We start from the raw sequence: 54,081 nt of genomic DNA, 5'->3' as shown, positions 1-54,081 counted from the left end.
CCAGGGAGGCCCTGCCCACCTGGGGAGTCCTGTGGCCTAGGGCTGGTGGATGAGGGCTGGCACTGCCAGGTGGCAGGTTTGGCTGAGGTCGACCTTGGTTTGGGTGGGTGAGTGTGGGTTGCAGCTGAGAGGCCATCCATGGTCATGGCTCAGCCTGAGGACAGGCCAACTGTCTAGAGGCAGGTGAGCACCCCCAGCCCATCTGAGTCCCCGGAATACAATAATACTCCATGCACTGGAAGCAGTAAGGAAGGTGACAGTCCCTCCAGGCCTAGCAGTCCTCCACCCTCCTCTGGTTCTTGGAATGGAACTTGTTCATGAGTTCCTCCAGCTCCGACCCACTTTGCTGCTTCTAGGGAGAAGGAATGGGGAACTCAGCCTAGGGGCCATAGGTCAGGACCCCACTTCTTCCCCGTGCCCCAGGAACAGGTCGGTGGGCGTATGGGGCAAGGAGGCACAGGAGCAGGTGGGGAGGCGCTCACCTCCAGCATCGCCTTCTGCACTGTGAGTTGGCTGTACACACGGATGCCCTCCTCCCCGCACACCCGCTTCAGCTCGTCCTTGTTGAGCGAGAAGAGCTGCGGCCCAGTCAGGATACCCAGGTTCTCCACGATCCTGGGGGTGGGCGGGCGTGAGCGCGCGGCGGGGGGCGTGGCGGCCGGCGCCCACCCGCAGGGCTCTGCGCACCGGCTTGCGCCTGCTCACACCCGCACTCCGCCGGTGCCCGCCGCCGCTCACCGGCCGCTGAAGGCCTTGGCTTCCAGCCAGGCTCGGACCTCATCCGGCCCGGACTCGAAGGTGAGCGGCAGGTGCACCGGCTGGCTGCGCTCCACGCGGAAGTGCCGCTGCGGCTGCGCCTTGATGTGGCTGATTTTCTTCATGAGCTCGTCGTTGACCTCATCCATTTGGTGGATCAGCTCTGCAGGAGCACGCGCTCAGCCGCGGACCCAAGCTGGCCCTGGCTCCCCCTGCTCCCGGCCCCCCATCCCCTCGCCCCCTCTCGCCTTCTCACCATCTTTGTTCCCTGCGAAGATAGGAGGCAATTTGTGCATCGGGCTGGCGGGACCCCAGTATTTCTGGCCGGCCTGTGGGGGCAGGTGGTGAGGTGGGTGCTCTCAGGACCTGCCCAGGCCCCTACCTGGCTTGTGGGCCGGCCCTTCCTTCCTTTGGCCGAGACTGAAGAGCCCCTGCACCTGCCCTGCCCCACCGGCGTGCGGGGGTATTCCCATGCTGAGACTCAGCTGCCACCCTGCACCCAGGACAAACGACTGTCGTGGAGGTGGGGCGGACAGAGCCAGGGCAGGTGGGCACCTGCTCCAGGGGAGCACCAGCATCCTCTGGCCGAGCCTCGTCCAGGATGTTGCAGGGCACATAGCCAGCCTGGCCACTCCGGTTGCGAAGCTTCCACCACTGCCGGCCATCCTCCAGCACCTATGGTGGTCATCGGGCAGTCAGGTCTGTCATTCCTGCCCTTAGACCCCCACCCTCCCCAGGCCCCCAGCACCAGTGAGGCTGCTGGAGCCACTCACACAGACTTCGCTTTGCAGAGACCACCCTGTGTGTCCTCTGAGCCCAGCCCTCAGTCCTCTGCACCCCTGGCCCCAGCCTCACTCCTGGCCCCAGGGGCTACCCCTGCCTGGCCTGAGCAGGGTCCTGGAGGAAGGATGCCTCTTAGTCGCACTTGGATGTAAACCACCCTCTACCAGCCTGCTCCACTTTCTGCCCCTCAGCGAGTGGCCTGGATTCGGATTTGCACAGTGGCCGCAGGGGAAGGCTCCTGGGTGGGCGTGAGTAACAAGCCCCTGCCAGGTTCACCGGAGGGCCCTCCACTAGGCAAAGTGACTGCCCAATGTACAGGGGCTCTGCATACCCTCTGGAATCCACCAGAAATGGAGGGCCCTCAGCCAGGCTGTGCTGGGGTGGGGGAGGCTCAGTCCATGGGCCCACTGGAACCCAGGGACCCTAGGGAAACGGGGCAGTGGCTGTGCCTGTCCTGGTGTTCCACAGTTCAGCCCCCTCCCCTGGTCAGCCTGACCCCCTCACCTCTAGGACCTCATCCTTGAGCACTGACAGCTCATTGGCATTGCGGGCTGTGAAGTCGTAGAGAATCTTCACGTACTTGGTCATGGCTGGTGTTGGCTGGTGGCCCCTGTGAGGACCAGGAGGGACACACACAGGTCACACAGCTGCCTGGCTTCTGCTGTCCAGGTTGCTGTGGAGGAGTGGCAGCTGCTCACAGCTCGGAATGGAAACTGCGACAGCCCTGGAAGTGCGGGTGGGGGGCGGGGTGCAGGGCCCAGCCCAGCCAGGGCTGCCTTAGGGGTCTTCAGGCCTGCCCCCCAGGGGAGTCAGCCAGCTGTGTGCCTGGAGAGTGACCGGGTCATGGCTTTCCCCAGCTGACCACGGGGGCCAGGACTTTTCAGAGCCACAGTGCTGAGCGAGGGTTCTCTGGGGCGGGGGCAGAGCTGTTGGGGGTGCAGATCCAGCAGAACAGGATGGCTCCCTGTCCCCACTGTGGTGGGGAGGAGTGGGGGTAGGGGCCGTCAGGGTGAGCAGAGAGCTGCTGGAAACAATCCATGTGGTCCTACCACAGGCTGGCAGTATGGGCTGAGGGGAGGGGCTTGTCCGGAATACAGATTTGCGGCCCTTCCCTCCTGAAACCAGATTGCCGGATTCTGAGGTCTGGCAGGTTGCAAGTGCCCCAGGAAGACCATGGGCCAGGAGTGAGGATGCGAAGTGGGGGGGAGGGGCTTTGTCCCTGGGTCTGTCCTTTTTTATGGTGCTAGGGATGGAACCCAGGGGTGCTCTATCCTTGAGTTCCACCCCAGCTCTTTTCTATTTTTTATTTGAAATCCGATCCCCCTAAATTGCACAGGCTGTTCTTACAGTGAAAACCAGAGTCTAACCTGGAAGAGGCATCTTAAGCCACTTTGAGGAGGCGTCTGCCACCACTTGGCAGCACTGGAGTGTGCTGTGAAGGGGTCGCCCCACCTCACTGCTTACCTGTGCGAGTGTGGGGAGCCAAGTGGCGGGAGGACATCTCCCTGGGGCGTGGACTCAGACAGGCTGTGTTTCGGGGAATTTCTTATGGATAGTCGGCTCACAGGGGTGGGCTGTGGGGAAAGCAGGCTTGATGTAGGCTGGAGGCCAGGCAAGCCAGGCAGGGACAGGCAGGTGCCCAGACAGAGACTTGGTGAATGTTCTGTGACCTGATAGGCAGCGTTGGGGCAGCCCCGGCTGTTCGGGGTGGCAAGGGCAGTGGTTAGCAGTGGCTGGGTAGGTGAACTCTGGCGGGGTGGCAGACTCTGGGGGCTCTGACCTGGTCATCTGGGGCAGACGCCAGTCCCTCCACCTCCCAGGGAGCCTCCTGCAGCACATCCAGAGGTGGCTCCCAGCCACTGTGGAACTTGGGCACGTAGGGGGGCACCTGCGGCTCCCGTGGCCACTCGGAGCTGGGGTGGGCAGTTCTGGGGTCAGCCAAGCCCCATACTGGAGCTGGCCCACCCAGGACCCCATCCTGGTCCATGCCCTGCCCCTCACCCTGTCCATACCGGGGCCGTGTCCAGGTCTCCCCCAGGGACTCCCACAGTGACATTTCCTTGGGGACCAGGTGGCCACGCAGGAAGGCCACAGCCTCTCGGGAGAGCAGTGGGCTGGAGACAGAGCGCGCCAGGTCTGGGCCTCCACAGGTGTTGACGATCTGGGGACAGTGTGGTTCAGAGGGGCACCCCAGCCTGCAGCTGCACAGGCTGACCCTTGGGAAGGGGACACCATCCTGGGGCCTGGACACAGGGCCCTTGCTTCCTGCCTGAGCCCAGGCTGGCCACCCTGGATCCCTGCCCCCACCCTGCCCCAGCCCCAGGCACCAGGTCCAGAGGTCCAAAGAGGAAGTGCACCAGCTCAGCGGCACTGGGGTTCTGGATGTGCTTCTGCAGCTTGGCCTGGGGGAGCCAGCAGGTAACAGATGGCAGGGAACAGTGAGCAGGTGACAGATGGTGGGGGGGTGACCTCCACCCTCACCACCAGCACAAGGCAGGCCTGAACTCACCAGCAGGTTGATGGCCAGCTTGGTTTTCTGGAAACAGTCGACAAACTCGCCCTCGGAGGGGGGCCGGGCCCGCAGCGTGAGGACGCCCTCTGGCACAGGGTGGAGGCTGTGAGCCCAGCCGGCGGGCCAGCCCAGCCCTCCCTGTCCCATGGGCCTTGCCTGCGTCCCTCGCTGCCCCACCCCTGCCCAGCCTTCTGCAGCCCAGGTGCCCTGCTCCGCCGGCCGCACACGCACCCGCTGGTCCCTTCTTGCCCTTTTTCTTCCCTTTCTTCCGCTGGTTCAGCTGCTTGAAAGCCTCAGCCGCCTTCTGCAGCCGAGCCACGAACCACTCGATGTCGTCCAGGGCGCAGTTGAGGACTTGCTGGGGTCAGAGGGGCAGGGTCAGCGGCAGCCCCACCCACTTGGGGCTGCTCCATAGGCAGCAGGCCATCTGGGCCCACTGCAGGGGAGGGTGGGAAGGCCCCCGCGGGGCAGGAGGGCACCCACCGTCTCCTTCTCTATCCTCTGAGCCAGCACCGCCCGAGGCTCCTCGTCCAGAGATTCTCGGCGGCGATAGCCTGGTGGGGACAGAGCAGCTGCCAAGGGGCCCGAGGACCCTACAGGGAGCCCCCACCCAAGCCCTGGGCCTACCTGGCTCAATGACAGGTGCGGGCAGGCCCACCCGGTTCTTGGCCTGAGGGGCGTCCCCAGCTTGGTGCTGAAAGGGGATGGGAGCTGGGCTCTGGGGAGGGGGCAGGATGGACTGCCGCTGCCGGATTTTCTCCTGGTGCCCCCTGGAGCAGAGGAAGGCCTGCTCAGGTGGCCACACCCCACTCCTGGACAGCTGCCACTCTGTTGGCCCTCTGTGCCCCGGGCAAGATCCCCAGCTCCCCGCGGCCCCCATGGTCCTACTTCAGGGTCTGCGGCCGCAGCTTCTTTCCCAGCCGGCAGTCGGCCAGCGCGCTCTCAATGTCTTCCTGCACCAGCTCAGCCTGGGGGCACAGGGGTGTCAGACAGGCTGGGCGGGCGCCATGCCCACCCCTGCCAGCTGCCTCACCTCCACCTCGTCACAGTGGAAGAAGTGCACGTCGGGCCTGCTCTGCTCCGGGTCCTGGCACACCAGCAGCAGCACCGAGGGGTAGCGGAGCTGGTTCAGCACCGTCTGGCTGTGCTGCACGGTGGGCAGCGGGAAGTTCTCCAGCTCCTCCTGGGGGCAGCAGGAGGGCAGTTACATGGCCTCAGCTGGCCCTGGACACAGAGGTGGGCTGTGGCCACAGGCTTGGAATGGACCACAGATGTGGCCAAGAACAGAACCAGTGCCAGGCCAGCGGTGTGCCTGGGGCGGCGTGCGCTCCTGGGACAGGAACTTGCAGCAGCAGGGCAGATGCGGTCCAGGGACGTGCACTGATGCTGGCCACAGCTGCAGACACAGCCTGAGCACAGCCCCATGGACGCAGACAGGCCTGGCCGACTGCAACCCATGAGCCTCTTGCAACAGGACACAGGCTGGCCCTGCCACAGGCGGCTGCCCAAGTTGCCCAGGCTCTGGCTGGGTTGGCCCTGCTGGCCCTCAGCACTGTCCTCTTCTGCAGAGACCCAGCACCCATGTGAGCCCCGCCGATGGCCCACCCCGTCAGCCTTACCCGGTTCTCGACGTCCAGCAGCCGCAGGGCCTTGTCGTCCACTTGCAGCAGCACCTCCTGTGCCCAGACCTTCTCCTTGGCACTGAGCTGCACCAGCTTCCGGATGGCATCGTCCACAGACGTGATGGCCTCACTCTTGTCCATGATGAATGTGGCCAAGTGCTGGGGGGCAGCAGTCACCGCTGGGCACAGCTGGGCTTGGGCTGAGGCCCATGCCCAGGGGCGGAGACCCCGGCCAACCATGGTCCCGCCGGGCCACAGCCTCACCTCAGGTGGAAGAGCCCTATTCTGCCCTGGTGGACACTTTGGGGATCACTGCTGTGCGCTGATAAAACCTGAAAGTGTTCCCGACTGCCCGCCAGCCGTGGGCACTCCTCCGCCCTCCCCGCCTCCTGCTGCTGGGCCGCAGGGCCTTCTTCTCTCAGGACCCTACAGCATCTGGATGCTGGGCCTCAGGCAGGTCCTGCCCTCACCACGCCCAGAGCAGTGGGGTCCTGGACAGGCCCCCAGGGGTACGTGTGGAAGGAGCATGCCTGGGGCTCCCTGGCCAGGAGCTGCCCTCCACCTGAGCAGTAAGACCCTCCCACAGACTCAGATTCAGTGTCAGGATTCAGTGAGCACTGCCGGGACAGCCGGATAAACTCGCCAAGCCACGACACTCAGACCTCGCCCCAAACACAGAGCCACAGAAGCACTAGAAGAAAACATGGGATGATTTCTCATCAACTCAAAGGGAATTTTCTGCACGGGGCACTTTCCTCAGCAAGGAAGAAAATCCATGTGCTCAGAAGAAGAGACCATGGGGCTGGGCTGGGGCTCAGTGGTAGAGCACTTGCCTAGCATGTGTGAGGCACTGGGTTCAAGTCTCAGCACCACATATAGATAAATGAATAAAATAAAGGTCTATCAATATCTAAAAAAATATTAAAAATAAAGATGAAAAGACCAACAAATTTGACACCACCAAAAATAAAAAAATAGTCAGGTGCAGTTCAAGGCCAGCCTCAGTAATTTAGTGAGATTTTCTCTGAACAAAATAAATAAATGAATAAGAAATAAAAGGGGCTGGGGATGTAGCTAAGTGGCAGAGCTCTCCTGGATTCAGCCTAGAACCCCCCAACACACAAATTAAGGATCTTGACAATAAGTAAGTAAACAAATGAATACTTAAATAAGTACAAGACAACACTGCAACAGAAAAATTGCCAAAGGATATGAGCACAAAGAAATCGAAAATAAGTAACTTTTTTGTTGTTGTAGAGGGACACGATACCTTTATTTTATTTATCTTTACATGGTGCTGAGAATGGAACGCATGCCCCACATGTGCTAGGCCAGTGCTCCACCACTGAGCCCCAGCCCCAGACCCATAAATGACTTTTTAATACAGAAAATCTCACTGAACAAAAGAACCACACACTCTAAGCCTTTAACATTTCAGAAATGAGTCCCTGTCCTTTTCACCTGTTCTTCTGACCAGCAGTCCTCGAGGTCATACGGTGGCGCAGGCGTGGAGACGGCCCTCTCGCCCAGCGCCTGCCAGCCTCCCTGGTGCCCTCCCAGCTCTGCCGCAGGTGCCTGTGCGGGGAAGTGTGCACAGGGGCATGGCCACCCCCTGCAGACCCACTACGTGACAAGGGCCCACTGTCCACCTGAGGGGAAGCTCGGGGCAGAAGTGCAGTGGGCCAGGAGGCCTCTCTCCATCACCAGAGGTGGAGGGAAATCGGAGGCGCACACCGTTGGCAGAACCCAGAACAACCCACCAAATGAGATCAAGCCCCCAGGCCACCAGACTCCTTCATGGATTTCACATGACTGAGACCACACAGGGGATGTTCTTGGACCACGGTGGAATTAAAGTGGAGATGAGTGACACAAAATCAGCTAGGAAATCCCCAAATGTTTGGAAATTAAGCTACATATTTCTAAATAACCCATGGGTCAATACTGAAGCCACAAGGAAAATTAAAAAACACACTCTGGGGCTGGGGGCACGGAGCACGTGCTCTGGGGCTGGGGGCACAGAGCACTTGTGTTCTGTCCCCAGCACCACAAAAAATTCTGAACTGAAGTTCTAAAAAGCAAAACAAAACAAAACAAAACATGCAGAACATATCTCAATGGGTGTCATATAACTAACACTGCTGGCTGTCCCCCCAGTGCTGGGGACTCAGCCCAGGAGAGCCCTGCCACTGAGCTACATCCCCAGCCCTTTTTATTTTTACTTCTTTGAATTCAAGATCTTGATAAGTTGCCTGGACTGGTCTTGAACTTGTGATCCTCCTGCCTCAGCCTTCTGAGAGGCCGGGATTATAGGTGTGCGCCACCACACCCAGCTAAAGCAGTGCACTGAGGGAAATTCACAGCTTAAAATGAGTATGTTAGGCGAAAAGTGAGACTTAAGATCAGTGGCCTAAGCTTTCAGCCTAAGGAGCTAGAAAAACGTGCTGGGGTGTGACTCAGTGGTGAGCACTCACTTGGTGTGTGCAGGGCCCTGGTTTCAACCCCCAGTTCCATAGGGGTAAAAAACTATGAAAACGCAATAAAACAGACCCTAAAGAGAGTGGAAAGAAGTAAATTAAAAGCAAAAATCCACAAACTAATAAACAGAAAATCAATAGAGAAAAATCCAACCGAGTTAGTGTTGAAAGGAATGATAAAATTGATAACCCCCAGCAAGAGTGATCAAGAAAAATGCCAGAGACGACATTCCCCAAAGCCAAGAGGACAGAGGGGCCATCTCTACGACACACAGGCATCCACAACCTGGCGACTCCACAAAGAAGCCTCACTGGCAAAACACAAGCATCCACAGAAGAAACAATGAGAAGCTTCGCAGACTTTCTGAAAACTGAGATGGGAACTCTTCCTTCCTGCCCTGTGAGGTCAGCACAACCCTGACCCCCAAACCTGCCGAGGGTACTGTATGAGAAAATTGCTGATCAATGTCTCTGGAAGACATTGACACAAAAAGCCCTCAACAAAATATCAGCAAATCAGTCCATTCACACATTAAAAAGACGGTATAGCCAGGCACATTGACACACGCCTGTGAGTCCAGCAACTCGGGAGGCTGAGGCTGAGGCAGGAAGACGGCAAGTTCAAGAAGAGCCTGAGCAACTGAGCCAGACCCTGTTCCAACAGAAAAAAGGGCTGGGAATGAGCGCAGTGGTAGTAGTTCCCTGAGTTTAATCCCCAGTTTTTCTGGGGGGAGATAAATAGAGTAACCTTGACGAAAGCAAGGTCATGCCAGAAATGCAAGGTTGGTTCAACTTACAGAAGAGTCAACCAGGGAGCCAAGTGCAGTGGCTCATACCTGTGATCCAAGTTACTCAGGAGGCTGAGGCAGGAGGATCACAAGTTAGAGGCCAGTCTGGGAAACTGAGCAAGACCCTGTCCCCAAATAAAAATAAAAAGGGCTGGGGGTACAGCCCAGTGGTGCAGCATTTGCCTAGCATGTAGGAGGCCCTGGACTCAATCCTAGCACCACCAAGGAGAAAAAAAGAAGTCAGTCAATGTAGTGAATGAACCTCAATAGATTCAGGAAAAGTATTTAACAAAATCCAACACCGATCATGATTAAAAACTCAGCAGAGGAAATTTGAACTTCTGCATACTAATAACAGGTATCTACAAAAACAGGCAACAGATGGGCTATGAATGCCTTCTCTAAGACTGGACTTATGCAGAAGAATCCACGCCCTTGTCTTTATCCCACATTGTATTTAGTCCTAGACAGGGAGATAGGCAAGAAAACAAAAGAATGATTTAAAGACAGGATATGAAGAATGGTCTTTATTTTCAAGCAATCTGATGTGTATGTAGAAAATCTAAGCAGTTTACAAGTAAATCACAAGTAATTTGCAAAATACTCAATTCACCAAGGTCTCAGGACACTTGATCATCACACCAAAGTTCAACTGCTTTTTATGTGCTAGCAGAAGACAGCTGGAAGATGAAATTTTAAAAAACAATACCTTCTTTTTTCATTACTGAGCATTGAACCCAGGAGTACTCTTTAACGCTGAGCTACATCCTCCTTTTTAAATTTTAATTTTGAGACGGCATCTTGCTAAGTTGCCAAGGCTGGCTTCAAACTCACAATCCTATGACCTCAGCCTTCAGAAGAATTGGGATTATATCTTCTGAGCAAATGGGATCACAGGCATGCACCACCACACCCAGCTAAACAATACCACTTGTGATAGCATATACAAATCAAACACCTAAGCAACAATTTAACAAAAGGTATGCAAACCTTCTACAATGAAGACCACAAAACATGATGAGAAATTAAAGGATACCTAATGAATGGAAAGACATCCCATGTTCATGGCTGGAAAGACACAATACTGTTAAGATAGCAACTCTTTCTAAACTGATTTATAGGTTTGACTTGATGCCAATGAAAATTCTAGCAGCCTTTTTGAGAAGCAGAAATAGACAAGTTCATTCTGAAATTCATATTTCAGCATAAAGAACTTCAAATAATAATAATCAAGCAAATCTTAGTTGGGCTTGGTGGTACACATCAGTAGTCCCAGTTACTCAGGAGGCTGAGGCAGGAGGATCACTTAAGTCTAGGAGTTTGAGACCAGCCTGGCAACATAGCAAGAGTCCATTTCTAAAACAGAGAGGGGTGAGGGGGAGGGAAAGAGAGACTCGAATATCTTGAAGATAAAGAACAAAGCTGTGGGACTCATATGGCCTGATTTCAAGACTGATAAAGCCACAGTGAGTCAAAACTTGTACAGAGCATGGACAGGTCAGTGAAACGATGATCCCAGAAACAGACCCATCCATGTCTGGCTCATCGGTGTCACAGAGGTAGCACAGCTGACCCTCTTCACTGTCCACCCGAGAAAAAACGGCCTCAGTGCTGCCTCACACCACCCACCGAAAAGCATCTGGGGTGAGCGGTTGGCCTAGAGGCAAAGGCGGACTGCAAGCATTCAAGGAAACAGGCAGCCACTCCTCGGGAGGCAGAAAGCCCGACCACAGAGAAGAGAAGAGGTGGTCAGGTCGGAATCAACAAGATGCAACACTGCTGCCCTCCAGAGAGAGTGGGGCTCACGAGTGGACAAGCCCCAGATGCGAGGTCGTCCTGGTCCTCACACCTGACTGCGCCTATGAAGAACTCCACAAGGATCAGAAGCAGCATCAGATGGGAGCGCGCAGGCCAGGCAGCTGGCCGAGAGGCCCTCGCAGCCCAGGGCAGGCCCAGGTCAGGCCCAGGTCAGTCCTTTGCAAAACTCTCAGAGAGTAGGTTCACCAAGCAGAGAAATAAAGCAGGCTGTAAATTGCAGGGTCTCCTTGCCAAGCCGGGGGTGGGCTGCGACCCCCAGGAGTCCTGCAGGAGCCCGGGGCCATGGCGCTGCTCTGGGTCCTGCCGCTGTGCGGACAGAACTGCAGCTCCATGGAAGTACTGACCACATGGAGAGCCGGAAGGAGGAGACACGCGGCCATGGCACCCTGCCTCCTGCCCCCACGTTGCAAAGGAACCTTCTCTCGGGCCTCAGTTTCCTCATCTTGAAGGGGTAGGAAAACCCCACCTACTGCCCCACCCTTGCTGGCCGCTGAGCAGGCAGGAAAAGGCCCTGCAACAGCTGGGATGAGCCAGGCCAGCTTGGACCAAGTCCAGGATCCAGGCTGGGAGGACGCAGGCAGGTCCTCACGAAGGAGAGCCAAGTCCCCTGCAGAAGGGTGGGGCTGCCGGGGACGGGCTGGTGACTTGCCACCCTGACACGCTCTGCTCTGGGACACAAGCTGCAGTGGTAGCTGCACAGTGGCCCAGACTGCCCAGGCCAGCGGGAGAACCCTGGTCATCCCAACCCACCAGACTCCAGAGCCTCGGGTTCCTTGGACCCATTCTGCAGACAAGGAGACAGGCTCAGACAGCAATGGGGCTCGGCCCTGGGCGGCGCGAGAGGAGGCCAGGACACAGAGAGCAGCACAGTGGGCCCACGGCCACAGCTGGCCACACAGGGGCCCCGCTCCCCGGCCCCCGGTCAGCGTCCCTTCATTCATCACCCATTGTCCCCAGCCTGGACCGTGGCCAGAAGCCCATCTATAAAGCGTGTTTCCTAAGTTCTCCCAGGTTGGTGGCTGGTCCAAAGGGCGCAGGGTATGCAGGGCAGTTCCGAGGCACCTGCAGATCCCCGCGTGCTCAATAAAGGGCGTCTTTGTTCCCGCTTCTCCAGCTAACCCAGTTCCTTGTCTGGGGCCAAGATGACAACTTCCTTCCTGCAGGTTCCTCTGCACAGCGCCAGGGTGCCTCCCCAGACAGCAGGGCAGTGTCCACCTCAGCACCCACTCCCCAGGGCAGTCTCCCTCAGACAACAGGGTGGTGAGCCCACTGTGGTTGAGCCCAGGACCAGTGTGGGGCAACCCCTGGCTCTGGCCGGCCTGCTTTCTCTCGGGCCTCAGCTCCCCACCTGCTCATGCACCTGAAACACAGGGGACAGGAGTGCTCCCCAGGGCTGGGCCTCACCTGGACGTGGTACTGGGAGTCTCGTGCATGATGACTGTTGGAGTTGGAGTACTTCTTCCTCTGCTCTGGACGGGGAGATGGTAGTCACTCAGCCCGTCCACCAGGACCACCAGCCCCCAGGCCCGGTGGGACTGGACCCCAGGGGGCCACAAGAGAGGTGCAGTCAAGGGGCGGGTGCTTCTCTTGGGCCCCTCATGAACACTGGAGGCCTCACAAGTGTGAAGTCCAGCCCCTCCTCAGACAAGGAGGACTCTCGGAGGCCCTCTGCTCCACCCAGCACACGCCCACGCCCACCCCAGGGGAAGCACGGGGCGTCAGGAAGGCATGAGGCCTGCTCAGAGTGGGCAGGGCAGCTGGTGGCTGTGGGGCCAGTCCTGGGGTGCCCGCCTTCCCAGGGGAGGGGTCTGGGCCAGGGCTTGCCCCCACTCAGAGCCGCCACCAAAATCTTCCCCCTTTCTAGGGGCTTCTTGCTTTCCAGATGGTGCAGCATCCAAAGGCACAGGCTGTGACGGGGCTGGGGAGGGCATCCCGGCCCCTCGGGCAGCAGACGCCTGGCAGCAGGCCCTGCTGCCCCTTGGTCGAATTGCAGAGGCGCGGGAAGCGAGACCGTCGCTCCCTGAATTATTTAAAGGCCTCTCCCCTTACTGCTGGGGGAGGGTGCCTGCGCCAGGACTTTGGGGGCAGACCTTGCCAGCTGTCAGTGCTTAAGGGTCCAGAGGCCTGCAGGCACCTGGGAAGGTCAGGCCTGGCTCTGCTGGACCAGGGCCCGAGCGTCCCGCCTTCCCCAGTCTGGCCTCTTCTTCACCCTCACTCACCAAACAGATCCTTTGCGCTCATCTTGGCCACACCGTCGGACCGGCCCAGGCTGCCACTGTGGGGAGGGCAGGTGAGGGGCAGCCAAGCCTCCCGGGGGCCCTCCCTGAGGACTGCTAGTGGGCAGGGCGGGTGGGGATGGGGCTCACTTGGCAGCTCCCGGGCAGCAGCTCATGGCTCCTGACTGGCTCATGGTGTCCTTGGTGGTGGCCAGCAGCCGGGAGAGCAGAACTCGATGTGGCCTGAGTTGGGGCCTGATGCCTGGCCCAAGCCTGAGGGAACAGAGGGGCCGAGCTGACACCTCCTTTGGTCCTGGCCAGCAGCCTTGTTACTCCCAAGACAGGACCTCCTCTCCCAACCCCAGGTCCAGGGCTGGAACTCGGTGACTTCACCAGATTCCCCAGGGGATCCTCAAGGAGTAAGCCCCCTACCCTGTGTTCCAGCTAGTGGCCACTGAGCCCCATCTTGCCTCAGGCCTTCAGACTTCCACAGGGATGCCCTCCCAGAGGCTGCCTGGGAGGGTCTGAAGAGGGGTGTGGGGGAAAAGCACCTTCCCAGCAGAATTCAAGTACGTTCGAAGGCCCTGGGGCAGGTGGCAGCCAGCAGGGGAGGATGGCAGGTGGCAGCCAGCAGGCCAGAGGCTGGGGAGGGGCACACAGTGTAGAGGGAGCTCCAATCCCGCCTTCTCGTCCTGCCCCACCCCAGGCATCTACCCCAAAGGGCCTCTGCACACTGCTGTGAACACACAGCCCATGCTTCTCCACCCTTGGCTCCCTTGGGCCCTTGGAGTCTGAGCAGGGAAGCCCTGTGGCAGAGAATGCTGGGGTCCTTGGTACCTAGAAGTAGTCTGGGGGTGTGTGGCATCTCCTCACCCTGATGAGAAGGCAAGGTGGGGAACCAGGGCAGGACCCTTGGCAGCAGCCCAAGAAGGACCTGGAGAAGGCGGGTATGGGTGGGTTCAGAGGGGTGGTTAGTGTCCCAGCCTCCCCTGTACAGAATTCGCAGGCCTGACCACTCTCCAGCTGCATTCTGGGGAAACTGAGGACAGGTTGCTACAGCAAGCCGTGTCTGAACCTGGCTGGACCTGGTACCTTCCCTGGAGGTGAGCAAGCCTGGGGGCCTGGGCTAGCCTGACATTATGTGTCCTGTGGGGACCACAGTGCCAGGCTGCCCCCAGATCCCCTGTGGGGTCGGTGGACAGCATCTTAACTGTCTTTCTGGGGCTCTGTGACCAGCTTCCCATGGGGTCCTGGGTCCGCACACTGGCCTGCCTCCCAACAGATGTCACCAGCAAGGCTGTTCCTCCGACTTCAGTGTCTGGGTCTACCAAGGTGGGGCTCCAGCTTGGTATGGAGAGCTGAGGGAAAGGCTGGGGCCCCCCAGGACTTTCTGGTTAGGCTAGGTCTTGCTGGGGAGCACTCCCAGGAAATGTGGGGGGCTGGGGGCTTTGGTCACTGCCTCAGCCTGGCTACTGCTCTGTCCCTCCCACATGCCACAGGGGGCTTGGCCAGACTGCCCTGTCCACCTATCCGTGGAGAATGTGTGGAATGCTCATGACCTCAGTGGGTGAGTCTGAGTGTTTGCTTAATGGGATTCCTGGCAGGCTGAACCAAGGGCACTGGGCACGTGGGTCCAGGTACACACACCTGGGCAAAATGAGCACTCCAGACCCAAGCCTGCGGGCACACAGACGCACACAGGCTGGGTGGCACAGCCGTCCCCTTGGGGAGTCTAGGCTGGGATCTCAGGCCGAGTTGGAGGAGGCTGGGGCCACCTGCAGGCCTGTGAGAAGCCTGCCCCCCAGTGGGCTTTAGCTGGGGGGTGGGCAAGCCATGCCTGGGTGGAGATGGGGTTCCCAGCCCTGGCCTTGGCCCCTGGGCTTCAGGCTGCACTTTAGTTTTATGGAGGCCATTTTCCTGGTATAAAGGGAGAACCTAGCATGCCTGGGGACTGGTGGGTGGACACTGGAAGGAGGAGGCCCCAGCAGGGCAGGGAGGGTGGAGGAACTGGCTCCAAGTTCAAATTCCAGCTCCACATGCTGAGTGACCTTGGGGAGGGGTCAGCTTAGTCACCAGGGCTCCTGGCTGCCCTCATGGGAGCCAGGTGGGGCCCTGGAACAGGGCAGTCCCTCAGGCCCTCTATGACCTGGTCTGGGGAAAGCGTCCTGTCCAGGTGGGAGGGAGGAAGGGACAACTTGGAAACTCATGGTGGGGAGGAGTGTGCACTTGAGGAGACCTGGGTGGGCAGAGGGTGCAGAAGCCTGGCTGGATGGGAGCACTGGGCAACAGGACCTGGTGCTGGGCAGGTCCAGCAGAGGCCTGGCATAGGGTGGCACTGCAGATGGGTCGCCCCCAGCAGGGCCCCCTTCCTTATGCAGCAAGGACCGTGCACTGGGACAGGGACAGTGGTGGTCTGTGGGATGTGCTACTTCCTCCCCTGCCACCAGGGACACACTCACACAAAGGGGCAGCCTCAGCCCGCCTTGCCCAGCGACCAGGAACCCAAAGGCCCTGGTACCCACTCTCCAGGATGGGCCCAGCCTTCCTCCCCTCTGAGACTCCACACCTCAACTCTGACCAGCGACTGACCCAGCCTGATGCTGTCCCACCCTGGATTTCCTCCTGAGCTCAGTGCCCAGGAAGTGCCAGGGCCTGGGTTGTGTGCCCACCTTCAGGATCCTGCCCAGGAGGAGGCCTCAGCCGGTCGGCAGGATGGGAGAAGTTCCCTCGTCCCCCTTCTCCGGATGCAGGGATTCCTCCACCAAGCCCCAGGGCTGGGAGGGGGCCGGGACCTGGACCGGTGAGTCATCTGCCACTGGCTTAAAAATATCCCGGCGCCCCGGCCGCGCCCCGAGGACTGGCAGGCAGGGCCGAAGAGGACGGGTTCCTGGGCCGCAAGCCCCCGCAAGCCCCTGCGCCCCTGCGCCCGGCCGCCCCCAGCCTAGCCATACCCCAGCGCCGCAGGCGCCCAGCTGCCTCCCGGCCGGCCAGGGCCCCGCAGAGCCCCGCGGACCCATCGCCACTGGGGAAACTGAGGCCCAGGCGGATGAGCTCCTTGGCCGCGCTCACCTGCTCCCGGCAACCTGCGTCCGTTCTAGCTGTGGCCAGTCCCCGGTCGGTGTGTCCGCCAGTCTGTCCCCTCTCGGCAGGCCGCGCTAGCTCTCCGCGGGCGGGCGGTCGCTTCGCGGGGCGGGCAGGGCGGGGAGAAGACGAACCTGAGCGACAGGTTACCGAGTCACGGGAGCGGAGGGAGAGGCGGGGCGGCCGGACGCCCCTCCCCCGCCCGCCCGCCCGACGGGGCTGCTCGCCTGGGAGGCTGCGTGCGGGGCCGGAGCCCTCGCCGAGGGTCACTGCGAGCTGGCCTGCTGGGAGCAGCCCTGGGGCCACCTTGATGGGCTCCAGTTCAGGAGGGTCTGAGCCGCGCCCTGCCAGGTGACCCTAGCTTCACAGGTGGCACAGGGACAGGGCCCACTTCCTTTTCATCTGGTGCTTCGATGCTGGAGTAGAGGCATCAGTCTGTGAGTGAGGTCAGAGGTAGGAACCAGCAGAGACCCCACAGCCTAGCCCTCCAGTCCAGAAGTTCCTTAAGTTCCTCTTTCTGCTGCACCCCCAAAAGGTGGGAGTGTCCGTGGGTGGGACACCTGTGGCCTAGCCTCTCCTGTGTTCTTCTGGCCCTGTACTCATCAGGCTGTCTCCCCAGACCCCGCCCTGTGCAAGCCTGTTGCTCTGCCCAGGACAGGCGGGTTTGCACAGAGTGAGCGCTAAGGTTGGCTGGCCTTGAGGAAGTGAGGGGGTCAGAGACATCCTGGGCACATGCAGGGTCCCACAGGCTCCAGCTCTTGTCCCCAGGATGGGGGCAGTGGGAATGGGTGCTGTCAGTAAGGTGGGACTGTGGGGTCGCCCTGGAGGCCAGAGATGCCAGCAGCTCTGGCCTGCACTCAGTCACAGGCAAGCTTGGCAGAAAGGAGGCAGGAGTGGCCTTTGTCCTCTAGGCCCAGCACCTGCCGGAGTCCAGACAAGGCCTGGTTCCTGGTTCATAGCCTTTGTGGCTGGCCTCAGGAACCTGGCCCAGTGCTGTTCCACACGTGACCCCCTCCTGAACCAGCGTGCGGGTCAAGCACTCTGCCAGGCACAGGAGGGGCAGGCACACACCTGTGCCCTTGCCTTTCCTGGGCAGGGAGAGGAATGCGCAAAAGTGGGAAGTGGGCACTGCAGGGCCAGCTGGGCCAGTCCCCAAAGCCACTTTGGGCCAGCTGGACCTGTAGTGTTTATAGGTGGTGTGTGAACAGGTGACCACCCCTTTGTGTGGCCAGAGCGAGTGGGTGTCAGGGGCTCCCGGCCCAGGACCTGTTAGCTGGGAAGCCTTCCTGCCCAGTCTGCAAGGTGAGCACACAGCCCTCCTGGGCATCCTGGTTGTGGGTGCCCAGGCCACAGGGATGCTGAGAGCACTGGCCCTTTCCATGCCTGTGTGTGGATCTGCTGCATGGGCACAGTGAGCAGGAAAGCAGGTGTCCAGGCCACCCGAGGTTCACTGTGGCTTCTGGGGTCAGACCATGTCAGCTGAGGGGCCCTGGGTGAGGACAGGGCAGTGAGGCTGACCCTGGAGGTGGCTCAGCAGTACACAGAGGGAAGGGTGTTCTGACCAGGGCTGGGGTGGGTCTTGGGATGAGGTCATGAAGGAGCGAGTGGTGGGGGGGTGAGGGGCTTTTCTGCAGCAGAACCTGGGCAGGGTAAGCAGCTATAATCAGAAGAAATCCGTGCAGGTGCGAACATTTATTCACTTAACAACCGTGGTGACAACAAAGCCAGACACTGGGACATAGCATCATTCCAGACAGAAAACCAGACGGAGGCGAGCTGCCAGGAAGAGGGGCCAGGACCCTGACTGGCTCACTTGTTGCGTGGCGCGGGGATTGAACCCGGAGCTTGCTACCACTGAGCTACATTCCCAGCCCTTTTATTTCCCACGACAGGGTCTCACTAGGTTGGAGGCTAGCGGTGAACTCACCCAGTCCTCCTAACTCAGCCTGAGTCGCTGGGAAGACAAGCATGCCCCACGAACCTGGCAACCCTCTTTTCTAAATGTGCGTGTGCGCGTGTGCGCGTGTGCGCGTCTCTTTGTACTTTTCTTTAAGGAGCTGGGGATGGAACCCAGGGCCCTGCACAGGCATGACAAGTGCTCTACCACTGGGCCACAGCCCAGCCCAGTTAAGATACTTTTTAAAGAGCACTTATGCTCAAACTGCAAAAGAAAAAGTTGAAGGTGGGGTGGAATTCGTTCGTCTCATCCGAGTGCGACTGTACTGAAGTCCCCTGGTTCACTCAGACCCCATGGCTGGAGCTGCTCTCCAGCCTGGCCACTGCCCCCACAGCCTCGCTGCCCTGGACCTCAGAGGCACCCACGGGGAAGGGAGGGTGGTGGAGGTGAGAACCCGCAGCTGACTGGCCTGCTTGCTTTGCTCTTTTGTGGCCCCCTGTGCGTACCATTCTGCCCAGGCCTCACAGGCACCCAGGCACAGGGCTGCCACCTGGGGCTCTGGAGGAACTAGTGGCAGAGTGAGCCAGGCCCTTGACACATGAACTGGGCGGGGTAGGCAGTCGAGAGCCCGGGGACTGGCGGGAGCCCTGGACCACAGCGGCTGCTTCTCCAGGGTGCGCCAGGGGTTGTCGCTCTGGCAGCCTCTTCTCTGCAGGGCCTTTCCCTCCTCTGGCCCTGGTGGCCCCCTCCCAGGGCTTGAGTGGATTCCCCTGTGCTTCACACTCCATGGCTGTTCTCAACACCTGGGCCCCTAGGGGTTTGTTCTGCCCTAGTCCCAGCCCGACCCCAACAAAGACAATCAGCGAACTATCCAGAACCACCTCTGGCAAATCGGCAGGAGAAACACCACCCTGCTCGGCAGTGGGGGAGACTGCTGGGGCCCGGAAAGGCCCTGGAAGGGGTGGAGGAGGCAGCTGCAGAGGCCGAGCAGGCATCTACCTGAGGAAGGCTGCGATGGCCACCACCTGCAGGGCAGCCTCCAGGCCGTGGAGCACCAGCAGTCCAGCACTGAGGACAGCATCTGCCCAGAGCACCAGGGTCTGCCAGAGCAAGAAGTGGACGGAGAGAAGGCCGACGCCCACTGTGAGGGCCAGGCTGGCAGCCAGGGGCCCCTCAGCCTCTGTCAGGTTGCCACGTGTGCTGAAGAGCAAGCAGATGAGAGTGAGGCAGGGCAGAGGACATCAGCCCTGGGCAGGACCACCGCCCACTGAGCCTGCCGAGGCCAGCACAAACCACGGGACTGGGGAAACAGCTGGCTGTGGCCACCCCCAGGAGCTGGCCCTCTGGCCGTCTGTGGATCTGGTATCTGACTGCGCATCTGCCTCCTTTTCCTAACTCCAGGTGGGATCTGGAGGTACAGGTGTCTGCACAGTGTCCACACCTTCCAGGCAGCAGGGCACCTGGGCCTGAGCCTGATAGGGGAGGCTGGGGACCTGCCAGATCTCCCCAGGGACTGAGGGAAGCAGGTGGATGCGCAAGTATTCTGGAGCTCAGGCTCTGACAGGCTGTCTCATGATCTCCTGTGCTTCCAGATGGGAGCACGCCACCAGTATCACCTGTCCTGGGGACAGAGCTTCTGGACCAGGTAAATGATAGTGCAAGGCGATACTGAGCAGCACCTCCAGCACCTAGGCAACCGTCTGAATGAAGACCTCACCAAGAACTGCCCGGTGGGGTCACAGCTAAAGGTTCAGCGCTCGAGACGGCACCTGTCACAGCCAGTATGCATCCACCGCCAACTCACCCAGGCACAGCCGAGCTGCTTCCAGGACCCCCATCAGCAGGAGCAGAGTCAGGTCGAGGACCAGGCAGCGCCAAGGATAGCTGAAGACCTGACCTAGGACCAGGCAGACTCGGGTCAGCTCACGCAGCAGTGGGCTCCCGGGCAGCCCTCGCACTCCCGACTTACTCTTATAGGTGATCATGAGGAGTGTGGCCAGGAGGTACAGGGTGAAGTACAGCGAGCTCAGGTGAAAGAGTGCTTGAAGAGGAACGGAGGAGAGCTGGCGAGGGGTCAAGGGTCCACCAGCGGCAGACTGGGGCGCGCCCTCCCTGCCGCCCAAGCCAGCAGGGCTGGCGATGTCACCTGCCATATCAGCAGCAGGCCCTTTAGGCTCCTGCAGAAGGGCCCACAGGTGGCCATGGATACACAGCCGCTTGCTTTGCTCCCTGTAGGGGGCTTCCATCCCTCTGCAGCCCCCCCATGGGTGCAAGGGCCCCTCCCATCCCAGCAGAGCTCGAGGTCTGAACATCAGTGCTCGGTGGCTGCAGGGAGGGAGGTGGAGCCTCCACACACTAGGGTCACCCTGATTCTAGTTACGAGGGAGAACAAGGCGGCTTCTTCCATTTTACTTGGAGAAAGTCTATTTCTCTTTTGGGGGCAGCTAAATACCCACTAGCGATTTCCTGGGCTCTGGACACTTGACATTTATTTGTGCTGAGTCTAGGGGCACCTGCAGTGCGGGGCTTCACTTTTGCTACAGGAGTGCCTCGTGGCCCAGGGGGAGGCGAGGGCTCCCAGCTGAGCTGGTGGGTACGGAGCCCACATGTCCCATGGGAGGAAGTTCTGTCAGCTTTCCAAATCTGTCAGAGCTCCTCCTCAGAATGTGAGAGGAGAGGTGCAGCGTGGGAGGAGTGAATGGGCAGAGAACTGGCTGCAGGGGTCAGCAGTCCAGCCTCGTAGGGTCCCTGCAGGGACCAGTGCCGGCCTGGGCCAGCAGGATGCAGCAGCAGCAGGATACCCCCGCGGAGGAGCCTCTGCCTGGAAGAGAAAGGGTGGTCAGTGAGTCCTCCCAGAGTGCTTTCCTGGACCACTGGGCAACAGGGTCTTCGCATTCTACTTTATCTCATGTTCCGAGAAGGAAGCAACCATCACAGTGGGCCAGCAGCTAGGCCCTTGTCTCTCACACTTTAGGGAAGCAAACACCCCCCAAATAAAACCAAACGGCAGCTTCCTGTCCTGTGGTCTGTACATTTGCCTCAGGTGTGCAACACTGGATGGATGCCTTTTGTGACTTGTGAGAAATTGTTTTTCCCTGTGATCAGACATTCACTTTCCTCTGGAATTTTGTTTCCCCCAAATCTCTCCTCAGGAAGGAGAGAATTTTCTAAACTAGCCCTCTAGTTGTGCAGCCCCTTGGGCCAGCCCCACTCCCACGGTGCTCCTGGTTTCTGTCTTGGGATGACACAAGGGGCATGAGGGAAGCTTTTTAGTCCTACTCTGAGGTGCTGAGCTCAAAGACCCCACTGCCTTGCCCCTGGATGGACCATGGCCTGGCTAGACTGCCCGTCTGAAGAGGCTCACACCGGTGCTGCCATGATACAGCACAGACGTCTCCATGTGTGTGTGCACACCTATGAAAATTTAGAATTTGGACCAAGTCTTCTGTAAATAAGCTGTACTGCCAGGCAGCACCTGGGCCCAGACTGTCTTCTGTGCCATTTCCTCTTTAGTCCCAGGGAGGGCAAGAGAGAAGCCCAGGCTTAGTGAGTTTTGTGGGTGATCTAACTTCTTGGGCAGACCAGGACTCTTTGTGCCAGAGCTGTGGACTCTAAAGAGGGCAAGAGTCAGACACTGGTCCACACAGGACATTAGTGACATGCTCCAGGCAGGCTCCCAGCAGATACATGTGGGAGCAGTAAGTCAAGACAGGGTGAAGGCATGGCACTTCGCTTCAGCAAGACTATGCAAACCTGATATGTTCTTTTCCAAGCCCCAGCCACACTAGGCTACCTAGATCATTATTTGGGTTGGTTTCATGTTAATTGGGGTTCTCCTCCCTCCTGATTCTTCTCTTAGAGTTAGTGTCAGGGCTAGGGGTGTGGCTCAGTGGTAGAGCACTTGTCTACCATGAGCAAGACCCAATCCCTGGCACTGTAAAAAAATACAAAACCAAACCAAACCAAACCAAACCAAACCAAACAATTATTCCAAACATTTCAGGCATCAAGTGTATCTGCTAGTTGCCTGATGTTAGACTGAAATGGTGGTTCTTAGGGGAAAATGCGTACAAAAGTCCAAGGGACAGAGCACTGACAGCACAAAGGCAGCTAACATCAAGTGTGCATTGTTTCTGACCTACAGAAGTTCATCTTGACAGCTTTGGTTTTGGGACTCAACACTTTTGTCAATGATTTACTGTAATCACAATGCGGCTACCAACAGGTTCAAGGTGGAAGTAAAGAGGACAAATATTTTTCCCTGATGTGATAGATAAGGTTGGGAACAACTGGTATAAACTTGTCTTTATAAAAACATTTTTTTTGCATTGCTGGAGATGGAACCCAGGGCCTCCTATATGCTAGGCAAGTGCTCTACCACTGATCTGCACCCCCAACTCAAAACTGAACATTTTAGCAAATGAAAACACACAAACCTAACTAACTGGCAGAGGATTTCCACAGACAGGGTTTGGCAATGTGGAGCCTGTGTATCAAGAGAACTTTGGGTCAGAGCACCCATGACAGACAGCTGCTCTCTGCAGGTGGCCCAGCGCTCTGCAGCAGGGAGCTCACAGCCCTGAGGGCACGCTGCTCTAAAGCTGTAACACACAGCAATCCAAGGCCCCCAGCCCCCCACTCAGGGGCTTCCTTTTTATCACAGAAGTTAGTTAGGTTATGCGGGAATCACAGCTAGTCCCAGATCTGGTGGTGAGTACCTTCATAGACAGCCACAGGTGTTGCAGGTGCTGGCAGGCCACAGTGGCCCCAGCCTACAAGCCTGGTGTACTGCAACCCAGCAACACACCCACAATTTGTCCACAAAGGGATGGACACACAAGACTGCACTGGCTGTGAGAGCTTCTCACCTAGGCTGACGCCCTGGTCCAGCCAGCTCACGTGCCCTCTTGCCCAGGGACTCCCAGGGCCAGGGGTGCACGGGCTCCTGGGCTTCAGATGCTACTGGCAGTGGGGGCCACAGCTGTCTCCTGCTGCCCTTGCCTCCCAGTGTGTCACAGATGTGCACATGGTCGTGCCAGGAGTGAGCTGCAGGTGTGCCCAGGGGGTGCTGGGGTCAGCCACAGGTGAGTGGCAGGTGTGCCGTGGGTGCTGAAGTGAGCTGCAGGTGTGCCCGGGGGTTCTGGGGTGAGCGGCAGGTGTGCGGGGCGGGGGAGTGCCGGGGTCAGCCACAGGTGAGTGGCAGGTGTGCCCGGGGGTGCCGGGGTCAGCCACAGGTGAGCGGCAGGGTGCCATGGGGGTGCTGAAGTGAGCTGCAGGTGGGCCGGGGGTGCCGGGGTCAGTCACCGGTGAGCGGCAGGGCCGTGGGGGTGCCGGGGTGAGCCGCAGGAGTGCCCGGGGGTGCTGGGGTCAGCCACAGGTGAGCGGCAGGGTGCCATGGGGGTGCTGAAGTGAGCGGCAGGAGTGCCCGGGGGTGCTGGGGTGCCCAAGCGAGCGGGACCACGCCGCGTCCCGCCGCGGGGGCTCCGCTCGCCGCGGTCGGCATCCGGAATTCAGACCGAGGGGCCCATGGCCTCCAGGGCCCGGCAGCCAAGGCGCCGCACCAGCCCGAAGGGCTCCGCGCGGCGGCAGCGCCGAGACAGCGACAAGGAGCGGCCGCGGCCGCGGCCCCGCCCGCCTCACCTGGGCGCGCGGCCGCCATCTTGCCGCCGAGTCCGCCGCGATCCCGGCAGCCCCCGGGCCGCGCCCTCCCGCCATCTTCGCTCCTCCCGCCGCGCCCGGAGCTAGCGTCCGATCGCGGCCGAGCCCGAGTCGCCCGTCCGGCAGCGCTCGGGCGCTTTCGGACAGGAGGAGGCGGGCGCAGCGGCTCGGCGGACTGGGGCTCGGGCGCGCTCGGGGGAGCTCGGCTCGGCCTCGGGCCGGCTCGGCTTCCGGGGGCGGACAGGGCCGGGGCCGCGAGGCTCTCTCCGCGAGGCCGACCTGCAGCGGAGGCCGGCGAGAGTCGGTCCGGAGCCTGCGGAGCCCGCCGGCCGGCCAAAACAGCCGGCTCGGGCTCCGGGGCAGGAGGGAGAGCGCGCTCGGGAACTCTCGCGCGGCCTCGGAGCCCTTCGGGCCGACTCGGCTCCACCCTTCGGGTAACTTCGGCCCTCCTCGACTCCAGACTCTGGGCTTCGGCTCGGCTCGGCTCGGCTCGGGCTTGGCTGCGGCTGGGCTCCGCTTCGGCCCCGGCTCGGGCGGCGACTTCGGGTGGCCTCGGCCCGGCTCGGGCGGACTCTTCGGCCCCCACTTCGGGCTCGGCGCCCGGCGCTTCGGGCGGCTCCGGTCGGCGCCTTCGGGCGGGCTCGGCGGAGTCCGGATGGAGGATTCGGACTCGGCGGCAAAGCAGCTGGGCCTGGCCGAGGCGGCAGCGGTGGCGGCCGCGGCCGCTGTGGCGGCGGCGGCCGCGGCCGCGGCGGGAGGAGAGGCGGAGGAGCCGGTGCTGAGCAGGGACGAGGACTCAGAGGAGGACGCGGACTCGGAGGCGGAGCGCGAGACGCGGCGGGTCACGGCCGTGGCGGTGATGGCGGCCGAGCCCGGGCACATGGACATGGGCGCCGAGGCCCTGCCTGGCCCTGACGAGGCCGCCGCCGCCGCCGCCTTCGCAGGCAAGTGCGCCCGAGCCCGCTGGCCTCGCGCCTCTCCAGTTCCCGCGCATCGCCGGTTCCCTCGCACCTGCCTTGAGCAGCTTCCTGGTGCACATGCCCTGTACACCTGCGCTCCTCCACCGTCCTGGCCCTGCTCTGCATGCATGCCTGCTCCCATGTGTGTCACTGCTGGTCTTCATTTTGTGCCCCTTCTAGAACCTTCTCAACACCTGCCTCCTGCCCTTTCTGCCCTCTCGGTCCACCTGGGAGCTGGTGGCATAGGATGAGCAGACTTGGATTACGTCTTGGAGGAGACCCAGGCAAATGGGCATGTCCAGTTGCCTGGAATGCTCCAAGTGTTCAGGACCAGTTCAGGTGCCATTTGAGCATGGTGGATCAGGAGAGTCCCCATCCAGCTTGGCAAGGCTGGGGTCTTCCAGAGGCAACAGTGCCTGACTCAACTAGCAGTAGCCCACGAATCTCCTGGGCAGGCGTCTTCCTGGCTGCCTTTCCTGTACACGGCTTTTCCTCCTGCATTGCCAAGTTCTCGTTTGTGCTGCTCTTAGTTTCTTGACACACAGCATCCTGGATCCAGGTTCTGTAGCACAGGGAGCCTTGAGCTTTGCAGCATCACCTTGTGGAGGTAGTGCAGCCCCAGGGTGCCCTCTGCAGTCAACTGTCCCTGCCCCACCCTCTACCCCTGTGGAGCATCAGGTCCCTTCCCAGTTGGAGCTCCCAGGTGTCCCAGGAGGACTTGCAGGTGATGCTGAAATCCTGGAGGAGCACTGTTTTGCTGCTCTTGGTGCATCCTGAGGAGCTCTTTAGGTTTGGGGCATGACACCTGTCTTTGCTGTATGGGTCGTGTGAGAGCTCTGACCATCAGCTCTGGTTGGTTCAGCTCCATTGGGTTGCGGAGGGCACAGTTTCACTGGCCCAGTGTTGCTGGTCTCCAGTGATCTGTCAAACTGCTCCCAGGAGTGAGGAGAACTCATGGAATTCTTGGTGCTGTCCTGTGTGAACTCTGGATTGGCATTGGGATTTGGCCACAAAATTTTTGTCCCTTTTTTGCATATTTTTTTGAATGTAGAAAAGAACTATGATGCCATTCATCATATTAGAGAAATATGTCTATGTTGTATGTTTATTCTGCTTTTGTGTGTGTGTGTGTGTGAGTGTGTGTGTGTGTATGTTTTGCTGGTGATAGAACCTAGCACATGCCAGGCAAGTGCTTTGCCACTGAGCCACGCCCCAGCTTTTTTGCATAATTTTATAGTTGTGTTTTGATGTGTCAGCTTTTTTTTTTTTTTTTTTTTTGTTAAGAGATACAAAAATCAGATAACGCTCAGGTTTAAGCAATGTGGGCAGACAGGTTACCCGTCTGGAGCCACCTTTGGGCACATGGCTACTTGAGCTGTCTTCAGGCTTGTATCCAGACTTGGGTCCTCAACTCAAGTAGTTGGCTCATTTCTGGCTCAGTGGTGAGGATGAGTTAGCTGCCCCAATGTGGTCTGGGATATTGTGGTGCAGGTGGGTGGGTGTGGTTCATGGAGGGAGCAGGACTCAGCATCATTTGAGCACCTGCTACATGCCAGAGACTGCCCCGGGCATAGACTATTCTAGAGCCTAGGCAACAGAAGGCACCACTTACCTTTGCAGAGGTGGGGAGGGAAGGTCTGAAGGGCATTGCAAAGAACACAGCCCAGACACAGGAGCCATGTGGCCTGTCTGGATGATGGTGGTGGCAGGGGTACAACAGACCTTTTTGGACCCCTTCTGTGTGTTGGGACTTCTGGGAGGACCTACCCAGATTAAAGGGCCAACCTCCACATCAGAGGGGGTGGGCATGACAGGTCAGTGTGCTTCTCAGGAGGAAGATTGCTGGGGAAGACCTGGAGACCTCAGCAGAGGTAGTGAGCATGGGACTGTGGTCTCCTCCTGGAGGGGCTGGAGCTGAGGCAGTGGAGGGACCAGAGGGACGAGGCCAGACTTGAGGGTGCTCTCTGTTGTTGGAGTGGGAGGCATCCCTAGAGGCCAAGGCTGAGGAGGTGTAGGCAGGGCTGATCTGTGGCATTGGCCTCTTTACAGAGGGAGGCAGCCCAGTGGTGTGATAGAGCTGGGGCTGACTGGGGCAGGAAAGGCCTTGCTGGGAGCGACAGCTTTCCTTCTCCTGGAGCATAGGTGGTTTGGGCATGGACTGGACAATTCCCCTGTGTATTTCTGTGAGAGAACCCTGGTTCCAGAGCTGGAACACACCATGCCAGGTAGCAGTGCTTCATGCCTCTGTGTTGGGACCCTTGACCTGCCTTGTTTGTGAAGTGAGATTTCTCCTATTGCAGAAGTGACCACGGTGACGGTGGCCAATGTGGGGACCTCTGCAGACAACGTCTTCACAACATCGGTGGCAAATGCGGCCTCCATCTCAGGACATGTCCTGGTAAGCTCTTAGGTGTGGCAGGTGGCTCATGCTACACATGGCACCTTGGGCTTTATGCAGCCTGATCACAAGTCCTTCCTGGGGCTTAGTGCTCAAGAGCCTGGAGCTGGACTTGGGGAGATCAGAGAGGAGGCTGCTACCCTGGAGACCAGCCAGAAACTCCAACCTGAGCTGAGGGCCTTGTGCTTGCCTTACTTCTCCAAAAAGGAAGGCACACAGCAGGCCTGACTCTGGGAAGCATAAACCATGAGGCCTTGCAGCCTGCGGCAGGTCTAGCCAGTGGCTGGCCCACTTGCTCAGCTTGTCTACGAGGTTCCACGGAATTGGGTGCCTCCCAGTCCTGCTCTCCTGGCTTACCCTGCCTGCCCACTCACTCCCGCAGGTCTTGTTGCCCTTCCTCATGAGCCATGGGAGCCAGTCCTGCTCCACGTGATACCTGTGCCCAAGTTCTCAGCCCTTCCTTGGTTCTGCTTTCTGTTTGAGGCCTTCAGAGAGCTAGGTGGTCTGGTTGGACAGGTCTTGGCACAGGCCGCAGATGCTGGGAGGACAGGTCTTCAGAAGGGGGCTGCTTTCAGGGAGCACGTTTATGCTTAGCCTTACAGATACGCAGATGCTTTGCTGGGGCCGTGCAGACTTGGGCCTGGCTTTCCTTGTTCATGGCTCTGTCTTTAAAGGAGCTGGGGTCTCCAGGTGCTTTACACAGCTGTTTCACTGCTGCGACTAAAAGATCTGACCAGAAGAATTGTATAGGAGGAAAAGTTTGGGGCTCGTGGTTTCAGTGGTCTTAGTCCACAGAAGGCTGGTCCATTTCTTGGGGCTTGAGATGGCAGAACATCAGGGTGGAAGAGTATGGCAGAGGGAAGCAGCTCACATGATCAGAAAGCAGAGGGAGAGTCCACTCACCAGATACAAATATATACCCCAAAGTCAATTCCCAGTTCCCACCTCCTCTGAACACACTTTGCCACTCAGTTAATCCCTATTGGGATTAATTCACTGATTGGGTTAAGACTCTTACACCCCAATCATTGCTCTTTTTGAATTGTCTCCCATGTGAGTTTTGAGGGACACCACATCTAAACCATAACATCCCACTCCTGGCCCCCCAAAGCTCACACTCATCCAACAATGCAAAATATATTAGTCCGTTCCCAAGAGTCCCCATAGTCTCAACAGTTCTAAGATTGCTCAAAGTCCAAAGTCTTCTCTGAGGCTCAAGGCAATCTTGCATTGTGAGTGCCTGTAAAATTAAAGACAGTTTATAAGTATCTAATACATAATGGTACAGAGTAAACATTTCCATTCATAAAAATAGGGTCACAGAAAAAGAGATAGGACCAAAGCAAGACCGAAATCCAGCTGGGCAAACAAGTCCTGTAGCTCCATATCCAGCACCTAGGGCACATGGCATCGTCCTCTCTAAGGGTTTGCGTAGCTCCACGCCCGTGGTCTTGCTGGCTGCAGCTCAAGTGGCCTCTGCTCCATTCCTGCAGCTTTCCTAGGATGATGCCCTACATTTGTGGCATCTCTTAATCTTGGGGGTCTTCACTGCAGCTTCAGCTTCCTCCTCACATCTCCACACTCTGTCTTCTCAGGGAGTGCCCACAGGGACTCTGACCCTGCTGCACTTTGCCCGTTCTCCCAGGCCCTCTGTTGAAATCTTGGTGGAATCCTCCATGAACCCTAACTCCAGCATCCTGCATTCCTGTAAAATCAGTACCACGTGGTTGATACCAAGATCTGCTGCAATCTCCAGCAATAGCCAAGCCCTCCAAGGACCTTGGCAGCGGCAGCCTCTGAGTTCCTGGGTGGCTGAGCATGTTGAAAAAACTTCCTAGGCCCCCTTGTGCAAGAAGGGTGCCCCACTGGCCTCTTCTCCAGAGAAATTTCACCTTTACTCCCCTGAGCCTGAGATGGGTGTTGTCCTGCCAGCTCCAAGATGCCCTCAAGCCATTTTTCTTATTGTCTCTAGGCAAAGTCTTTAGTATTTCTCTAGTGGTGTTGATGTCTTTAACACCTGCAACTTCCTTAGCCCTAATTTTACTTCAGCCTTTCAAGTCCACATTTTCCAAATCTTTCTGCTCCTGGTTATCACAATAAATTTGGTTAAAAGCTGCCAGCAATACCCATGCCACTTCCTGAATGCTATGCTGCCTAGAAATTTCTTCTGCTAGCTTAAGAAATCTATTGCTTTTAAAATCAGCCTCACAGAGTCTCAGGCCATGAGCAAAATGCAGACAACTTCTCGGCTAGAACATAACACAAATGTCCTCTACTCCAAATTCCAATAGAGTTTTCCTGTTTTAAACCCTCTTGAGCCCTGTCTTCACTGTTCACAGTCCTGTTGGCATTCTGGTCTTCTGAGCTACCACCCTAATTGGCCATTAATCTCCGCTTACAACAACCTAAAGCATTTCAGTTTGATTGAACATCTCAAAATTCCTCCCACCAATTCCAAAAAACTCAAAAAACTTTTGAACCACACAGTCAGGTTAGGCACCGCAATGACCTCACTTCTCAATACCAATTTCTGTTTTAGTCAGCTTTTTTGCTGCTGTGACTAAGACCTGACCAGCACAATTGTAGAGGAAGAAAAGGTTTATTCAGGGGCTCATGGTTTCAGAGGTCTCCATCCAGAGACAGAAGACTCCATTTCTTAGGGCTGGAGGTAAGGCAGACCATCATGGTGGAAAAGTGTGGCAGAGGGTAACAGCCCACATAATGATCAGAAAGCAGAGGGAGAGATCTCCACTTACCACTCCACTTTTGAGATACAAATCTATACCCCAAAGTCACAGCCCTGATGCCCACCTCTGCTAGCCACACACCACCTGCCTTTAGTTACACTCAATTAATCCCATCAGGGATTAACTGATTGGGTTAAGAACTTTTTTTTTTTTTTTTAAATACATTTTTTAGTTGTAGGTGGACACAGTGCCTTTTTTTTAATGTGGTGCTGAGGATCGAACCCAGGGCTTCATGCATACTAGGCGAATGCACTATCACTGAGCCACAACCCCAGCCGAAGGGGTTAAGACTTACAATCCAATCATTTCTCCTTTAAACCTTCTTGCATTTGTCACATGTGAGCTTTTGGGGGACACCACATCTAAAGCATGACACTGGGTGAGTAGCCTGTTCCTGCTGATAAATGGCAGAAGCCTTCCTGGAACGTGTCCTGGTGGCCAGACGAGAGGCCTCTGACTGCTCAACCCGCTCAGCAGTGGTATCTTCTTCTCTAGTCTGGGAGGACAGCCCTTCAGATTGGGGACAGCCTGAACACGGAGAAGGCCACGCTGATTGTCGTCCATACAGATGGGAGCATCGTGGAGACCACTGGGCTGAAGGGTCCAGCGGCTCCTCTCACCCCAGGTACCAGCAGGACCCGCCCCCCAGGCCCTCTGGCATTTGCTTTTGTTCTCAGATAGTGAAGCAAAGCAGACCGCACTTATTGGGCAGGGAAGGTGCAGTGCCTGGTTGAAGCAAGCGCAGCTGGGGGAGGTGGCACGGAGCTGCTGCACACTCCGGGCTCTGCTTGTGCTGGTCTGGCCCTCAACCTCTCCCTGCCCAGGTCCTCAGTCTCCTCCGACCCCCTTGGCTCCTGGCCAAGAAAAAGGTGGCACCAAGTACAACTGGGACCCCTCAGTGTATGACAGCGAGCTGCCCGTGCGCTGCCGGAACATCAGCGGCACGCTCTACAAGAACAGGCTCGGCTCAGGTGAGGTCTTGCCAGGACCACTACAAGGCCAGGGAAGGCTGAGCTGCAGGTGCTGCCCGTGACTAGAGCCCAGGCCGTGGGGGGCACCCAAGAGTGAATTTGGGGTCACAGTGACCTAGAACCAGAAAGGAAGTGGGAGGCAGGTAGAATGGAGCGTGCTCCCCAGAGTCAGTCAGCACAGACTTGAGGACAGAGGGTTCTGGGAGTGGCAGATGCTCAGCATGGGGCGCTGTGGCTCTTGCAGTGAACCACATGGTGGGTGGACAGTTCAAACAGGTAGTCAGAGCCACAACTGCAGATGAGCTCAGGGCGATTTCCCTGGACAACCTGTGGGGCAACTGTAGGATGGGCGATCAGTCGAGGCCAGGTAGGCCTGAGGGGCAGCCAGGAAGGAGGCGGCAGAGGAGGATGCTTGGGAGAAGGACCTGGCTTGGTGTCAGCCAACTGTACATCAGCAAGGGACGAGGTGTCGCTTTGTGACCCTTTCTCCTCCCATCATGGCGGCCGGGGGCGGTGCATCAAGCAGGGCGAGAACTGGTACAGGCCCGACTGAGTTTGAAGCCATGGCGGGAAGGGCCAGCAGCAAAGACTGGAAGAGAAGCATCCGCTATGCGGGCAGGCCCCTGCAGTGCCTCATCCAGGTAGGCGGAGCTGCTGGCCTCTCCCACCAGCTTCAGAGTGGTAGCACTAGCTAGTCTCGGAAGGCCTGACCACAGGGCACCGAGGCCCAGTCTAGTGTGGCCAGCAGGGGTTTGACCCCAGCGGCTCACCACGTAACGGGGGTGTCTCTTGCCGTCCCGCCTTCCCAGCAGGATGGGGCTGATGTGACCCACAGGGTGGCAGGACCTGTGTGAGCTGGCGGGGCCTGGCCCAGAGTGGGCTAGGAAGGGACCGTTGCCACAGGAGGAGTAGCGGCAGCACAGGTGGTAGCTCCCGAGGAGTGGGGCCCGCCGACACCCCAGCCCTCAGTGAGGGAGGGGACTGGCCGTCCCCACTCAGGCTCCTCCTGGTGGCACGGAAGGAGCGGCACCTGTAGGGTCCTTTGCTCCTAGCAGAGAGACGAGTCTTGCAGCCAGCATGCTATGAGGCACCAGGAGGTTTCTGAGAACCATCGTCCCACAGTGGCGGGTGGTGGCAGAGCTGCAGTCCTGCCAGCAGTGGCCGCAGGGCATTGGGCTGACTAACGCACGGGCTGCTGTGTTGCAGGATGGCATCCTGAATCCGCATGCGGCCTCCTGCACCTGTGCGGCGGGCCTGCTGCGACGACATGACGCTGTAAGTGCCAGTATGTGCTGGCAGCCAGACCCCTGCGCCCCGCACTTCTGCCGAGGGCACCGCGGGTCCTTCCTCTGGGGATGTGTGACCCTGGGTGTGGCCCGGGTTACTTTCCTGACTGGGGAGTGTGGTGGCTTCAGGAAGCCCAGGAGGCCTGCAGCGAGGGAGGCTCTGGTGTCGCCTGTCAACCCTGAAGCCTAGCACACCCCTTTTAAACTGACTGCAGCAAGCTGGCTGCAGTGGCCATGCCTGTCATCCCAGTGACTCTGGGGCAGGAGGATCGCAAGTTCAAGACCAGCCTCAGGATGGGCTGATGGGCAGGCAGGACCAGGGACAGTGCCCCAGGGCTCAGGTATGATCCAGCAAAGCAGCAGGATTTGTGCACTGGAAACCGAATGTGCAGATGGAAGAATTTAGAGATCTGGGCCCTCGAGAGACATACCACATCCACGTGGAAAGTAGAATGGTTTTCAGATGGATGGCAGCTTAGCATTCCTGTTGTGAACCTGGAGGACTCTTGGGAGATACAAACAGCCCGACTCTAAATGTCTGTGAAGAAGCACCAAGATGAAGTAGCCAAAGCAGTTCTGAGTCTGAGCAGTGACGCACCCCACAGTAAGGCTTGTGTGTGCCCAGGACAGTGGTGTTCTCAGGGGGCTAGGGGCTGGCCAGGCCAGTGTCTTCACGGGAAGTGGCACTGGGACCTCAGACGCCTGATGGAACATTCAAGAAGGTCACAGACAGATCAGGAGTGATGCCATGGCCCTCAGGAGGGAGCTTGGGCCGTTGGCCACACGGCCTAGGGCAGGTCCTCAAACGACAGTCAGTCAGTTGGGCCTCCCCTGCTTCCACCTGGGGGGTGGGTGTTCTGGAGGTCTGCTCCCCAGCGGAATAGCCGCTGCTCGTGGGAATCATGAGTAAGCACGCAGTTGGGCCCCAGGTGCTGTCCAGCCTGGACCCAGCGAAGGAGCACTTACCTGGGAAGGCAGACCAGGCCTTGAGGACTGCGAGTGGGCTGGTGAGTCTGTGTAGGTGGGCCTGCTCATCGACTCCCTTCCTCAGCTCCCACTCCAGACAGACGGCGCCTCACTGACGGGGGCAGGCCACCAGCCTCGCTCGCCCCCAGCTCCAACAGCTGTGAGGGAGACCTCAGCTACTGCTGCTGGCATCCAGCCGGTGTGGTAGCGGGGCATGCTGGCCGGCCCTGGCCCTGTGCCCTGCTCACTAGGCTGGTGTGAGGGCCCTGCCCCTGCCTGTGAGCAGGACTGTCACTCTGGCAGAAGTGCGCTCTGGAGTGGGACCCAGATTTACCTGGGGTTTGGGGGAGTCCATACAAGGAGCTCCAAAGCATCCCCAGAGGCACTGACCACGTGTGAAACAGGCGGATGGGCGTTCACACCTGAGGGTGCCAGCAGCTTTACCCAAGCAGAAGCCGCCATGGGTCAGCTAGGGATTCAAGGAGAGCAGTGGCTCACAGGGGCCTCCCTGGGAGAAGACGAGGCCTCAGCTTGCCACAGAGCTACCTCTAAAGAGGCCCTGTCTCAGCCCAGGGTCAGCACCTCCACCAGCAGGAGCCAGCTTAACAGAAGTCAGGTGACAAAGTCAGCCGTGGGCCCTGCTGTCACCCAGAGCTGGCCCCGGGAGGGACCAGCAATACAGCAGGGCCCAAGGGTGGCCCCAGCCTGTGGCCGCAGCCTGGTTTCTGCAGAGTGTTGTAAGACACGGAGGGGCAGGCAGGTGAGTGCTGTGCAGGCTCCGCACCTGCACGGCCCTGGGTACTGCCCACAGAGGCTTCTGGCTCCGGAGACCAGCCTCAAGAATTAGGGCAGGGGCTGGGGCTGTGGCTCAGTGGTAGAGCGCTTGCCTGGCATGTGTGAGACACTGGGTTCGATTCTGAGCAGCACATATAAATAAATAAATAAAATAAAGACCCATCAACAACTTAAAAAAATTAAAAAAAAACAAAAAAGAATTAGGGCAGGCAAGGTCTCAGAAGTCAGAATCAAGTGGATGTTCTGGAACTGAGGAGTGGACTAACTGGACAAGATGTCCACCAGGAGCTCAGCAGGCTAAACCTGGCTGAAGAAGTGGCCAGCTCATGTCCCTTCCCACGGGCGCCGGGCATGAGCTTCCTACTGGCCGGCAGGAAAGGGCCCCGGCTGGGGCCTCTCCTGGAGTCACCGCTGCCTCCACAACCCTCCTGTTGTGACCCCAGCTCTCCCTTGGGGACTGGGACGCGCTGTCCTGGTCCCCTGAATGCACCGCTGCCCTCGCCAGCCTCGCTGCCAGCGCTGGGAGTCGGTGGGAGCCTCCCTACCTCGCGCCACTCCTCGGGTCGCCCGGCGGGAGTGAGGCTGGGGTCCTCTGCCCACAGTGCGGCCACTGTGCTGTGCCTCTCTCTGCAGAGTGGGCCTGTCAGGCTCTTTGTCCCATACAAAAGGCGCAAGAAGGAGAACGAGCTGCCTGCAGCCCCAGTGAAGAAGGACGCCCCCAAGAATATCACGCTGCTTCCGGCCTCGGCAGCCGCCACCTGTGAGTCTCAGGGAAGCACTGCTCTGCTCCAGCAGGGAAGTGCCCCTCTGCCTGCAGCGCAGCCACGGTCCTGAGAGGCCCACGTAAAGGGCGTGGGAGGAGGCCGTCTGCCCGCGTGGCCTGGGCCCTGGGGGGGCAGAGCATCAGAGCAGAGGGATGCGGCCCAGGGGGCTGCACATCTTGCGGCCAGAGCAGAGGGTGGGAAAGAGGCCAGGGGCCAGACGCACCCTCCAGGGCACAGCCAGGGAGGCCCAGTCCTGCCGCTTCCTCCACCTGCTGGAGGCACAGCCCGGCAGTGCTTGGGTCCAGGAGGCCGGAGCCCTCCTCTGACAGGGTGCACTGGGCCTCCAGTTCCAGCTGCAGTGGTTTTCTTCATTTGAGAAATCGTAAGGGTCTTTGCTTTTCAGCTGGGCGGCAGTTGCTTGATGGACAGAGAGCTTGGCATGGGTGAAGGAGGGATGTGTGCTGTGGCTGCCTGGTGTTCTCCCACGGGCTCTGAGTCCCTGGACCCCAGTGTCCTCCCACACCCCAGATGTCAGTGCGCTCGCTCCGGCTCGGCTCCTGGGAACTTCCCGAGATCTGCCCTCTCAAGGAATTGCATGTGCCCGGGCCAGCCTGGCCATTTGTAACGTGTGTCTGCCTTTCCAGTCACCGTGACACCCTCTGGACAGATCACTACCTCTGGGGCACTGACGTTCGACCGGGCGTCCACTGTGGAGGCCACTGCTGTGATATCTGAGAGTCCGGCCCAGGGTGATGTCTTTGCAGGAGCCACAGGTGAGTCTTCTCCCGCCCGCCCTCTCCCTCACCCCCAGGGTGCATCTCTGAGCGCCTCTCGTGGCAGCTGTGCAGGCCAGCAGGCCGTGTGCGGCCGGCCAGGAGAGGTGTGGCTGTGGGCTGGCGTGACGGTGCCCACAGGGCATCCACAGCTCCTGCTTGAGGCCAGTCCGAGCTGTGTGTTGTGGTAAACAGGCTAGGGTCCATGCTGGGAGAGGGAGAAAAGGGGCAGGTCTGTGTTGGTCGTGTTTCCTTTCGCTGAGCACATCGCGCCCCTTCCTGTCATGGGGCAGACTCGGCACACCCCAGCTGTCCCTGGCACCTGTGGCGGGACCACAGCCGCAGGTGCAGCCCTGGGCGAGGTCTGCTCCGCTGTGCCCAGCTGGCTGCTGAGTGCCCGCCCCTCTCTCACCACAGTGCAGGAGGCTGGGGTGCAGCCCCCGTGCAGGGTCGGCCATCCCGAGCCCCACTACCCTGGCTACCAGGACAGCTGCCAGATCGCACCCTTTCCAGAGGCCGCACTGCCAACCTCTCACCCCAAAATAGGTGAGTTTGCAGGAATTCACGTTCCTGCAGGTCGTGGTCCTCAGAGCTGCCTCTCCTGAGTCTTGGAGTGAAATAGCGCCGGGTCAGAGCCAGAGCGATCTGGCCCCTGCTGTGTTCGTGAAGGTGTGGGGAGCACACTCATGCTGCTCGTCCTGTGTGTTCAGTGCAGGCTGTGCCTGCAGAGACCGCTGCCCACCTGGGGGGCGTGTGTGCAGACCCTCTTCCCAGAGAGGACGGGAACCCCTGGGAGAGCTGCTGTCTCTTCAGAGCTGGCTCTGGGCAGCATCTTGGGAGAGCAGAGGCCAGTGTTTGCACCTCACGGCTGAAGCCCAGCATCTCACCTGTGTGTGTACTGGGGAGTGAAACCAGGTGCTCTACCACTGAGCCACACCCCCGGCCCTTTTTCATATGTTAAGACAGGGCCTTGCCAGTAGTCAGAGGGACCTTTGAACTTGCTGTCCTCCTTTGCGAGAACTTGTCTCAAAGAGTGAAAAGGGCTGGATGAGCTCAGTGGTGGAGTGGCCCTGGGTTCACTTGGATCTTCTTGCCTCAGCCTGAGTCAGCCACACCTGGTACTGGGGATCGAACCCAAAGGGGATTGATTACTTCTGAGCCACATTCTCAGCCCTTTTTAAAATTTTTTATTTTGAGACAGGGTCTCACTAAGTTGCTTGGGGCCTTGCTAAATTGCTGAGGCTGGCCTCAGCCTCCTGAGTCACTAGGATCACAGGCCTGCAACACCATGTGTGGTTCCACCTGGCTATCTTTTAAAGACTTGGAAATAATTTCAAATATACAAAAAAGTCATAAACAGGGCATGAGGACCTTTCTCTCAGATTACTTGAGAGAGAGTTGCAGACATCACTGGGGAGCACTAGTTTCCCTAAGAATGGGAACGACGCGAAGCTCAGGAGGCTGCTCTGGAGGTGCCCCCCTTCACGCCTGGAACCGGGGAGAGCTGTATGGTGGCCCTCTCCCGGGGACTGTGTCTGTGAACTGTGGACGTCACCGGGCTGCTCAAGGCTCCCCCAGAGCCTGAGTTCTCCCATCCCTACAGAGGGCGACACCCTGACCGTGGGCAGGGAGGACCTTGGAAGGCAGGCTGAGGCCACCGGCAGTGAAGGCGCAGAGCGTCCTGTTGTTCCGTGGGCCATGCTCATGGCGGTCATTACCTTGCACCCAGCAGGGTGGGGCACGAGCTCTGAGCCGCCTATTCTCTCTGCCTCCTTGGATTCTGGCCCAGCGTGCTCTGGCGATGTCTTGGGGTCCTGTCCCTCTGGAGCCGCCCCCCTTAGGGCCCCAGCTCTTGTGAAGACCATGTCTTGTACCAGATCGCCTAGTGACCTCACAGTGGGAGCCGGAGAGGGCCTGTGATATAGTTACCCAGGTTCTCGAGGGCAGGAGGTCAGCCTGGCACACGTGGGTGCCCCAGTGCTTGTGGCTCTTGGGCCAGGACTGCCCAGTGGACGAGCCCACGCCCAGTGTGTGCCTCTGCCCTGGAGCTGTTGGCAGCTGGGGCTTGTGGGTTCTCTGGTTCCAGTCCGGGGTTCCAGGGCTTCCTCAGTCTCCTCTTTGCTACTGTGTCATCAGCTTCTCTATCCATGAGAAATGCTTCGTGTCTTCAGTGAATCCCTGCGTCCAGTGTGGTGCTGAGAAGGCCATCCTGGTGCACAGCCATGCAGCTGGAGCCCTGGTTCTCCAGTCTGTGGCCCTGGCTGAGTCTCCTGGGCCCGGACAATCCCTTGCGTCTCACACCGCCTGTCCCTCGCACATGGGCTGCACTTGCATGCCCCATCCATGAACGTGGGCTCTGAGCCTCAGCCAGGGCTTTTGCGACATTAGGAAAGTGCCCCTGAGGAGCTGGGTAGGCATGTTGGAAACAGACAGGGTGACTGTCCCTGTGTGTGGCAGGAGACATCAGGCAGTGGATTGCCCACTGACCTTGCAGCCAGCACTCAGGGATGCATGAGGCAGCTGTGAAGCCAAGAGGTTGCTAATCTCCTGTCTCTCGGTTTCCACGCTGCAGTGCTGACGTCCTTGCCCGCCCTGGCTGTCCCGCCGTCCACCCCCACCAAATCCGTCTCCCCCACGGTGGTCAATGGGCTGGAGATGTCGGAGCAGCGCAGCTGGCTGTACCTTGAAGAGATGGTCAATTCTCTACTCAGCACGGCGCAACAGCTGAAGACGCTGTTGGAACAGGCCAAGCAGGCCAGCTCCTGCCGAGAGGCTGCAGCCACCCAGGCCAGGATGCAGGCGGACGCAGAGCGGAAAGAGGTAGCGTGCGGCTGTCCTCCCACCCAAGCGGTCCTGCTGCATCCTGGAGCCCTGGGGGGAATAGGGATGGGCCTCCCTGGGAGCACTGATGGCTGTTGTTGCTGAGGCGTTTGGTTTTGTAAATAAAATTGGATATTTTGGGCTGGGGTTTAGCTCAGTGGTGGAGTTATGTGTGAGGCCCTGGGTTCCATATCTGGTACCGCAAAAAAAAAAAAAAAAAAGTTGCTTGTTACAGAGAGAAAGCGCACACCCACAGGGACGTTCTCTTCCCAGTGACCTCTGTGTCCTCTGGGAGGCAGTGTGCCAGTGCCCATGATAGCGCTGTGGGGATGCCCACGTTCCCACCTGGGGGCGGGACACCCAGCATCACCCCTGACCATCAGCGCTTGTTTTGTCTTGTGCTGGGTCGGAACCCAGGGCCTCGGGCGCACCAGGGAGGGGCTCACCAGGCAGGCTCACCAGGCAGGCACACCAGGGAGGGGGTCCCCAGGCAGGCTCACCAGGCAGGATCACCAGGCAGGCTCACCAGGCAGGCTCACCAGGGAGGGGGTCCCCAGGCAGGCTCACCAGGCAGGATCACCAGGCAGGCTCACCAGGCAGGGGCTCACCAGGCAGGCTCACCAGGCAGGGGCTCACCAGGCAGGCACACCAGGCAGGCTCACCGGGCAGGCACACCAGGCAGGGGCTCACCGGGCAGGCACACCGGGCAGGCTCACCAGGCAGGGGCTCACCAGGCAGGCACACCAGGCAGGGGATCACCAGGCAGGCACACCAGGCAGGCACACCAGGCTGGCACACCAGGCAGACACACCAGGCAGACTCACCAGGCAGGCTCACCAGGCAGGAGCTCACCAGCAGCCTCACCAGGCAGGCTCACCAGGCTGGAACACCAGGCAGACACACCAGGCAGACTCACCAGGCAGGCTCACAGGGCAGGGGCTCACCAGCAGGCTCACCAGGCAGGCTCACCAGGCAGGCACACCAGGCAGGGGCTCACCAGGCAGGCACACCAGGCAGGGGATCACCAGGCAGGCACACCAGGCTGGCACACCAGGCAGACACACCAGGCAGACTCACCAGGCAGGCTCACCAGGCAGGGGCTCACCAGGCAGGGGCTCACCAGGCAGGCACACCAGGCAGGGGATCACCAGGCAGGCACACCAGGCAGGGGCTCACAGGCAGGGGCTCACCAGGCAAGGGCTCACCAGGCAGGCACACCAGGCAGGCTCACCAGGCAGGCTCAGCAGGCAGGCTCAGTAGGCAGGCTCACCAGGCAAGGGCTCACCAGGCAGGCTCACCAGGCAGGCTCACCAGGCAGGGGTCACCAGCCAGGCACACCAGGCAGGCACATACCAGGCGGGCTCACCTGGCATGCACACCAGGCGGGCTCACCTGGCAGGCTCACCAGGCAGGCACACCAGGCAGGGGCTCACCAGCCAGGCACACCAGGCAGGCTCACGAGGCAGGGGCTCACCAGCCAGGCACACCAGGCAGGCACACACCAGGCGGGCTCACCTGGCATGCACACCAGGCAGGCTCACCTGGCATGCACACCAGGCAGGCTCACCTGGCAGGCTCACCAGGCAGGCACACCAGGCAGGGGCTCACCAGCCAGGCACACCAGGCAGGCACACACCAGGCGGGCTCACCTGGCAGGCTCACCAGGCAGGCTCACCAGGCAGGGGCTCACCAGCAGGCTCACCAGGCAGGCTCACCAGGCAGGCACACCAGGCAGGCACACCAGGCAGTGGCTCACCTGGCATGCACACCAGGCGTGCACACCAGGCAGGCTCACCTGGCAGGCTCACACCAGGCAAGCACTCTGCCCTGAGCTGCATCCTGGCCCTTTTCGGCCTCCTTCATCCAAGGCTGCAGTCTGGGCAGGCGTCTGGCTGGTGAGCCTCTCCTCTGCTCTCTGGTGCAAGTATACCGGGCTGCTGCGGCTCAGAAGGTGGTGGGAGGCGGCATGTCAATCAAGGGCACTGGGGGAGAGCTTGGGTCAAGGGTGCAACAGCAGAGGCCTTTGGATACCAGCCTCTTCAGTTCTGCAAACGTGGCCAGAAGGCCAGCAAGAGGGGAGAGGTCAGGTCCTCGCTTCTGAAGGGTTTGAGAGAGAAAAGATTTAAAACACTCTAAGGAAGAGCTGTTCTAAACTGGCACTGCTGAAGTGTGAAGGGGAGAGGGCATCCTTGGGCTGAAAGCGACAGCACCCCTGTGCTGGGTTGTTTAAGACCTGGGTGGAGTTCAGTGGGCGTAGCCACGGTGTCATGGTCACTTGGGGTGCACACCTGGCAGCTCCTGGTGCCCTGTCTGGCAGTCCCAGCCCTGGATGTTGCGGGCCTGGTTTCTGTCGTCAGGTCAGCCCCAGCCCTGTGGTGCTTTGGCCAGTGGCTCAGGCAGCACGCACCTTTCAGTCCTGCTCCTCCTGTTGCTGCGGCTTCTGAGACAGAGCCCATCCTCCATGCACATCATCCTTGGGCTGCCTGGATCAGTCGGTCAGGGCGCGGTGCTTTGGCCTGGGGCTCTGAGGTGGCTGAGGACATTCAGACTTCCCACCTCCGTGTGCTCGGTCTTTGACCCTGCGGAGGCTATGCTTGTGTGGTTCGTGCTGCGCCTGTTTCACATGACGAAGGGAAGAGCCCTGCCCAGCCTGCTGGGCCAAGCGGGCAGTGCTGCTCGTGTTGGTCTGCCACTCAGGACCACCAGCAGTGTCTTCGGGAGCAGAGGTTGTGGGCCCTGGGCCTGTCTTTCTCTGCAGAAGGGTCTGTTTTGCTGGAAGTTTGTCCAGAGGATCAGAGGAATCCTGGTCGTGCTGGCTATTGACACCTGAAGGGGCAGCTGCCTGACCTCCTGGTCACATGACTCGCAGGTGGTGGGTGGCCAGAAGCCTGGCTTGCCCATGCCTTCAGGGGCTCCTGTGCCCGAGGTGTTCAGCCACTGGCAGATGTGATTTCCTTCATATGCCCCAGATCCCCAGAGACAGGACCATGGCTTGCAGTGCCACTGGGCAGGGAGCAGGGCCAGTGTGGGCAAGGCAGGGCGTGCCAGGCAGGGCAGTAGACTTGGGGTTGGCCAGTGAGTGATTTCAGGAATCTGAGGCAGGGGTGTGGCCGTGGGTACGTTCTCCAGGTGCTTGGGGCAGGTGGGTGGTGGGCTAGAGCAGGCCTGGGTCAGCTGGCTTAACTTGGCGTGTGAGCTGTACGGGAGCTCGTGGCCGAGCAGGGACATCCCTCCATGTAGGCTGAGGGCCAGAGCCTCAGGGCTCGGGTGGGGAAGTGTGAGGCGGCTTTGCAGGGTAGGCATCCCCCACCGTCTGTTGACTGCGTCAGGTGCTCCCTTCCTCCACTGCTGCTAGTCACAGGCCCAGGCGGCCTGTAGCAGGAGCTCCCCGATGGGGTCCTCGGTGCTGCAGAGGCCAGGAGACAGGCCTCGATCCTCGGTGGCCCTCTCCTTTCTCCAGGTTGGCTGGTCTCGCTGCTCAGGCACACACTCACAGTCCTGTCTCTTGCCATCTCTGGGAACTGGTCGCCCTGTCCAGGGGCCTCTGCCCTCCCGATACTGTGAGCTCTCTAGCCCTGGAGCTAGGACTTGGACCCCCTCTGATCTGTAGTCTGAGCCCAGCTGGGAGACGTGGCAGTGCTCTTCGTGACATCACGTGGACTCTCCATGCTGCCCAGGCTAGCCCTGACTCCCTGGTGCTGGGACATGGCGCACCCCTCAACTCGGCTTGAGCTCTTTTGGTTCCTGGTGTGCATCAGGGGGGCCAGGTGTGAGTTCAAGCCTGCGATCAAGCCCAAGCCAGGGCTGGGGCTCCTGGGAACCAGCCTCAGTGTCCACTGTGTGTGGACCTGGCCATATGGTTGTTAGGGATGGCTTGAGGCACTGAAGGGGCCTGGGTGAAGGTTGAGGACCTTGTCACCAGCTGCTTCTGCGTGTGACCCCATGCACATGTGGCCCTTCTAACCAAGTCAGTGGTGGCTTGCCACTCTGGGGACATAGCTACGGCACCTGGACAGGAGCAGCCACTGGGTCCTGTGAGATGGTGGACTGGTTAGAGCTGTGTGGCCCTGGAGGGCCGGCTCCACAGGCCTCTCTCGGAAGGGGTGCCTCAGCACTGTGTGGGACGCCCACTCGGGCTGCAGGAGGAGGCCCCACTCTGTCAGTGGCCACGTGGTATTTGCAACTCAAGATTTAGTCCAGCTGAGCTGTTAAGGGGATTTTTGCCAGTTTTAACCATGGAAAGTGTGCATTCACGTGTATGTAATTAGTTCTGCAGAGACTGAACAGATGTCCTGGCTGTCACGGGTACAGTGTCCCGCAGACGGTGGCTGAGGGGCTGCGGGGTCTTGGGTCTGAGCCACAGCCCTGGCTTGGGATGGGCCAGCCTGTCCTGGCCTGTCCCCGTCGCCTACCTCTGCTTCTCTTGCTCTTCCGCAGCCACTCTCTGGTCCCCTGACTTCCTCTGTGAGAGCTAAACATGCCTTAGCAAGAAATGCAGGACAGGAAGAGGAACCTAAAAATGTCAGCATCGTGGCTTCCTGGAGATGCAGCCGGAGCCAGGCCGAGCCTGGAGGCATGCCGTGCGTGGCCTTGGTCTCTGTGGAGCCTTGGTGCCCACTTGCGAAGTAGCACAAATGTACAGGCACCAAAGAGTGGCCTGCAGGAGGCCACTGCCTGTGACCACCCTTCGACTCAGGCAGGACACCGTTCTGTGCTGTCCTTCCCCAATGAGCCCCCAGCCAGGACAGCCACAAGGGGGAATGTGGCCCTGTGCTGGTGTCTGTCTCGCACCACTCAGGAGCCAGCTGCTGACCGGCCTGCTGCCACTACCCACCCCAAGTCCCCAGCAAGCTCCTTGGAACCCCTGCCTGGCGGTGTGGAGCCACCCAGAAACACTGTCCCAGGAGCCTCGGGAGGCAGCTGTCACCAGGAACGTGTGGTGTCGGGAGGGTGGCCAGGCAGGGCGAAGGCACAGGGTGGCTAGACACAGAGGCCCTGCATGCCAGCCTGGCCACAAGCAGAGCTGGCCATAGCTGTGGGTCTGAAGTGGGGCAAGAGCAGACCATGGTGGCTTCGCAGGCAGTGTGGCCCTGGCCGGGCTCTGGGCGATGCCATTAGACTAATCCCTTGATCCGCTTATGCACGCGGTTCAGCTTTCAGACAGACTGCTTGGGTTTGGGGGTTTCCTCTGTTTCATTTGCTTCCTCTGCTGTTGATGCTAAAAGAAAGAATCATGCCTAATTTGTGCTGCCCCTGAGAGAGAGCAGGCCTGGGCCAGCGCCCTGAGGGAGGACACGCGAGGCTTTCTCTGCCATGGGGTGCCGGCAACCACACGGCCACCAGGACCGCCCCAGGCCTGTCTGCCACAGCCCTGTCTAGCGGGCCTGGTGAGAGCCCTGTCTCCCCTGGTACATGGCGGTTCTGGGCCTCTGGGCTGCAGCTCCTGGGGTCCAGGTGAGCGCCTGCTCTGCTCTAGCAGGTTCTCCTGAAGCCCTGGCACTGGCCACTCCCATGTCACTCTTGCCCTCCATGCAGCCCCCATGGAGGCCGAGCCTGTGTGGAGGAGGCTGCTGCCTCTGGTTTGGGCCTCAGCTCTGGAGGAGCCTCTGGAACTGCCCCGTGGGTCTGACAGGGTGCATGGCCCCCACTCCTCTGAGCGGTCAGCCTGCCCTGCCTCCACTGCCCCTGCAGCGGCTGCGTGGCCAGGAGGCCGTGGAGCCCCACACAGGTCCTCTGAGAACGCACCAAGGAATGCTTGCCCCTTGAGAGGCTCAGTCCCCTGCAGTCCCCAGGGACAGCCCTCTTGCAGGGGCCACTCCAGGGGAGCCTGTAGTGCCTGGCCTCCCTCCTGGGGCCTCAGGGTTGCTTAGGGACAGGCGAGCGCCAACGAGGACACAGTGTGCAGTGGCTGGAGGCGCCTGCGCAGCTCTGGGACAGGGTGTCTGACAGAAGCTCCCCTGGCTGGGTGGATACCGGCTGGTTGCATCTGCCACAGTGTTGGCTGTTGCGAAGTCCAGGTTGAAGGTCAGGGTGAAGGGCCGTGGCTGGCTAGTTGTCTTGGAGGTTGGTGTTGGACTGCCGCGTGCAGCTGTGGGTTTTCTAGTTAGATTTCTGGTTCTCTGCAAACCAGCGGCAGATGTGTCACCGAACACACTCCGTTGCAGTGACTGTCCCCATCTCTTGATTCACGATTCCCAGCGGCTCTTGGCAGAGTTGCTTCGTCGCCACATGTAGCCCTTCTCCAGGCTGGTCATCGAGGCCCAGCATGTGACAGGGCATGTGCTGCTGTTCCAAGTTGCTGCTGCAGCGTGATTAACACCCTGGCTACCTGGGTACTGTGCAGGGGGCCAGTCTCCTGCAGTGCCCGGGGCAGCAAGATCTGGAAGCTCTTCTTACTGAACCAGAGGCTGGGGGCTCCCTGCCCATGGCAAGCACCAGTCCTCTCGCTGGCCACCTGCTGTCCTGGGACCCTGAAGGCAGACAACTGTGCAATCGCCCACCAACTTGAGCTGCTTGGCACAGGAGTCCAGGGGCTTCAGCCTCATGCCTGGGAGCTCCCGTGTGATCCAGGTGCTGCGGCTGCCCATCCATGGAAGACCGCTCCCAATGGGCTGTGATTCCCACAGGTGTCTGGAATGCTTCTGAGGGACTGGCTGACATGGTCAGGCAACAGGGCATGGCAGGCCAGGCACCTGCACCTCCTGCTGTGCAGAAAGCCTGTTTTTAAAATAAGCTTGTCCTGTGGCCCAGCACAGTGGCCATGCCTCTACTACTGGCTTCTTGGGAGGCTGAGGCAGGAGGATTGCAAGTCCAAGACCAGCTTCAGCAACTTAATGCAACCCTGTCTCAAAATAAGAACTTAAAAGGTCTGGGGATGTGGCTCAATGGTAGAGTCCCTGGGTTCAGTCCCTAGCGCCACCAAAAAGTAATAAGAAAAGAAGCTAGTCTTGGGGTCATCCCAGGTTTCAGGAACGCTACTATTAGCACAGAGCCCCTTGTGGCCCTCACAACCACCCCCTCAGCTGCGCATTGCTGCAGGCCCAGTGCCCTCCTGCTGGGTGTGCTGCCCGCTCTGCGCTGGACCCAGAACCTGTCCCTCTGGGGTCCATCCAGCACATGTGCACTCTGCGTGGCTGTGCTGGCCGCTAGTGTCCCTTTTTTCTCACCCCGTGGCCTGGGAGCCCAGGAGGCTTGCCTGAGGTCCCCTCCCCTGATCCAGCGGCTCTGCAGGGGAGGGCCACATCCCATCTCCCTGCGTCCCCACCTGGGTTCCTGGTGTGGACTCAGCACTGCAGTTACCTTGGCTTCCCTCTCTTGGGTGGGGGTGTCTGCCCGGCCTCCCTCTGAGAAGTGACTCCCTCTGAGGATCTTGGCTCCCAGGGAGTCCAGCGGGTGGGCGGTCCTCCCAGGCAGGCAGAGCCAGGGAGAGTTCTGGAATTCCTCCGATGGGAGATTTGCCCCACCCCCATTTGTGGGTCCCTTGTCTCCAGCACGAGGGGCTCGTCGACGGGCATCCAGTACCTTGGCTGACACCCAGGGCTGCCACCCTGGTTCTGTGTCCTCCAACACAGCTCGGGCTCCTGACGGCCACTACAGGACGCTTGGGCCTGCTGCATCCCCACTCCAGCCCTGGAGACCCCGCTCCCCCAGGGACTCTGGCTCCTGGGATGGTGACCACAGCGCCTGTAGCATGTGGCTCCATGTGCGCCCTTGTGCCCGGGGGCCGCCAGCAGCTGCTCGCTCACGTGTGGGTGGGGTCTGCAGCCAGCGGGGGCTGGGAGTTTGCCGCTCCCCACCTCCAGGGGGAAGGTGCTGGTGAAACAGCGCTCGGTGGAGACGCTGGCCGGTGTGCGAGCCAGGATGGAAGCAAGGCCAGCTCAGAGTGCTGGCCTCCTGCGTGGGGCACGGCGCTGCTGCCCGCCACCCAGTTAGGTCCCCACCGAGCCCTCCTGCCAGGCACCCCCTTGCTGGTGGTTCTCCATCGCAGCGCGCAGCACCTGTAGGTGAAGAAGAAAACTCCAGTCACGTAGCTTGAACCAAAGCACCCCCACTTCAGGGAGCCCCCGAGCAGCGCGGGGAACGCAGGATGCCTGTGCCGGGGCCACATGTCCCCGCGGGCTGGGCACCCGGTGCTGGCCGGGTGTGGCCCGGACTAGCCTCCGGGAGGCTTTCTGTCACCGCTGCCTGGGGTGGGAGTCCCTGAGCATGGCGGTGGGCTTCCTGGGCAGGTGCCGGGTGGGAAGGCGCTGCTGCTGGGTGACGGGTGTGCCCCAGTGGCGCTGCGGAGGGCGGTCGCGTGGCTCCTGTACACTGACGCCTCTTGTCCTTGCAGCAGTCCTGCGTGAACTGCGGCCGGGAGGCCCTGAGCGAGTGCACCGGCTGCCACAAGGTCAACTACTGCTCCACCTTCTGCCAGCGCAAGGTAGCGTCCCCGAGGCCCAGCCCTCCCAGTGTGGAGCTGTGTGGACACCTGGCGCCCCTCCCAGTGGGCCTGCGCCTCGGGTCACGGTCACTCCGTGGCGGTCCAGAGCCCTCTGCTGCCTGCAGCTTCCACCTGGATCCCTTCGCCAGGACCCACGGCTGGGGCCTCCGTGAAGCCCTCCCCTCCCGACCGCAGTGCACCAGGGGGCAGGCCATGGTGCCAGCTGGAGCGGCCCGGGTGGGCCTTCAGGGGTGAGAAGGTGCTGGCTGCCATCCCTCGGGTGGCCTGGGCAGCGCGGCCTGCTCCCCTGCAGCCCACGCAGCACCGGGGTCAGGAAGCAGAGCCTCTGGTCCACGTCCCCAAGCTTCCTTAACCACTTCTTGCTCCGAGGGACGGGTGTCCGGTCGCTCTGCTGTGCTCGGTGTGGCAACCTGAGCCTCCATCGGAGGCGCCGGTGCTCCCTGGCCCGCACCGCTCCAGTGCTCGCACACCGCCCTGAGGGACAGGGTCAGCGGGGTCACACAGGTGCCCTGAGTCACGGGACAGGTGTGCTTGTCGACAAAGAAGGCCCGCAGACACAGGAGCACCCAGGTCGGTCCTCCCCCAACAGAGACAGAGACAGGCGAGGTTTTCTAGAGTTGGTAGAAAGGGTATAAGTGACCGCCAGCCGGGACCTGAAGGCCAAGCCCTGCCGCCCTGCTCTTCCTTCCCAGCCACACTTCCAGCCTCACTGCCCGGGGCTCTCCTCGTGCCTGCTTCTCAGCCGAGACCTCCTGGGAGCCGCGTGTGATCTACACACCATAGTATTCACCTGGGCCAGGCCTCCGAGTGGTGTGTCCGGGCCTCTCTGGGTGGTGTGTCCAGGCCTCCCTCTGGGTGGTGTGTCCAGGCCTCTCTCTGGGTGGTATGTCCAGGCCTCTCTCTGGGTGGTATGTCTGGGCCTCTCTAGGTGGTGTGTCCAGGCCTCTCTCTGGGTGGTGTGTCTGGGCCTCCCTCTGGGTGGTGTGTCCGGGCCTCCCTCTGGGTGGTGTGTCCGGGCCTCCCTCTGGGTGGTGTATCCGGGCCTCTCTCTGGGTGGTGGTGTGTCCGGGCCTCCCTCTGGGTGGTGTGTCTGGTCCTCTCTGGGTGGTGTGTCCGGGCCTCTCTCCGGGTGGTATGTCCAGGCCTCTCTGGGTGGTGTGTCCAGGCCTCTCTGGGTGGTGTGTCCAGGCCTCCCTCTGGGTGGTGTGTCCAGGCCTCTCTCTGGGTGGTATGTCCAGGCCTCTCTCTGGGTGGTATGTCTGGGCCTCTCTAGGTGGTGTGTCCAGGCCTCTCTCTGGGTGGTGTGTCTGGGCCTCCCTCTGGGTGGTGTGTCCGGGCCTCCCTCTGGGTGGTGTGTCCGGGCCTCCCTCTGGGTGGTGTATCCGGGCCTCTCTCTGGGTGGTGGTGTGTCCGGGCCTCCCTCTGGGTGGTGTGTCTGGTCCTCTCTGGGTGATGTGTCCGGGCCTCTCTCCGGGTGGTATGTCCAGGCCTCTCTGGGTGGTGTGTCCAGGCCTCTCTGGGTGGTGTGTCCAGGCCTCTGTGGGTGGTGTGTACAGGCCTTTCTCTGGGTGGTGTGTCCAGGCCTCTCTCTGGGTGGTATGTCCAGGCCTCTCTGGGTGGTGTGTCCAGGCCTCTCTCTGGGTGGTATGTCCAGGCCTCTCTCTGGGTGGTATGTCCAGGCCTCTCTGGGTGGTGTGTCCGGGCCTCTCTCCGGGTGGTATGTCCAGGCCTCTCTGGGTGGTGTGTCCAGGCCTCTCTGGGTGGTGTGTCCAGGCCTCTGTGGGTGGTGTGTACAGGCCTTTCTCTGGGTGGTGTGTCCAGGCCTCTCTCTGGGTGGTATGTCCAGGCCTCTCTGGGTGGTGTGTACAGGCCTTTCTCTGGGTGGTGTGTACAGGCCTTTCTCTGGGTGGTGTGTCCAGGCCTCTCTCTGGGTGGTATGTCCAGGCCTCTCTGGGTGTTGTGTCCAGGCCTCTCTGGGTGTTGTGTCCAGGCCTCTCTCTGGGTGGTATGTCTGGGCCTCTCTCTGGGTGGTGTGTCCATGCCTCTCTCTGGGTGGTATGTCCAGGCCTCTCTGGGTGGTGTGTACAGGCCTTTCTCTGGGTGGTGTGTCCAGGCCTCTCTCTGGGTGGTGTGTCTGGGCCTCCCTCTGGGTGGTGTGTCCGGGCCTCCCTCTGGGTGGTGTGTCCGGGCCTCCCTCTGGGTGGTGTATCCGGGCCTCTCTCTGGGTGGTGGTGTGTCCGGGCCTCCCTCTGGGTGGTGTGTCTGGTCCTCTCTGGGTGGTGTGTCCGGGCCTCTCTCCGGGTGGTATGTCCAGGCCTCTCTGGGTGGTGTGTCCAGGCCTCTCTGGGTGGTGTGTCCAGGCCTCTGTGGGTGGTGTGTACAGGCCTTTCTCTGGGTGGTGTGTCCAGGCCTCTCTCTGGGTGGTATGTCCAGGCCTCTCTGGGTGGTGTGTCCAGGCCTCTCTCTGGGTGGTATGTCCAGGCCTCTCTCTGGGTGGTATGTCCAGGCCTCTCTGGGTGGTGTGTACAGGCCTTTCTCTGGGTGGTGTGTCCAGGCCTCTCTCTGGGTGGTATGTCCAGGCCTCTCTGGGTGGTGTGTACAGGCCTTTCTCTGGGTGGTGTGTACAGGCCTTTCTCTGGGTGGTGTGTCCAGGCCTCTCTCTGGGTGGTATGTCCAGGCCTCTCTGGGTGTTGTGTCCAGGCCTCTCTGGGTGTTGTGTCCAGGCCTCTCTCTGGGTGGTATGTCCGGGCCTCTCTCTGGGTGGTGTGTCCATGCCTCTCTCTGGGTGGTGTGTACAGGCCTTTCTCTGGGTGGTGTGTCCAGGCCTCTCTGGGTGGTGTGTCCATGCCTCTCTCTGGGTGGTGTGTACAGGCCTTTCTCTGGGTGGTGTGTCCAGGCCTCTCTGGGTGGTGTGTCCAGGCCTCTCTGGGTGGTGTGTCCGGACCTCTCTCTGGGTGGTGTGTCCAGGCCTCTCTCTGGGTGGTGTGTCCAGGCCTCTCTGGGTGGTGTGTCCGGACCTCTCTCTGGGTGGTGTGTCCAGGCCTCTCTGGGTGGTGTCCATGCCTCTCTCCGGGTGGTGTGTCTGGGCCTCTCTCTGGGTGGTATGTCTGGGCCTTTCTCCAGGTGGTGTGTCTGGGCCTCTCTCTGGGTGGTATGTCTGGGCCTCTCTCCAGGTGGTGTGTCTGGGCCTCTCTCTGGGTGGTGTGTCTGGGCCTCTCTCTGGGTGGTATGTCTGGGCCTTTGTCCGGGTGGTATGTCCAGGCCTCTCTCTGGGTGGTGTGTTTGGGCCTCTCTGGGTGCTGTGTCCAGGCCTCCAGATGGTGTGTCCGGGCCTCTCTCTGGGTGGCATCTGGGCCTCTGGGACTCAAGGTAGGGAGACTTTCCTGTGTTTCTCTAAAGCATGATTTTAGCTGTGCAGACCCACGGCCCATTCTGAGTGACCTCCCTTGATGGCATGAGGTGGGGGAGCTCCTTTGGCACGCTGATGTCTAGCTGTCCACGTGGCAGCACTGGTTGGAAAGGCCTCTGCTGGACATCTGTTAGCACATGGCAGGGTCTGTCTGACCCTCAGCCCTGCTCCACTGATGGCCAGACTCTCCAGCACTGTCCCTTTGAAGTAAGTCGGCGGTGGAGTCGGGTCCTCTGACTCTGCTTGCTCAGAGCTGCCGTGGCTACCCCTGTCCTCCGCAGCCTGTGACCCTCAGGCCAGCTCTGACTTCCGGGAGGCAAGCCTGCTGGGCAGAGCTGCCATCTAAGGGCGCGACTCTGGCGGTCTGATGGAGGAGTGGCGTCACCCACTGTGGTATCCGCCAGAAACGTTCTGTAGTTTCCAGGTGGACGCCCACACCTCTCCTCTTGGCTTTGTTCCAGAGTGGTCTGCTTAGGTTGTGTCCCCGGGAGTGAGCGGGCGCCTTCCACCGAACCACGTCCGCCCAGCCCTTTTGGTTTTTATTTAGAGACAGGGCCTGGCTAAGTTGCTGAGACTGGCCTTGAACTTGCCGCCCTCCTGCCTCAGCCTTGAGCTGCTGGGATGACAGGCGTGGCCACCGCACCTGGCCACAGCAGCCTGCTCTTGATGCTGTTGCGTGGACCTCCTCTGCGATCGCGCGCTGCCGGCGTGAGCAGACCCGGTTGACTGCGTGCTGTCACCGCACTGCACCCTGGGGATCCGCTTACGGTTCCCGCAGGCCACTTTTGTGTCCGGTGGCTCCGCCAGGGTTCCTCTGTGGAGGACTGCCTGGTCTGTGCGCGGAGGGGGCGGCTTCCCTGACCGGGACACCTTTCTCCTCCCTTTCCCTCCGTTTTTACTGCACTGATAGACCCTCCAACACAAAGAGGAGAGGAGGGGAGGGGGCCTCACCCTGTCCCCACGTTCGGGCCTCAGGGTTTCGGTGAGTGTCTGTCAGACGAGGACGTTTCCTGGTCCCCAGGTGCGAGGGTCATGGCATCGCGCTCTTCCGGGACAGGACTGGAGGCTGGCCGGCTGTGTCGCTGGGGTCACCACACTGGCTGCGGTGTGTCGCCCTCCCTAAGCGTGCTTGACGTGGCGCGCTGGGACGTTGTGGGGATCTGCACCATCCAGAGACCAGGTGGGCTGTGCTGCGTCCGGTGCCTCCGCTGGTGGCCGGCCTGCCGGGGCCCCTGCTCTGCCTCAGGAGGCTCGGGAGCCCTGGCGAGGCCGGCAGGCTGGCCACCCTCTGATGCACTTCTCCCCTCAGCTTGTTTCTTCTTGAGCCACGTTGGCAGTCTGCAGTTCCTGGGAATCTGCCCACTTTTGCCGCCTCCGTGGCTGTCTGGTTGTTGGTGTGAAGGTGTCCAGGGTCCCTTAGGATCTTTAGATTTTTTTTTTATTCGTACTGCGAATTAAGCCCAGGGTACTTTACCTCTGAGCTACCTCCTCATCCCCTATGCATTTTTTAAAAAAATATTGAGACAGGGTCTCATTTAAGTTGTTTAGGGTCTCCCTAAGTTGCTGAGGCTAAACTTGAACTTGTGATCCTCCTGCTTCAGCCTCCTGAGTGGTGGGGATTCTGTGTGCCACTGTGCCCACCTGGAATTTTGGATTTTTCTGTGGTGTTTCAGCGAGGTTTTTCATCACTGACTAAAAGATCTGATAAGAACAATGTAGAGCTGGGCACAGTGACGCATACCTCTGATCCCAGAAGCCTGGGAGGCCGAGGCAGGTGAATTGCGAGTTCAAAGCCAGGCTCAGCACTTAGTGAGGCCCTAAGCAACTCAGAGAGACCCTATCTCTAAATAAAATATAAAAAATAGAACTAGGGATGTGGCTCACTAAGGTTAAGCACTCCTGGTTTCAGTCCCCAGTGCCGAAAGAAAAGAACTTAGAGGAGGAAATGTTTATTTGGGGTTTATGGTATCAGAGATTCGGTCCACAGTCGGCCGCCTCCGGTGCTCTGGCAAGGGGAGGCTGTGGAGGTGGAAGGCAGCTCTGGAGAGGCTCCGCCAGGGACCTGCCCCTCGCCATGCCCGCCTGTCGCCACCGGTCCTCCTGAGCGCCCGTGAGCGTGCCTTCTCTGAGCCTGGCGTTCTTGCACACGGGCGGGGTCGGCTGTGAGGCCCTCCGTCTTTGCGGATGTTGCGATCTGGGGTCTTCTCCCTCGGCGTTGGGGCTCCAGGTCTGCCCGTCTTGCCAGGCCAGCGAGCCCGCCCTCAGGCCCAGGGTCTCCTCCCTGCCCTTGCGCCCTGCTCTGCGTGCGCTCCCGGGGCTGGTCCTTCCCTGTGGCTGTCTGCCTCCTGACTCTGTGGTCCTCTGGGGACGTGCATGTTAGGAGGGACGCGCTTAGCCAGCGCGTGCTGGGTCCCGCGCGCTCGGGGTCCTGCGCTTCCCTTTTCTTTCGGTCACACTGTTCCCCCAGGCCCGGGTGAGGCTGGGCGTCCCAGTGTGTGCCGGCTGGGCTGCGTCGCTGCGGCTCCCGAGACGGACCTGTTTTTCAGCTTAAACCGTCCTGATTTCCTCTGTGGCCTGTGAGCTGTTCAGAAGTGTTGCGTGTCAGGTGCTTTGGACTCCTGGACTTTCTGCTGCTGCCAGCTTCCAGCTCCAGTGTGGTGGCTGAGGACACGTTGCAGGACTCCTGCCCCTCAGGCTTCCCGAGCTTGTCCCCGGCGAAGCGTCAGGGTGGACGGCCTTCACTGCTCGGGCCAGGGTCCTGTTGAGCGCGAGGTGTCCACGTTCCCGCTGCGGCCGTGCCCCTTGTCTCAGACGGATCCTCTTGGTACCACGGGGTCTATGCGGCAAGCCGCGTGGCTGGGCCTCTGCCGCCTGTGCTGTTGAGGCGCCCCCTCGCCGGCCTGGCCACTGTGGCTGGGCGGCGTGGGAACTGGGGCACTGACCAGAAGCTGCTCGTGGTCTGCACTCACGTTTCTCCTCTCTTGCGTCTCCTCCTCCTCCTCTCCCTTCTCTTCCTCCTCTTCCTCTTTTTCTTTTGAAAAATTCATTTTTAAGTATAATCAGAAAAATCATGAAAAAACCTACAATGCTTCCTATGCTGATTTTATCTGGATCATATTATTTTGGATTCCTAATTTCAATCATTCAGTCTTTTCCGACTCATTTCCAGAATTCTCCCCATCACGCTTGGTGTGTGCAGCCGTGTAGTCAGGAACCCCTTCCCGAGGAGACGGTCTGCCCGTGGTCCAAAGTTCCCACCCTTTCTCCAGTTCAGGAATATTGCCAGGGCCCGTCCGTCCTCATGAAGTTTTGTCCCACGAATAATGCAGGTCCTTCAGCAGCAGGTGACTTCCGTGGGCACACGGCACCGGCACAGCCGCGAGCCCTGGTGTGCGAGAGGCCACGGCTGGTGGAGCTGTAGGACCTGAGGCCCCAGGAGCGTGGGCAGCTTTGGACACAGGCCAGCTCACAGGAGGCAGCCTCTGGAATGAAGCCAGGGCCACACGGCCCCCCAGGCTTGACCTGGCAGCAGCCGTTGGCCTGTTAACACGGTGTCCCTCCTTTCAGGACTGGAAAGACCATCAGCACGTGTGTGGCCAGTCGGCTGCGGTGACTGTTCAGGCAGAAGAGGTTCACGTGGCTGAAAGTGTGATCGAGAAGGTGGCCGTGTGACCTGCTGCCCGCCTGCAGAGGCCTCACAGGCGGAAGCCCCCGAGGCTGTGGGGGTCACAGAGGGAACTTGCTGGACAAGTTATCGGTGGACTCCGAGTGGACTCCGAGTGGACCCTGCCCTTACAGATGAGCTCCTACCACCCAGAAGCCCTGAGGAGTTGTGTGGCACTGTGGGGCGGGACCGGGTCCTGCCCTCCTGGTGCTCTTCCCCTGGATCATGAGCATCCGGCCTCTGTCTGCCGATAGAGTTGTAAATAAAGTCCCCACCCCACCCGACGGCGCCTCCAGCGCCCCTGCCTCCGGGCCGCGCTCTGCCTGTGGTTCAGGTTGCGCAGGTGGCGGCTGCAGCTCCCTGACCGACCATGGTGAGGGTGGGCGCAGCACTGCCCTTGCTGACACCTTGGTAGGGTGGACGCAGCACTGCCCTTGCTGACACCTTGGTAGGGTGGGCACAGCACTGCCCTTGCTGA

At 59.9% G+C, this 54,081-nt stretch overlaps 3 protein-coding genes and 1 long non-coding RNA gene across 6 annotated transcripts; 1 reads left to right on the top strand and 3 right to left on the bottom strand.

Annotated features, from left to right (window-relative positions):
* Positions 1-258: 258 nt before the first annotated feature.
* On the bottom strand, positions 259-13,662 carry EPS8L2 (EPS8 signaling adaptor L2). Of its 3 annotated transcripts, none has more exons than XM_079105449.1 (20): positions 13,123-13,662; positions 12,976-13,031; positions 12,161-12,225; positions 5,671-5,832; positions 5,091-5,234; positions 4,940-5,019; positions 4,679-4,821; positions 4,535-4,605; positions 4,283-4,409; positions 4,049-4,137; positions 3,867-3,941; positions 3,552-3,700; positions 3,320-3,452; positions 3,004-3,113; positions 2,044-2,149; positions 1,312-1,431; positions 1,013-1,085; positions 739-919; positions 483-615; positions 259-352 (listed from the first exon to the last, which is right to left on the bottom strand). In XM_079105449.1, the coding sequence occupies exons 1-20, from the start codon at positions 13,164-13,166 to the stop codon at positions 272-274; spliced, it is 2,142 nt and encodes a 713-aa protein (XP_078961575.1). In that variant the 5' UTR covers positions 13,167-13,662; the 3' UTR covers positions 259-271. The 3 variants fall into 3 exon arrangements, with proteins under 3 accessions (XP_078961575.1, XP_078961574.1, XP_078961576.1); XM_079105448.1 differs by having other exon boundaries at positions 5,085-5,234; positions 13,123-13,660; XM_079105450.1 differs by lacking the exon at positions 12,976-13,031 and having other exon boundaries at positions 5,085-5,234; positions 13,123-13,660.
* Positions 13,663-14,352: 690 nt separating this feature from the next.
* On the bottom strand, positions 14,353-16,520 carry LOC306640832. Its single transcript, XR_013757928.1, has 4 exons — positions 16,281-16,520; positions 16,042-16,187; positions 15,642-15,764; positions 14,353-14,619 (listed from the first exon to the last, which is right to left on the bottom strand). It is a non-coding gene; the product is annotated as an uncharacterized lncRNA (long non-coding RNA).
* Positions 16,521-17,907: 1,387 nt separating this feature from the next.
* Positions 17,908-19,935, bottom strand: TMEM80 (transmembrane protein 80; the record flags this gene model as incomplete). The annotated part of the gene is made up of 2 exons (XM_079101805.1): positions 17,908-19,193; positions 19,755-19,935. The coding sequence occupies 2 exons, from the start codon at positions 19,933-19,935 to the stop codon at positions 18,946-18,948; spliced, it is 429 nt and encodes a 142-aa protein (XP_078957931.1). The 3' UTR covers positions 17,908-18,945.
* Positions 19,936-24,263: 4,328 nt separating this feature from the next.
* On the top strand, positions 24,264-53,874 carry DEAF1 (DEAF1 transcription factor; the record flags this gene model as incomplete). The annotated part of the gene is given in 14 exon segments (XM_079101804.1): positions 24,264-24,552; positions 26,868-26,965; positions 30,208-30,337; positions 30,537-30,683; positions 31,139-31,224; positions 31,226-31,324; positions 31,890-31,934; positions 31,936-31,958; positions 34,333-34,490; positions 35,139-35,267; positions 35,685-35,813; positions 37,840-38,087; positions 46,420-46,509; positions 53,507-53,874. Coding segments are annotated over 14 exon segments (1,776 nt in total). The 3' UTR covers positions 53,612-53,874.
* Between the last annotated feature and the right edge of the window lie 207 nt (positions 53,875-54,081).

The sequence above is a fragment of the Sciurus vulgaris genome (genome assembly GCF_902686455.1).
Source record: "Sciurus vulgaris genome assembly, chromosome: 11".
Classification (NCBI taxonomy): domain Eukaryota; kingdom Metazoa; phylum Chordata; class Mammalia; order Rodentia; family Sciuridae; genus Sciurus; species Sciurus vulgaris.
This window is presented reverse-complemented; position numbering and strand designations above follow the sequence as displayed.

Bases quoted from the DNA above. Each gene is read 5' to 3' on its own strand.
- EPS8L2 (XM_079105448.1), bottom strand. From the start codon at position 13,166: ATGAGCCAGTCAGGAGCCATGAGCTGCTGCCCGGGAGCTGCCAA. The intron at 3,942-4,048 runs GTGAGTTCAGGC...TGGCTCCCCCAG, and splicing joins AGCTGGCCATCAACCTGCTG to GCCAAGCTGCAGAAGCACAT. The intron at 3,701-3,866 runs GTGCCTGGGGCT...CACTGTCCCCAG, and splicing joins TCTTTGGACCTCTGGACCTG to ATCGTCAACACCTGTGGAGG.